Below are 72,089 nucleotides of genomic sequence, written 5' to 3' on the forward strand. Positions count from 1 at the left end.
GCCTGCAATCCAGTCGTGGTACCAACAAAAAAAGAATATTAACATAGCTTAGTGAGGCAGCATTTAGAAATGGGACCTAAGATTGTGGGAGTTTAAAAAAAAAACACTTCTGCCCTGGCTGGTGTAGCTCAGTGGATTGAGTGCTGGCCTGCAAACCAAAGGGTTGCCAGTTTGATTCTCAGTCAGGACACATGCCTGGGTTGTGGGCCAAGTCCCCAGTGGGGGGGCGTGTGAGAGGCAACCACACATTGATGTTTCTCCCCCTCTCTTTTTCCCTCCCTTCCCATCTCTCTAAATATAAATAAATAAAATCTTTTAAAAAATTGTTTTTTCCATTGTCCTTTTATTACTGAATAGGTAGTCATTTTCTATATATTTAACACAAAATAACCCCCATAAATAAATGAAACACCAAAGAAAAGTAGCATATATTTTAAGTGTTTTAAGTGGATCTAATTATTGTCAACTTATTCATGCAATATCAACATGTATGTGTGGTGGCAGGGTAGGGCAGGGGCTGACATTCAGCAGAGTACTTGATAACTGATTTACTCTATTTTTTCCTTTGTTTATACCCCACCTTATTTCAGAAAGTATTTAAGGCAGCTAACTTGGAGAATTATACTTATATCATGAAAATCATAACAGTTGACTAAGGGGGAATTAAATTTCTCAATTCACATTTATATACTACTTTATAGCTTTCAAAATAACTTTACACATAATTTTAAATAAAATAAAACATCTTGTAACTTATCAAATATATTCTAATTTTATTTTTTCAAGTATATTTTAAATAAACAAATCCTTTAAGGCAAACTTTTGTGTAACACTTGATTTTATATAGTATTTTATAAAAATAATTTAAAGTTATACTTACTTCTGCTGGTAGATAAAATACCTTTTCTTTTTAATGATCCAAGGGTACTTGGTTTAATAGTGTTGGTGGAACTTTGACTCCTTCTAAAATAAAATTATCACAATCATTATAAGAAAAATTTTGAACAAAATCAGCTATGACTATTTTATTATAACAGATCTAAGGACATAGATTTTAAAAGGAGACTTTATGTAGTACCCTACATCACATCATTTTGCTGCTTTTCTCTAAATCTGGATAAAAATAGAAATGCCACAGGACAGAAAACTATCTTATAATTTGTAAGGATTCAGGGTTTCCTGAGTTGTGGGGAGAAAAGGTAGAAGAACCTGCAGTCCTGGTCTTGACTTGCCTTGAATTGAGAATCAGGGGCAAATGAGCAGGTATGGTTGTTTAAATTTTGAGAGTTAGCTCTTATTCTTATCAACAAGCTTGGTTCATAGGAAGACTATTTTCTTTTTAAAAGATTTTATTTATTTTTAGAAAGAGTGGAAGGGAGGGGGAAAGAGAGGGAGAAAAACATCAGAGTGTGGTTGCCTCTTGCATGCCCCCCACTGGGGACCTGGCCCACAACCCAGGCATGTGCCCTGACTGGGAATCAAATCCATGACCCTTTGGTTCACAGCTCGGCACTCAATCCACTAAGCCATACCAGCCAGGACAGGAAGACTATTTTCAAACAGGGTTGATGAATTACTGATTCTTCATATGTTCACATATTCTCACATGTTCTCATCGAGTTCATTCTTTTCAATATACAAAATGACAAACCAAAACAATGACATTTTAATTTAGCTACAAAGATATATATATATATCCTTTAGCTAATTACAACTAATTGTAGTTCACCTGAGCCCAGTTAGGTAGACATGTGCACATATTATCTAGTTTTAACTAAACTAAGTTTCACAAAATTAACAACTGCCTTAACAAGATTCCTAAAAAAAAAAAAAAAAAAGCCTTGGAGAGAAGATTAGTAATACAAGTCTAAGCAAATAACAGGGAAATGGCAAAGGTAAAAGTTGTGCTACTCCTAGCACAGCCCATCATCTGCTACGATACTGTGGAAACACAATGCTGAGCTAATCTGCTCTGTCATGGAGCTAGCTAAAACAATTTTAAATCATGAAGACTATTGGAAATATGAAATTACATTCATTCTCAATAATAACCTATAGTTAATAAAATAAAATTTGAAAGTGGGGAGGAGATAGTGGGGAGAGGGGCCTATAGGAGCTACTATAAAGGACACAAGGACAAAATCAAGGGGGAGGGTAGAGGTGGGGGAGGGAGGTGGGACTGGCTGGGGTGGGGTGGAGGGAAGGGGAGAAAATGCAGACAATTGTAACTGAATAAAAATAAATAAATAAATAAGTAAATAAATAAAAGAAGGAAGTAAATTTTAAAAATTCTTTTTAAAATTTCATCTTTAATTTGTCCTTTTTATATTTCTATTTTGCATATATTCTATGATTCACATTATATACTAGCACAGTAGTATATGTTCCTACTGTAAATACAGTATACCCACATTGGAGGAACGTGCTCAAACATTTTTTTGCTGATGTGATCAAAAGAGTTTAAGTATTATTACCTACAGTACAGCTGTGAGTAGTCTATAACAGAAGAATGGTGTGAGTTGTGTGGGATGAATTTGACCTAGGTCTTGAAAGATGTTTAAAATCTGGACAAGCAAAGGATGGAGGGGAGGGTATTTCAAGCAGAAGGAACCATAGGAACATGGGGAAATTGACTAGCTTGACTGAAACAGAATTTGTACTGTGAAGTAATGAGAGATAAAACGACAGGTAAAACAGGGTCAGATTTATAGGATCTTAAATAATAGCAGAGTTGTTATAAACACAGGCTTTGGCCCTGGGTGGTGTGGCTCAGTTGGTTGGAGTGGCTCTGTTGGTTGGAGTGTTGTCCCATAGACCAAAAGGTCATGGGTTAAATTCCTGGTCAGGGAACATACTCAGGTTTTGGGTTTGATCCCTGGTCAGAGCACTTATGAGAAGACAACCAATCGAAATTTCTCTCTCACATTGATGTTTCTTTCTTTCTCCCTTCCTCTCTCTCTGTGTAAAATGTAAAAATGTACTTGGGTGAAGATGGAAGAAAGAAAAAGAAAGAAGGAAGGAAGGAAGGAAATAAATAAATAAATAAATACAGGCTTTGTAGCCAAACAAAAATGAGTCAAATCTTGAAAGGAAGGAAGGAAGGGAATAAATAAATAAATACAGGCTCTTCAGCCAAACAGAACTAAGTCAAATATCAGTTCTGTAACTCATTACCTGTGCAATCTTAGGCAAGTGACTTAACCTAAGCCTCAGTTTCCTCATCCATATGAAGATTATGGTAATACAGGACAATGAGGCGGTTGCAGAGTTCTCATCATAGTGTCTGGTAATCTCTTACCATATTCTGCCATGTATCATGTGCACTTTTTTGTCCAAATTTTTTAGGGAAAAATAAAGATGCACATTATACATGGGTAGTGCTAATTCTGTATCTATACAAATGTTTTTAATTATTTTATTTATGCATTAAAAGTATAACTCTAGAAAGCAATAATGATATCCATATGCAAAATAATACCCTGGAATATGATAATTGGTTTTGTTTCCAAATATAAATAAAGAAAAATTGAGTTAAAAAATTAAAATGAAAGATTTTTTTCCCTGAAAGCTTGGGCCAAAAACGAGGGTGCATGTTTTTTTTTTGTTTTTGTTTTTTTTTTTTTTTAAATATATTTATTGATTATGCTATTACAGTTGTCCCATTTCCCCCCCACTCCACTCCATCCTGCCCACCCCTCTCCCTTCCACATTCCCCCCCTATAGTTCATGTCCATAGGTCATACTTATAAGTTCTTTGGTTTCTACATTTCCTACACTATTTTTACCCTCCCCCTGTCTATTTTCCACCTATCATCTATGCTACTTATTCTCTGTACCTTTCCCCCTCTCTCCCTCTCCCACTCCCTTAATGACAACCCTCATGTTCTAGTTGTTTGCCTAGTTTGCTCTCGTTTTTGTTTTATGTGTGGCCGTTAATAACTGTGAGTTTGCTGTCATTTTTACTGTTCCTATTTTTGATCTTCTTTTTCTTAGGTAACTCCCTTTAACATTTCATATAATAAGGGCTTGGTGATGATGAGCTTCTTTAACTTGACCTTATCTGAGAAGCACTTTATCTTCCCTTCCATTCTAAGTGATAGCTTTGCTGGATACAGTAATCTTGGATGTAGATCCTTGCGTTTAATCTTGGGTAATGTAATTATGATGTGCCTTGGCGTGTTCCTCCTTGGGTCCAGCTTCTTTGGGACTCTCTGAACTTCCTGGACTTCCCGGAAGTCTATTTCCTTTGCCAGATTAGGGAAGTTCTCCTTCATTATTTGTTCAAATAAGTTTTCAATTTTTTGTTCTTCCTCTTCTCCTTCTGGCACCCCTATAATTCGGATGTTGGAACGTTTCAAGGTGTCCTGGAGGTTCCTAAGCCTCTCCTCATTTTTCCAAGTTCTTGTTTCTTCATTCTTTTCTGTTTGGATGTTTGTTTCTTCCGTCTGGTCCACACCATTGATTTGAGTCCCAGTTTCCTTCTCATCACTATTGGTTCCCTGTACATTTTCCTTTGTTTCTCTTAGCATAGGCTTCATTTTTTCATCTGTTTTTCGAATAGATTCAACCAAGTCTGTGAGCATATTGATAACCAGTGCTTTGAACTGTGCATCTGATAGGTTGGCTATCTCTTCGTCGCTTAGTTGTATTTTTTCTGGAGCTTTGAAGTGTTCTGTCATTTGGGCCATTTTTTTTTTTTTTTGTCTTGGCGTGTCTGTTACTTTAAGGGGCGGAGCCTTAGGTGTTCACCGGGGCGGGGTAATGCTGGTCGCTGAGCTGTGACGCTGTATGAGGGGGAGGGGCTGAGTGGGAGCAATGGCGCCAGCCTCACTCTCCTCCGGATTTCAATCCTTCACTCCGCTACCCACAATCAAACTGGGCCACTCTGGTGCTGGTTCCCGAGTAAGTGGGCCTGTGCACACTCTCGGCCCCTGTGGGTCTCTCCAACAACCTCTGCTGTGAGGCTGGGAGTCTCTCCTGCTGCTGCCCCAACCCCCAGGGGCACTTTCAATCAGAGGGTTGAGGCTTTATTTCCCGGAGCTGGAGCCCTGGGTTGCACGGTCTGCTTCTCTGCCCGCTGTTCTTCCAGTTTATCTGTGGGCGAATGTGGTGTCGCAATGTGCTACCCGCCACTCTGCCTGCCCCACTCTCCGCCACTCTGAGTCCGGCCCTCTCGGTTTATCTGCGCAGATGTGGGGCCGCAGGGTCTGCTAGTGCTCGGACTGCCTGCGCCGTTTGTCCCACACTCCGCCAGTCTCAGTCCCGCCACAGCCACGCGAGTCCTCTCCACCCCGGTGCCCGTCTCCGCCCCTCCTACCAGTCTGGATGAATGGTTATTTTCTATTTTCTTGGTGTTGGTCCCCCTTGCTGTTCGATTCTCTGTCAGTTCTGGTTGTGCGAGGAGGCGCAGTGTGTCTACCTACGCCGCCATCTTGGTTCTCACGAGGGTGCATGTTATCCATAGGAGTGCATTATACATGGCAAAATACAGTAAGTGCTCAATGTAACCTAGTTGTTCTTATTCTTATTCAATAAGTAATTGGAAGTCATTGTAACTTTTTGCACAGGAGAGAAAGAGGTGAAAATGATGTTTTAGAAAAGTTATCTTGGTGTTTCTTATGGAAGTCAGATTCAACTGGCAGAGATAGGAAATCTGTTAGAAGATTATTAGAGTAATCTGGACCCAAGGGACATAAGGAAGTAGCAGTAGGAACAAAGAAGATGTTGCCAAGGAAGAATTAATAGGATTAGATGCCTAATTAGGTATAGTAGAAAAATAAGCAAGAAGTGAAAATGAACCTAGAGGTTTGAGTCTTAAAGCTGTGTGACTGTGATTATTTTGATGCCATTACAGAAAATGAGGGAAGTCAGGAAAAATACTTAAAGAAATTAATCACTTTTTAAAAAATTAAATTTACTGGGGTAACATTGGTTAATAACATTACATTGATATGTTTCAGGTGTACAGTCCTATAATACAACATCTGGGTATTGCATTGTGTGCTCACGTCTCAAAGTCCAGTCTCCTTCTGTCACCATATATTTGACCTCCTTCACCCTCTTAATCTTCTCCGCACCCCCTTCCCCTCTGGTAACCACCATGCTGTTGTCTGTGTGTATAAGTTTATTTGTTTGTTTTGTGTTGTTGCTTTCTATTTTATATCACACATGATGTGGTTCTTGTACTTTTCCATCTGACATTTTACTTAGAATGATATTAAGATCCATCTGTGTTGTTGCAAATGGCAATATTTCATACCTTTTATGGCTGAGTAGTATCCACTACATGTACACACTACATCTTCTTTATTCAATCACCTGTTAAAGGGCACTTAGATTGTTTCCATGTCTTGGCTATTGTGAATAATGCTCCAATGAACATAGGGTTACAGATAGCTTTATGAATAATTGTTTTCAAACTTTTTGGGTAGATACCCAGAAGAGAGCTTGTTGGGTCATATGGTAGCTCTATTTTTAATTTCTTGAGGAACCTCAAATCAGTCTTTTAAAACAAGGAATAATAGTAAGTCTTTTCAGCAAAATGTAATTGTTAGTATAGTTCTTCCATTTAATATTTATATAGATGCTTCCCTCTAATGAGAAGCTCTAAGTATCTTGTAATTTATTCAATCAACAAGGACAAATTTTCCCAGAACTAGGATAGAATTTTGCTTATTTTTCCTCCAATTGAAAGTTGAAAGATTAGCTAACATCATCTATTTTGTGGGTTGATAGTAAAAGTGGGTTGACTCTTTTATCATTTATATCTTGCTTATTTCCAAAATGCATATGAAATGACTTATAATGAAATAAGATTGTTAAAATAAGAATAAAAGGTCAAGAGCCATATTACTGTCAAGGGCGAAGAGTACTGTATGCCAGAAACTTAGGTTAAGGAGAGTTGCTGCACTAGAGCACAAAACTTAGCCTTCAACTTTTTAGTATCCATGGTAAAAATGGAAATAGTAAGTCAGCAGAGTTCTCAATAAATGCTTGTTGAGAGAATGAAGCCATCTGTAAACTAAGATCAAATTAAAATTATTTTTAAAAAAGCTAGATTATTCCCTTAAAGAACTTCTCTTCATAAAAGGAATTAGGTACTTAGTAGGTTCCAAGGAAAACTCAAAAACATATAACAGAACTCTAATATCATTGCTTTACTAGACTAGAAAATAGTATCAAAGTCCCAAAGACAGACTAATTATGAAACCTGGACAGCAGAAGAAAAAGCTCACTTTCTCTAACAGATGATATCTAAATTGTCCCTATCATGCCCTGTACTCCAACTGGTATAATCTGTTTTAATGGTATCACCTCACAAAGGTCCCATATATTTGTGTCTAAATCCAGTTTAATTTACCCAAACCAGGCAAGATAAAAAGATGGTAATACAGGGGTGGGCAAAAGTAGGCTTAGAGTTGTAATACAAATAAATCATACAATTGATAAATGATAATACAAACATAAACTCTGTTTTGTGTACTCACAACTGTAAACCTACTTGCCCACCACTGTATGTGTTGCTAAAGTTCACATTTGTGAAGATATAAACACAAGGAATGCTAAAAATACTGAAGCAATATGTAATTAGATAATTTTTAAAATTAATTTTACTTAAGACACTAGAGTGAAAGTCAAGTTCTTACTGGGTACCAGTAATTTTATATCCTATATAACAAGTCAGGAGATAAATGTAAAGTTATAGAACAATATACTGTGAGCAAACTGTTACGGATTGAATTGTTCCCCCTGAAACCCATCTGTTGAAATCTTAACTCCCAATGCCTCAGAATGTGACTTTATTTGGACAAAAGATCTTTGCAGAGGTAATCAACTTAGAACAAAGTCCTTAGGGTGGGCCCTAATCCAATATGAAAATGTCCTTATAGGAAGGAGAAATTTGGAGACAGACATGTGTACAGAGAAAACCATGTGGACATGATCCATGTGAACATAAAGACAGCCATCTACAAACTAAGGAGAGAGGCCTGGAACAGATTCACATCTCATGGCCCTCCGAAGGAACCAACCCTGCCAACACTTTCACTTCAGACTTCTGGCCTCCAGAATTGTGAGAAAATAAATTCCCTTTGTTTAAGCCCTCCAGTTTGTGGTACTTTGTTATGGCAACCCTAACAAACTAATACACAAACGTATTTCTGCATGGTGGTAATTTATGTTTAGAGCTTTGGGAGATAGGAAACTAAAAGCTGAGTGCTTGCCCTCTTGAAATACTAGCTCAATTGTTATTAGAGGAAGAAAATTACATAAAAAGCATAATTCCTGATGCCTAGGAATTACTATGTGTTTAGAAAAGTAACTTCCATAGTAATCATTTCACAATATATACATATATCAAATCACACTATTGTACACCTTAAACATACACAATGTTATATATCAATTATATCTCAAAAAAGGGAGATGAAAATTAAATTCCAGCTTTATGTTCTCAAGCTAATACCTAGAAAACAGCTAACAACCACAGTCGAGAAAAAATTGTTCATTAGCTGCTTAATAGGAAACAGTCAACTTAACCATACACTTACTTACGTGTTGACCCAGAATCCTAATATTGACTTGGGACAGTATGCTCACTTAAAAATAAAAGTGAATTTAATCAAATCAGTTTATAGGAAATACAGGGAATAAAAGAACAAATTAAGTAACACCACATGGAAACAGAATCACAATGTGACTCTTCTACAGGACAAATGACCTTGTTTCCTCAAAATTAATAAGTGGCATGGAACAAAAATAGTAGGGAAGGCTGTTTTAAATAAAACAGAGCTAAGAGATCATGGTTGGAACAGGTATGAATCAGTAAAAAAGGTATTTTTTTATCCTCACCCCAGGACATTTTTTTTCATTGCTTTTAGAGAGGAAGGGAGAGAGGGAAACATTGATGCAAAAGAGAAGCATCAATTGGTTGCCCCCCCCCCCCCCGCCCCATGCTACGGGACTGGGATCAGTGCCCAGACAGGGGTCACTGCGCGGACCGTGGATCTTATGTGTCCAGATTGAGGTTTGCACACACCCACGCCCAGACCAGGGATGGAACCCACCACCTAGGTATGTCCCCTGACTAGGAATCAAACTCGCAGCCTTTGGGTTCAGGACAATGCTCCCACCAACTGAGCCACATGGGCAGGGTGTAAAAAAGGCACTTTTGAGAATCACAAAATACTTAATATGGACTGGTTATTAGATGACATTAAGAAATGACTTAATTTTGTTAAATATAATGATGGCATTGTGATTGTGTAAGAAAAAAAAGTCCTCAGAAATTCATACTGAGTGTTGGTAAAAAGATATTAGGGGTTTACTTTAAAGCACTCTCCTCCAATTACTATATTGAATAGAAGTGGTGAAAGCAGACATCCTTCTCTTACTCCTGATCTTACTGGGAAAGCATTTGTTTTTGCCCATTGAGTATGATGTTGGCTGTAGGTGTCTCGTATATGGCTTTTATTATGTTGAGGTATGCTCCCCCTACTCCCACTTTGCTGAGCGTTTTTGTCATAAATGGGTGCTGTACTTTATCAAATGCTTTTTCTACATCTATTGATATGATCTCATGGTTTTTGCCTTTAATTTTGTTTATATGATGTATTATGTGTATTGATTTAAGAATATTGTACCATCCTTGCATCCCTGGGATGAATCTCACTTAATCATGGTGTATGATCTTTTTAATGTATTGCTGGATCTGGTTTGCCAATATTTTGTTGAGGACTGTAGCATCTACGTTCATCAGCAATATCGGCCTGTAGTTTTCTCTGTTGTGTCTTTACCTGGTTTTGGAATTAAGAAAATACTGGCCTGAAACAAGTTTGGAAGTCTTCTGTTCTTCTTGAAATTTTCAGAATAGTTTGAGAAGGATAGGGGTAGCTCTTCCCTAAATGTTTTCTGAAATTCTCCTGTGAAGCCTTCTGGTCCAGGGCTTTTGTATACCAGGAGTTTTTTGATTACTGCTTCAATTTCACTAGCTGTTATTGGTCTATTCAGGCTTTCTGCTTCTTCCTGATACAGTTTTGGAAGATTGGATTTTTCTAAAATTTGTCCATTTCACTGATGTTTTCAAATTTCTTGGCATATAGTTGTTCGTAGTAATTTCTGACAATCCTTTGTATTTCTGTGGTATTAGTTGTAACTTCTCCTATTTCCTTTCTTATTTATTTGGGTCCTCTCTCTTTTTTTCTTGGGTGTAACTGGTTAAAGGCTTGTTGATTTTGTTTGTCTTTTCAAAGAAGAAGCTCCTGGATTTATTGATCCTTTGAATTGTTTTTTAGTCTCCATGTCATTTAATTCTGCTCTGATCTTGATTATTTCCTTCCTTGTACTCCCTCTGGACTTTGTTTGTTGTTGTCCCTCTAGTTCTTGTAGATGTAGGGTTAGGTTGTTTATTTGCAATTTCTCTATCTTTTGCAGGTAGGTCTGTATTGCTAGAAACTTCCCTCTCAGGACTGCCTTCACTGTGTCCCATATGTTTTGGGCTATTGCGTGTTCATTTTCATTTGTTTCCAGAATTTTTTTGATTTATTCTTTTAAACCATTGTTGTCCCATTCATTGTTTAATAACATGAAATTCAGTCTCCATGAATTTGAATGTTTTTGAGTTTTTTCCTTGAGGTTGGTTGCTAGTGTCAAGCCATTGTGATCCAAGAAAATGCTTGATATGATTTCAATTTTCTTGAATTTGTTGAGACTTGTTTTGTGTCCTACCATGTGGTCTACCTTTGAAAATGTTCCATGTGCATTTGAAAGGAATGTACATTTTGCTTCTTGGTGATAAAAGGTTCTCTCTATATAAGTTAAGTTCATTTGATCTAGAGCAGGGGTGTCAAACTCATTTTCACCGGGGGTCACATCAGCCTCGCAGTTACCTTCAAAGGGCTGAATGTAATTTCAACTCTGTAACAGTTAAGGAGTAGTTACATTTATAAGTCCTAAAATTATTTTGGCCTTTTGAAGGCAACTGCAAGGCTGATGTGGCCCCGGTGAAAATGAGTTTGACACCTCTGATCTAGAGTGTTGTTCAATGCCACCATATTTATATATATATATATATATATATTTTTTTTTTTTTTTTGCCTTTGGGTCCCAGAATATAATTCATGTTCTTGCTTGTTCAAATCACAGTGGCACAGGACTCCAAACGCATACTATGTTCTAGAACAACAACAAAAAATACACCACAGGAAAGAGTAAAATTAAGTAGAAGCAGGTTCAAAAAGTCAGATAATGTTCTTATCAGATTGCTAACAAAGTTATTTATTCTACTGGAAAAAAACCTTTAACTAAGAGTCAGAAAACTGCATTCTAATTCCCACTGTTATTTTTTTTTCTTTTTTTTTTAATATATTTATTGATTATGCTATTACAGTTGTCCCATTTCCCCCCCACTCCACTCCATCCTGCCCACCACCCTCCCTCCCACATTCCCCCCCTATAGTTCATGTCCATAGGTCATACTTATAAGTTCTTTGGCTTCTACATTTCCTACACTATTTTTACCCTCCCCCTGTCTATTTTCCACCTATCATCTATGCTACTTATTCTCTGTACCTTTCCCCCTCTCTCCCCCTCCCACTCCCTTAATGACAACCCTCATGTTCTAGTTGTTTGCCTAGTTTGCTCTCGTTTTTGTTTTATGTGTGGCCGTTAATAACTGTGAGTTTGCTGTCATTTTTACTGTTCCAATTTTTGATCTTCTTTTTCTTAGGTAACTCCCTTTAACATTTCATATAATAAGGGCTTGGTGATGATGAACTTCTTTAACTTGACCTTATCTGAGAAGCACTTTATCTTCCCTTCCATTCTAAGTGATAGGTTTGCTGGATACAGTAATCTTGGATGTAGGTCCTTGCGTTTAATCTTGGGTAATGTAATTATGATGTGCCTTGGTGTGTTCCTCCTTGGGTCCAGCTTCTTTGGGACTCTCTGAGCTTCCTGGACTTCCCGGAAGTCTATTTCCTTTGCCAGATTAGGGAAGTTCTCCTTCATTATTTGTTCAAATAAGTTTTCAATTTTTTGTTCTTCCTCTTCTCCTTCTGGCACCCCTATAATTCGGATGTGGGAACGTTTCAAGGCATCCGGGAGGTTCCTAAGCCTCTCCTCATTTTTCCAAGTTCTTGTTTCTTCATTCTTTTCTGTTTGGATGTTTGTTTCTTCCTTCTGGTCCACACCATTGATTTGAGTCCCAGTTTCCTTCGCATCACTATTGGTTCCCTGTACATTTTCCTTTGTTTCTCTTAGCATAGGCTTCATTTTTTCATCTGTTTTTCGAATAGATTCAACCAAGTCTGTGAGCATATTGATAACCAGTGCTTTGAACTGTGCATCCGATAGGTTGGCTATCTCTTCCTCGCTTAGTTGTATTTTTTCTGGAGCTTTGAAGTGTTCTGTCATTTGGGCCATTTTTTTTTTTTTTTGTCTTGGCGCGTCTGTTACTTTAAGGGGCGGAGCCTTAGGTGTTCACCAGGGCGGGGTAACGCTGGTCGCTGTGCTGTGACTGTATGTGGGGGAGGGGCCGAGTGGGAGCAATGGAGCCCGCCTCACTCTCCTCCGGATTTCAATCTTTCACTCCGCTACCCACAATCAAACTGGGCCACTCTGGTGCTGGTTCCCGAGTAAGTGGGCCTGTGCACACTCTAGGCCCCTGTGGGTCTCTCCAACAACCTCTTCTGTGATGCTTGGAGTCTCTCCTGCTGCCGCCCCAGGGGCGCTTTCAATCAGAGGTTTGAGGCTTTATTTCCCGGAGCTGGAGCCCTGGGTTGCACGGTCTGCTTAGTTGCCCGCCGTTCGTCAGGTTTATCTGTGGGCGAATTTGGTGCCGCGGGGTGCTACCCACCGCTCTGCCTGCCCCACTCTCCGCCACTCTGAGTCCGGCCCTCTCGGTTTATCTGTGCAAATGTGGGGCCGCAGGGTCTGCTAGTGCTCGGACTGCCTGCGCCATTTGTCCCACACTCCGCCAGTCTCAGTCCCGCCACAGCCACGCGAGTCCTCTCCACCCCGGTGCCCGTCTCCGCCCCTCCTACCAGTCTGGATGAATGGTTATTTTCTATTTTCTTGGTGTTGGTCCCCCTTGCTGTTCGATTCTCTGTCAGTTCTGGTTGTGCAAGGAGGCGCAGTGTGTCTACCTACGCCGCCATCTTGGTTCTCCTACCATATTTATATTGATTCTTTATTTGGAAGATCTGTCTGTTCTTGACAGTGGGGTGTTAAAATCCCCTAAATAAGTGTGTTACTGTCTATATCTTTCTTGAAGTCCTGCAATTTTTTCCTTACATATTTGGGTGCTCCTTTGTTGGGTGCATATGTTTACAATGGTTATATCTTCTCTATGGATTCTTCTCTTAAACATCATGAAGTGTCATTCTCTATCTCTTTTTATGGCCTTTGTCTTGAAATCTATTTTTTCTGATATAAGTATTGCTACTCCAGTGATCAGACAACAAAAAGAAATAAAAGGCATCCAAATTGGAAAGGAGGAAGTAAAACTGTCATTGTTTGCAGATCACATGATACTATACATAGAAGACCCTATAGACTCCACCAAAAAGTTACTCAACTTAATAAGTGAAATTGGCAAAACAGAGGGTTAGAAGTCAATATTCAGAAACCAGAGGCATTTTTGTACACCAACAATGAAATATCAGAAACAGAAATTAGGGGAAAAAATCCCATTTACTATAGCAACAAGAAAAATAAAATACCTAGGAATAAATTGAACCAAGGAGATAAAAGACCTGTTCTTAGAAAACTACAGAACACTGAAGAAAGAAATTAAGGAAGACAAATTAGTGGAAGCATATACTGTGTTCATGGGCTGGAATAATTACATCATCAAAATGTCCATACTACCCAAAGCAATCTATAGATTCAACACAATCCCTCTTAAAATAGCAATGAGAGCCTGGCTGGTGTGGCTCAGTGGATTGAGTGCTGGACTGCAAACCAAACATTCGACAGTTCAGTTCCCAGTCAGGGGATATGCCTGGGTTGCTGGCCAGGTCAGATCCCCAGTAGGGGGGGCATGAGAAGCAACCACACATTGATGTTTTTCTCCCTCACTTTCTCCCTCACTTCTCCTCTGTCTAAAATAAAGAAATAAAATATTTTTAAAAATACCAATGACATATTTCACAGATTTAGACCAAATATTTCAAAAATGTATATGGAACCATAAATGACCCCAAGTAGCCTCAATGATTATGAAAAAGAAGAACAAAGTAGGAGGGATCACAATACCTGATACAAAACTATATTACAAGGCCGCTGTAATCAAAACAGTCTGGTACTGGCATGAAAACAGACACATATATCAGTGGAACAGAATAGAGAGCCCAGAAACAAACTCATGCCTCCATGGTCAAAAAATATTTGACAAAGCAGACAGGAGCATAAAATGGAGTAAAAATAGCCTCTTCTACAAATAGTGTTGGGAGATCTAGACAGCTACATGCAAAAAAATGAGAAGTTCTGGCCAAGATGGAGGCATAGGTAGAAACCCTTCACTTCCTCACGTAACCAAAAGGAGAATAACAACCAATCTAAAATCAATAATCAACCAAAAGTGCCAGAACATCAAACTGCATGGAATTCTAACAACCAGGGAATTAAAGAAAAAATCAACCAGAACAACCAGACCGGTATGGCTGACCATGTGGGCCAACTCAGAAAAACCAAGCTGAGGTGGCTGATGGGTGGAGCTGTGGGGGAGGGATGACTTAAGGGGAAAACTGAGACTCAGAGCTGACTGTGGGTTAAGGCTGGGGTTGCCATGGTGGGAGATACTCCCAGGATGACAGGAGAGTCTGTTGGAAAGTGCGCTAGAGAGGAGCAGGCAAGCTGCATTGTTCCCTCTCTGACCCCTCCCCCACAGGCAGCACAGCAAAGAGGGTTGCCCTGCCTGGGTGAATAACTAAGGCCCCACCCTCTACAACTTATCAGGTGCGCCAAGACAAAGAAATATGGCCCAAATGAGAGAACACAGCAAAACCTCAGAACTAAGTGATGAGGAGATTGCCAACCAATCTGATGGAGAATTTAAAGTCCTGGTAATCAAAATACTCACAGAACTGATTGAGCTTGGTCAAAAAATGAAAGAACAAATGAAAGATCCCCAAAATGAAATAAAGCAAAATATTCAGGGAACCAACAGTGACAAGAAGGAAACCAGGATTCAAAGCAATGCTTTGGAACAAAAAATAAGAAATAAACATCCAACTGGATCAGAACAAAGAAACAAGAATCCAAAAAAAATAAATAAATAAATAAGAGAGGCCGAGGATTCTCTGGGACAACCTGAAACGTTCCATTATCTGAATTATAGGAGTGCCAGGAGAAGAACAACAGCAAGAAATTATTGAAACAAATAATGAAGGAAAACTTCCCCAATCTGGTGAAGGAAATAGACTTCCAAGAAGCCCAGGAAGCCCAGAGATTCCCAAAGAAGTTGGACCCAAAGAGGAACACACCAAGGCACATCATTGTTAAGTTACTCAAGATTAAAGACAAAGAGAAAATCCTAAAAGGAGCAAGAGAAAAGGAGACAGTTACTACAAAGGAGTTCCCATAAAGCTACCAGCTGATTTCTCAAAAAAAAAGCTTGCGGAGAAGGAACGAAGATGGAGGCGTAGGTAGACACACTGCGCCTCCTCGCACAACCAGAACTGACAGAAAATCCAACGGCAAGGAAGTCTGACACCAAGGACATAAAAAATAAACATTCATCCACACCGGTAGGAGGGGCAGAGACGGGCAGCCGGGGCGGAGAGGACTCGCATTGCTGTGGCAGGGCCGAGACTGGCGGAGTATAGGACGAATGGGGCAGGCAGTCTGACCACTAGCAGACCCTGCGGCCCTACATTCGCACACAGATAAACTGAGAGGGCTGGACTCAGAGTGGTGGAGAATGGGGCAGGCAGAGCGGCAGGTAGCACCCCACGGGCCCACATTTGTGCACAGATAAACCAGGACGAACGGCGGGTGAGTGAAGCAGACCGAGTAACCCTGGGCTCCAGAGCGGGAAATAAAGCCTCAAACCTCTGATTGAAAACACCTGTGGGGGTGGAGGCGGCAGTAGGAGAGATTCCCAGCCTCACAGGAGAGGTTGTTGGAGAGACCCACAGGGGCCTAGAGTGTGCACAAGCCCACCCACTCAGGAACCAGCACCAGAGGGGCCCAGTTTGATTGTGGGTAGCAGAGTGAAAGATTGAGGTCCGGTGGAGAGTGGAGCGGGCACCATTGCTCCCTCTCAGCCCCTCCCCCCCGTACAGCCTCACACTGCAGCAACCAGCGTTATCCCGCCCCGGGGAACACCTAAGCCTCTGCCCCTTTAAGTAACAGAAGCACCAAGACAAAAAAAAAAAAATGGCCCAAATGACAGAACACTTCAAAGCTCCAGAAAAAATACAACTAAGCGAGGAAGAGATAGCCAACCTATCGGATGCACAGTTCAAAACACTGGTTATCAAGATGCTCACAGAATTGGTTGAATCTGTTCGAAAACCAGATGAAAAAATGAAGCCTATGCTAAGAGAAACAAAGGAAAATGTACAGGGAACCAATAGTGAGGCGAAGGAAACTGGGAGTCAAATCAACGGTGTGGACCAGAAGGAAGAAAGAAACATCCAGCCAGAAAAGAATGAAGAAACAAGAATCCGGAAAAATGAGGAGAGGCTTAGGAACCTCCAGGACATCTTGAAACGTTCCAACATCCGAATTATAGGGGTGCCAGAAGGAGAAGGGGAAGAAGAAAAAATTGAAAACTTATTTGAACAAATAATGGAGAACTTCCCCAGTCTGGCAAAGGAAATAGACTTCCAGGAAGTCCAGGAAGCTCAGATAGTCCCAAAGAAGCTGTACCCAAGGAGGAACACACCAAGGCACATCATACTTACATTAGCCAAGATGAAACAGAAGGAGAGAATCTTAGAAGCAGCAAGAGAAAAGGACACAGTTACCTACAAAGGACTTCCCATAAGACTGTCAGCTGATTTCTCAAAAGAGACCTTACAGGCAAGAAGGAGCTGGCAAGAAGTATGAAAGGCAAGGGCCTACATCCAAGATTACTGTATCCAGCAAAGCTATCATTTAGAATGAAAGGGCAGATAAAGTGCTTCTCAGATAAGGTCAAGTTAAAGGAGTTTACCATCACCAAGCCCCTATTATATGAAATGTTAAAGGGAGTTATCTAAGAAAAAGAAGATAAAAAATATGAACAGTAAAAATGACAGCAAACTCACAGTTATTAACAAATACACCTAAAACAAAAACAAGAGCAAACTAGGCAAACAACTAGAACAGGAACGGAACCACAGAAATGGAGCTCACATGGAGGGTTATCAACAGGGGAGTGGGAGGGGGAGAGGGGGGGAAAGTACAGAGAATAAGTAGCATAGATGATAGGTGGAAAATAGACAGGGGCAGGGTAAGAATAGTGTAGGAAATGTAGAAGCCAAAGAACTTATAAGTATGACCCATGGACATGAACTATAGGGGGGGAATGTGGGAGGGAGGGGGTGGGCAGGATGGAGTTGAGTGAAGGGGGGCAAGTGGGACAACTGTAATAGCATAATCAATAAATATATTTTTTAAAAAAAGCTTGCAGGCCAGAAGGGGCTGGAAAGAAGTATTTAAAGTCATGAAAGACAAGGACCTACATCCAAGATTACTCTATCCAGCAAAGCTATCATTTGGTATGGAAAGACAGATAAAGTGCTTCCGAGATAAGGTCAAGCTAAAGGAGTTCATCATCACCAAGCCTTTATTATATGAAACATTAAAGGGACTTGTCTAATAAAAAAAAGATAAAAAATATGAACAATAAAATAACAACAAACTCACGACTATTAACAAATGAACCCAAAGGAAAAGAAAAACAATGAAAACATAAACTAAGCAAACAACCAGAACAGGAACAGAATCAGAGAAATGGACATCACACAGAGGGAGTTCAGTGGGGAAGGGGAAGGGAGGAATAGGTGGTGAAAGGGACAGGGAAGAAGCAGCATAATTAGTAGGCATAAAATAGATGGGGAAAGATAAAAAATGGTATAGGAAACAGAGGACTCAAAGAACTTATATGTACAACCCATGGACATGAAATAAGGGAGGGGGGAATGCTGGAGGGTTGGGAGGGCAGGGTGGAAGGGGAATACAAGGGGAAAAATTGGGAAAACTGTAATAGTATAATCAATAAAAATACTTTAAAAAATTAAACTAGACCACCAACTTACACCATGCATCAAAATAAACTCAAGATAGATAAAACACTTAAATACAAGTTATAACACCATAGAAGTCCTAGAGAAAAACATAGACAGAAAAAATTCAGATATCCCACACAACAGTATTTTTGCTGATATATCTCCTAGGTAAAGGGAAATAAAGGAAAGAATAAACAAATGGGACTATATCAAATTAGAAAGCTTCTGCACAGCTAAGGAAAACATCAGCAAAATGAAAAGGGAACCAAGTGTATGGGAAAACATATTTGCCAATGATATCTCAGTCAAGGCTTTAATCTCCAAAATATATAAATAACTCACATGACTCCACTCCAGGAAGACAAACAACCCAATTAAAAAATGGGCAAAGGACCTGAACAGACACTTCTCCAAGGAGGACATACAGAGGGCCCAGAGACATATGAAAGAATGCTCAACATCACTAGCCATCAGAGAGATGCAAATTAAAACCACAGTGAGATACCACTTCACACTGGTTAGAATGTCCATCATAAATCAACCAACAACAAATGTTGGAGACGTTGTGGAGAAAAGGGAACCCTAGTGTTGGTGGGAATGCAGACTGGTGCAGCCACTGTGGAAAACAGTATGGAATTTCCTCAGAAAATAAAAAATGGAACTGCCTTTTGACCCGGCAATTCCACTGCTGGGATTATACATTAAGAACCCTGAAATAATACAATCTTTAAAAAATAAAGATTAGAAAACTGAGGACCAGCGAACTTAAGCAATTTGCCCAAGGCCATACAGCTATAATTGCTACAATTCAAATTGTAGCTGGGATTCAAATACAGATAATGAAGGCTCAGTTATTTAACCTATTTCTCACTGTTGGACATTAATACTGTTGCCACACTTTTTCCTTCATCTTATAAATAATGCTGGGATAACCTTTAAGCTAATCTTTGCATACATTCTTAATGAGTTCTTTGGGATAAATCTATAGAGTTGAAGTTCTGGGTCACCAGGGTGTTGATACACATTGCCAAACTGCCCTCCAGAAAGCTTATTCACATTTACTTTCAAGGGGGAGGGTAGAGGTGGGGGAGGGAGGTGGGACTGGCTGGGGTAGGGTGGAGGAAAGGGGAGAAAATGCAGACAATTGTAACTGAATAAAAATAAATTAATTAATTTAAAAAAATTTACTTTCACGCAGTGTATGAGAATACCAATTTCCTTGCAACTCTCCAATATTACATATTATTGCTAATTTAAAAATATTTGTATTCCCATTCTTAAGACATACTGTAAAGATAGTCTACTTTCCAAAGGAAGCAGAAACTGTTGTAATTTATCTAGTTTTGGAATAATTTCCTCCAATGCCCTCCTTTATTAGCATTGAACATGGAGATGTTGTGCCGTGGCACACACCAGATCTGAAAAAGTTAGGTTTTCCTTTTAAACAACTCATCAAATACACACACAGACACACACACACTCCTTTGAACAAGCAGAATTTTATTACATTTAACTCATGTTACTCATGTTTATATCATCACCATTCAAATGCCCAGAAATGTGAAACACTAAGGTTTATAAGATGTATACTCTAATTGAAAAAACATACTAACCTGATTTTATATATATATATGTATATATATATACACACACACACACATATATGCATACACATATACACACACATATATATACTCAATATACAGAAAATGTGGTCCTTTAGCTGTATTAAAATGATATGAGTAAATGAGTAGATAGGAGATTCGTTTAATGAACAATTCTAATTTTTTTCCCTAATATAACATTATTTCATTTGTTGTTTGAATGAAAAAGGGGCTCTGTAATAAATCTGACAAGTTCAGTGACTGAAAGTAATCTCACAGGGTGATGTAATCAGAAATTCCTAACTGGGAAGGTCATGGTGGGTGGTCATGCCCCAGGCCTGTAATAGGTTTATCTTTGCTTTAAGAAAGCCCCGTCCATTGTTCTTTTGCATCTAGGTTAAGACATCTTTGAAATGTCAAGAGTAATCCTCTTTTCCAGAACCCTTAGAGGTGTAAGTACCCTCAAGGGAGTACATAATCTTGTTTAATCTTCCTTCTTTCCCTCCTTAATTCTAAACGTATAAAAAGAACCGCAAAACTGTCATTTGCGTCAGCATTTGAGATCTTGCTTCCCCGCTGCACATCATCAGTTTGGTTTAAATAACGTCTTTTAAAATTCTCTACAGGTTTGGATGTTTCTTATATTGACAGTGGAAAAAATAATTGCATATCATTGTACAGAGAAAAATATTCAGTTCTAAGATTAAGAGGCAATATTTAAAAATGGGTTCCAATTTATAACATTTCACCAAATAGGTTCTATATGTTCCATCATATTAAAAAAATCATTAGATAAGTCTATGAACAATTAATTGCAAGTCAACAAATTAGATAATCTAGACCAGTGATTTTCAACTGGGGTGCCACAGATGGAAACCAGTGTGCTGCAAGAATTAAAAAAAAAAAGTGGGGAGTGGACAGTGAGGAGAGGGGATTACAGGAACTACTATAAAGGACACATGGACAAAATCAAGGGAGAGGGTGGAGGTGGGGGAGGGAGGGGGGTTCGGCTGGGGTGGGGTGGAGGGATGGGGAGAAAAGGCATACAACTGTAATTGAATAGCAATAAAATTTTTTTTAAAAACATGCAATACCTGACTATTCAGGGGCAATGACCTCTTTTCCCTTAGATTGTCAAATAAAAAAATGACAACAGCCAACACAACAATAGCCATCCAGTGTGAATGAAAAAAATTATACCTATTTTTGTCAGATCAACAAAAAATATATTTTTGGTGTGCCACAGAATTTTAGTAAATAGTTTATTTGTTCCATGAGATGAAAAAGATTGAAAATCACTGATCTAGATGAAATGGGACAAATTTGTTAAAAACACACAAATTACCAAATTGTCTCAAGAAGAAATAGAAAATCTCAACGGACCTGTAATGAGTACTGTAAAAACCTAAATCTACCGTATTTTGCCACATATAATGCACACTTCTTTGCCCAGATTTTTGAGGGAAAAGTAAGGATGCACATTTTGCATGGGTAGTACTAATTCTGTATCTATATAAATGTTTTTAATTCAAAAGAAATAAAATAAATTAAAATTTATGCTTATGTATTAAAAGTGTAACTTTAGAGGGCAATAATGATATCCATATGCAAAATACCTTGGAATATGATAATCCAGGGATGTCCAGCCTGCCCCACACAGGCCGCATGTGGCCCAGGATGGCTATGAATGCTGCCCAACACAAAATTTTAAATTTACTTAAAACCTCTTTTTTTGCTCATCAGTGTTCATTAGTGTTTGTGTATTTAATGTGTGGCCCAAGACAATTCTTCCAGTGTGGTCCAGAGATGCCAAAAGTTTGGACACCCGTGCCAGTTTTGTTTCCAAATATAAATAAATAAAAAATTGAATTAAAATGAAAGATTTTTTTCCCTAAAAGTTTGGGCCAAAGACGTGGGTGTTCACTATACATGGGAGCACATTATACATGGCAAAATACAGTATTTCCAAAACCTTCTGACAAAGAAAGTCTAGGATCAGATGACTTCTCTGGTGAATTCTAGCAAAGATTGAAAGAAGAATAAACCCCAATCCTCCTCAAACTCTTCCTAAAATAGAAGAGGGACATTTCCTAACATGTACTAAGAGATCTTACCCAGACACGAAAGCCAGGAAAGTTACCACAAGAAAAGAAAAGTACAGGCCAATATCCCTTATAAATATACATGGAAAAATCCTCAATAAACCAAATCCAGTACTACAGCGGTGCCCAACCTTTTTGGCACCAGGGACCAGATTTGTGGAAGATGGTGGGGCAAGGGGGACAGAAGGTGGAGCCTAGGTGAGCTTTGCTCGCAGCCCAGTTCCTAACAGGCTGCAGACTGGTACGGGTCCCCAGCCCCAGGGGTTAGGGACCCCTGCAATAGTACATTAAAATAATGATACACCAGGACCAAGAGGGATTTATCTCAGGAATGCAAAGGTGGTTCACCATAAGAAAATCTATTTAATACTTCATATTAACAGAATGGAGGGGAAAAACACATGATAATCTCAATAGATGCAGAAAAAGTATTTGACACAATGTGACATCCTTTCATGATAAAAATACACAGCAAGTAGCAAATGGAAAGATTTCATTCTTTTTATTGCTAAAAAAGAACTTCCCCAACATGATGAAGGGCATTTGCCAAAACCTATATCTAACATCATATTCAATGATGAAAGACTGAAACCTTTACACCAATGATCAGGAACATGTGTGCTTTTTGTAACAAGAGAGGTGGTGGCTGAACACCACTGTGAATGCACTAAATGCCCTGAATTATGTACTTTAAAATAATTAACTGTATGTTATATGAATTTCATTTCAATAAGAAGATTCCTATAGTGAATCATTTACTCACTTTGGCTTACTAATCCACTAGCATTTTCCCTATATTAACAGGATAATTAGTAGATAAGAGTTATAATTTAGAGATTGCCTTATAACACCATGAAAAACAAAGTTTATTTTCAATTCAAGATAAATTTGAGGTAAAATTCGAACTAAAAGCCTGAAAACTTCTACTCTTAGGAGAGCCTGCAAGTTTTCTTGTCAAAATTAGAATTTTCTTTTAAAAATCGGAAGCCAGATGGTCATATATATATATATATATATATATGTATATATATATATATATAATCTCAATGTTAAATCCATATGAGATTTAAAAGTTAATTCTGCTGCAGTTTCAGCAAAGCAATCACAACTGTAGTCAACATGTGTATCTGTCCTCCAGTAATGTTTAGAGCAGTGTTTCTCAAAGTGGGAACTTGTCAGAAATTCAAATTCTCAGACCTCACTGCAGACCTCCTGAATCAGAAACTTTGGGGTTGAGGGTCAGTAGTCTATTTTAACAAGGCTTTCAGGTACACACTCAAGTTTGAGGACCTCTGGTTAAGGCCAAGAGCACATCTTGGCCAGTGAGACTGCTATAAGCATTATCTTACCTGACAGTGTCGTGTCATAAATGTTGTATTGTTTCTTCTAGTTCTTAATGAATCAGCTTGGAACACCTGTAAATTATCAGTAAAAAGTAAAAGAAAACACTTGTCATTTAAAATCCATTATACATTTAAAGAAATAAGATTTCAAACACTTAAAACAGCAATACCATTAATCTAAATGGCTTCTTTGTGGAGAGAGCTGTGCAAATGTAGAAATTTAAACACACATATATGCACACACACATACACAAAGCCTTAGTTGGCTGAGCCTAAACAAGTGTCCATGTCAGGTAAGGGATTCTCAAGCATGCCACTTTACCTCTAATCATGCTGCCAAGAATAAATATAATTTACTGTGGCCTTGGAAATACATCATTTTCTGTTTAAACCTCTAACCGATTTAAATTTATGATTGGAGTTGCAATGCGCCAGTACCAATTCCCTCTCAACTCCCTAATTTTCACAGGAACAGGGGGGATAACCAATAGCAGGTGTTGATAGAATTGAGATTTTTACAAATGTGTCTCCTTTGGCCTACTTGGTGTTTAGTTTTTTAAACTAGTTACGCACATTTCAAACACTGACAGATTTCACACAAATAATCAAGATCACAGACTGCTGGCTTCTATTGCAAATTTGCAAGATGTTGCCATATTGGGCCACATTCCCATGTGGCAACAATGGACTGAAGCCAAGAAGCCACTGCCCACTGAATATGGTGCTTGTGTCCTCAACTTTGACAGTGCCCACCCTGCTGCTCCTAGCCCTATTAGGGATCCTGAAAAAGTTGTCTTTTCCTTTTTTATTTCTTCCGTTTGTTATAACTTGTAATTTTCAAACACCTTAAGACTCAAAGAAGTTGTAAAAAGAATGTAAAAGTTATCTGTGTACCTCTCACATACCCTATTAAGAAATCATCTCTATCATTTTCTTTTTTGCCCCCTAAATCCAATCATGTGCCTGGTCTTTTAGGTTTCACCTCTATGATCTCACTTATATCCACCTTATTCTTTTCAGTCTCTTGCCAAAAACCAATGCAAAGCCATTTTACTTTTCCACAGGCCCTGTAATAGTCTAATTGGTCACCTCATCTCTGTTCTTTCCCTACCATCATCTCTCTAACAGACTACAAGATCACCTTCCTAAAGAACAGCTTGCTCTCCTGTTCACAACTTTCAGTGACTCTCTGCATCACCTGCCAAATTCAGTTACCTTTTTTACTATGACATTCAAAGCCTTGCATAGTTTAGCTTGAGACTTTTGGATTTCATGGACTAATAAAATTTCATACAAAATCTTGGCACAAACAGATAGTTCCTACCATTTTCTTTTTCCAAATAAGTTTATTTTAAAAAAAAATTCACCAGCTACCAGCACTATCATTTCATTTAAAAAACAACATCTTCATAGTTAAAAAAATAAAAATAGGACTAGCAATATCAGAGTGAAATATAGCCCTGTCCAGGAAAGGATGATTGGTAATTACATAACAACATATTTAATTATGCTGTACTTAATTTTTTTAAAACATGGATTGCTGAAAACATCACCTGGTATCAGCAATAATCAGCAGATGAACATCTGGGAGCCAGTGATGCAGGCAGAGTTGACCAGCTATCTAGAATACACCAATGTTTTTCTGCCTGCAGGCCTGTTCCATACACTTGGACTGCTTTCCAGTTCTCCAGACCCCTCTCTTCCCTGCACCCTGTCAATCTATTAGGCTCCATCTCTCCAAGAACCTTTTCCTTACCCCTCATCAATTCTGCTGTAATTTCTCATTCCTTTCTTTGAATTTCTCTAGCACTGTCTTTCCCTCTGTAAGCACAGATCTAACTCTACCATACATTTAAGTCCTTTGTGCATTTGTTTTTCCTATTAAATTAAAAGCTCATTGAGCCTTGAGATACATTTTTGCAGCATGGTAATTTGCATATAACTGGTAGTAACTCAATATTTTACTAAAAAATATATATATAAATAAAAATTTTACTTCCTTTCACAGTCATGTTCCCTATAAGAACTATAGGGAACATATATTCTATATATGTTCCAGACTATATATATTATATATATGGTACACATATATAATATATACGTATATATTATATATAATATATATATTCTATATATGTTCAGACTATATATTCTAGCAGTCACTCATAAGGAAGTTGGAGGACACTAATGGGGTACATATTTCAACTATCTTTTGTGTAGGAGAGGAAGCAATTCTTAAGGCTGGCAATTATAGTCTCCTCTGAATTATTGTCTGCTAATTTTATTTAATAAGACTATAACTGAAAGAAATCAAGGCAGCATATACTCAATTGGTACAAGTCACTGAACATGAATTCATAAAATCTTAGGTGATATCTACAACTGAGTTAAGTGCTCTACTACTTACAACTTGGAAAAAGTGAAGGTAATATAACTAGATAGATGTTAATGCTTCACATCAAATGATCAGTAAGCAGCTCTGTCTAAATCACAATATATTTATGTCAATTATATTCCCCAATGATTCCTCATGGCCATTGTTCTTCTTCCAGGTTTGTGAGAGTTTACTAAACCAGATGGTTGGCAAACTTTTTCTACAAAGAGCCAGATAGTACTTTGGGCTTTGTGGACTATACAATCTCTGTTGCAACTACTCAACTCTGCCATTGTAGTGGAAAAGTGGCAATAAGTAAACATTTGGGCATGGCTAAGTTCCAATAAAACTTTATTTACAAAACCAAGTGGCAGGGTGAACTTGGCCCAAGGGCAGTTGTTTAATTTGCAAACAGAATTGATGCAGTGATAATTCAAATGCAAGAGTATTTAAAGCTAGAGGTATCATATTTTGCCATGCATAATGTGCACTTTTTTGCCCAAGGGAAAAATAAGGAAATAAGGATGCCCATGGGTAGTACTAATTCTGTATCTATATAAATGTTTTTAATTCTTTTACTTATGCTTATGCATTAAAAGTGTAACTCTAGAAAGCAATAACAATATCCATATGCAAAATAATACTCTGGAATATGATAATCAGCTTTATATGCAAATGAAAAATTGAATTAAAAAATTAAAATGAAAGATTTTTTTCCCTAAAAGTTTGGGCCAAAATGTGGGTGTGGCAAAGTATGGTATTTAAAGTGGGAATGTACTGCCAGAAATCCAAGAACTTAATCTCTAATTCTAATAAGAGCCAGAGAAATAGAAGAAAAAAACTATGACCTTTAAATAAAGTTATTGACACCATAGTGAACTTAGCCAACTAGAGGGCTAAAGAGTATAAAAAACCAATAGGTTCAAAACTTTTGACACTGGTATTTCTATTAGTACAAGGTATACACAAAGCAGTACAGGGGCATCTTGAAAACAGTAACATATGTATTAAAGGGTGAACATTTATAGAACAAATTCTGCAAATGCTGGTACAAGAGACATTGAGTCTTTATACACAGGAAATATCAAGCAAAATTGGAAAATTACCTGAAAGAAATTCAACAATATTTAGCAACTTGTGAAACAGGCAAGGCAACAAGAATTAGAGGCCCAGTTAAGGGAAGGTGAGAAAAGTAATCAGTGTACATGTGCAACTAAAAAGAACTGAGGTGAAAATGAATTCAACTAAGGCTCAATGTAAGTCTACTCTAACCTTTCCTTCCTTTAGGGTAACTTCACTGACCATACCCTAAACTTGCCACAATGGCACAAAATATGCCCATAGACCATTGGACAGGTTTCCTGACCTCAGACATGTCATATGTCATTCCTATGTCACTTCTGGTGTTTCATAAACAAGAGGCTCTGGACTTGGTCCACTTTGCAGTTTCTTTACCTTTAATTCCTTCTAGATAAAGATGCAATTGCCATACACCCTTCCATACAAATTTCACTTTATGCATCAGGATCTTAAGCTATGGAATTTGACACTGCAACTATGCTCTCATTATGATAAAAATAAAAAAGTTTCAAGTCTTTTTCAGAACAAAGTATGAAGGGATAACTAAGATCACTCTCTTTGTTTCCAGGACTTTGGGGGATGGAGAAGGGTCCTGTCCACACCTCACCAGCCCCACTCCAGCACTTAATATATTAAACAGAATCCACATGTTCCTTCAAGTATGTATCCTCCATCATCTATTTGCAGCTTGTTTTTTTTTTCATTTCATAAGACTTTCAGGAAAATCAACATTCTCCCCAACTGCTTTCTTCTACTAGCAGAGTCGGTCCATAAAAATTAATTTATTCTCACAACAGGGTTAGAGTAAAATCCTGAATTTATAGGATGTTCTTGTTCTCAGCACAACATGCAGAGCTGCCCTCATCCTTTATTTTTCTATCTGCTTATTAAAAATGGTACTGTTATATTTGGTCAGTCTGAGCTTGCTTTTCATGTTAGAACAATATATTCTCCCTTACCTCAAATGACCAGAAAGCTACATTTGTTTAGGGTTAATCAGCTTAGATGTTGATTAGTAGTGGACAAAGCACTAGCTTTGTAGGAGCTACAGGAGACACAGGTTCCTAGTACTGGCTCTATTACTATGTCATTTTGGAGATTTATAGGCCTCAGTTTCCTCATATATTAAATAAGGAAGGTAGATCTGGTCTCTGAGTTCACATCTAACAGTTGTGATTTACAACTATCAATTAGTATGTTGCCAGCAAAAGGTGAGGAGCAAAGTTAATAACATATGTAGTGAATACATTTTGGACAGTTTTATAATATTGAGAACTTTATGACACTAAGATGTGAGATGTGAGATTTCACTTTGAAATTCTATTTTAAGACATACGCTTGAGTAATGCCTGATCTTTGGATATGCAGTTAACATCAGTTAAAGCAGTGTTTCTAAATCATATTTTTTCATTATCAGCCCTCTAAGGATACTTTTTTATACATTGCCCCACAATTGCACTCCCTCAAAAATCCCCACGAAATTTCCATATGTATGTATATCTGTGCTTTACATATAAAAAGGTGTGTTTTTTTTTCACACACACCCAAGAAGCAAGTTCAGGGCAATATCAGCCACTGAGAATGCAAAAGTTAGAACATCAACTTTCTGTGGTCCTTAGATTTTTGGTTCCAACAAAAACTAGGTATAAAAAAGGCCCAAGCTTATTTCCCTGCCAACCATTTCCATCTGCTGGAGGTGAAGATCAGAGGTGAAAAAGCAGCTGAGTGAATGATAAAAATTACAGTCATCATCACAGTAGAAGTGGAAGCAACGATGGGGAGTGCTGTCTCTTCAAAGGAGTGAATAAGAGATGAGGTGAAGTTAGAAAAAGTCGTGCTCCACATCAACTGATTGCTGCTTTCAGATGCTGGTGGACTGTCATAAGAGGAGGTTTGGGTTCATATGTGTCAAGGTCATGGTGGGTGTGTGCTCTCCCTCTGACCAGCCTTCCCCACACCCTCCTAGGTGGAGGGTGGGATCTTTGGACACTAGGAACGAAGGAGATAGTTGCAGAACCTCTATGGATAAATGGATGAGAATATTTTCGGAATTCACTTTCTCCAATTCTTGCTACCCACCCCTCTGCTTGCCTCCTCCAGTATCTCAATCCTGCTCACCCAAGTTCACTGATCAAAGGGGCACTGTTGGATCTTCTCAGGATGTTGCTGTCTGTGGTGATGAAGCTCGGCATAATTTCTACATCTAGTTCCATTTTCTCCTGTGCCATATCCATGTTGAGGAAGAAGCTACTGCTTAGTTCTAAGATGTCAAGGTTTTGTTTCCCGTTCACACAGGGAGAAAGGGGAAGAAATAGAAGAGAGGAGGAAGCTATTAGACAAAAGAAGTGCTCATTTTTGCAGCCCTACGAGCCCTTACACCAGCAGGAACTAAGTGGAGCAGGACAGCCGATTCCCTCCCCTCTCCCCCAAGCTCGGGGCCACTAACGCTGGGATTTTCCACTTCCGAGCCTATAATGAAAATGAGGAGTTTCTCTTAATTATGGCCACAAATCCTTCTCTTTTATTTCTCTCAGCCAAAGGAAAACCAGGTATGCCTTTCGGGCTAAAGCAAAGACTACAACCTGCTTAGTGCGTCAGATGGGCACCGCCCTTCTGCGCATGCGCTGGGTGTGCGGTCTGTAGGCATTTGCTTACTACGAAAGCAATGAGCATTACAGCTGGCGCCTTTGGCAGTCTGGCAAGGGGCGCAGGCGCACTCAGGTAGCCGGCATTATACACACACACACACACACGTATATGTATGATATATACATGCATATACATATGTGTGTATATGTGTGTGTGCACACACACACACTTTTTTTTTTTTGGTGAAGTTCGTTCCTCTCTTCTTTCTTTCTAGTGCGGATTCTTCATGGTCGTTCCTTTACACCTCTGTTAACTCTGAATTGGTTTCGTTAACAATTTTCTCAGTTTAGTTAACCCATTAACCCCTTATGACTGAGGCCCACAAGCTTGTTAATGCCCATGACGATTTTTTCCATCCTGTTAACAGCAGACACACTACATCTTTGTAATTAAAAAAACCCTGAAGCCTGGCAGGAAAAAAACCAAAAGCACTCCTAAGTGCTTAGAGGCCACATGCTCCCAAAGGGTCCTGGTAAGGCGCTGACCCAAATGAATCAATTGAGCAGACATGTCATTGTTTTCCATGTAGTTTCATTATTTTTTAACCATATTCATACAGTACTTATTTTTACACTGAATAAAATCTAACTCTTTAAGACCACTCATCTAAGAAAAAGATTTGAGTTAAAGTAAGAAGGCTTGTTTTCTTAAATATCTCAGAATTTAGTATTCATCCAAATCAGTGTTTCCATTTAATGATGCTGTCATGGCTCAAAACATTTTAAGAACTGCTCGTTTAGAATTTTGAGTACTGAAATCTTAACTCCATGCTAAAAATTTTATAAAACCACAAATTTTAGGAATCATTTAGAAAACTGGCAGAGAGGACAAGTGTAACTGGTGACATAGGAGTTATCAATTGAAATAGTCATAACATGATATAGCACTTTACAGTTTTAAAAATGATTTCACATACTTGTCTCAATTGGTTCAATCATTAACACTGCTCAACTAATCAGTGGTGAACTTCAAATAATGGGATTATCTTTGAAACAGTTCAAAGACAAGTTATGACGGGAAAGATCATAATCATTCTTTATTCATTCTGAGAACAGAATAAGAAAAGGTTAATTATATTAGGCAGAACTATGCTACCTAAATCCCAGACAGGAGGACGATTTGGAGTCATTGTTCCTGAGGTTAGACAGGTTCATGATTGCTACCATTTTCTGAGCACTTACTCCCAAGCACTTTAAATATGTGATTGCATTTCATGCTTACAATAAACTCTGAGGTAGGTACCATCACAATACAATACCCATTTTTCAAAGGAGGAAACCAAAGCCAAGCGGGGTTACTCAAATTACAACTACTAAGTGGCAAAGCTTAGTTAGATTCCTTTGCCCTTCTATTTAAATGAAAAACTGGGCAAGGTGTCTCTGGATATTTCTCTGGTCACTCTGTACTCAAAAGCACTTGATAACTACTTATTAAATTGTTTCATGAATAAACACAGGTATAAATAATCAGTTCTTTACAGCTATCTTGTAAAGTAAGTAGATAATTTCTATTTTACAGTTGATGAAATTCCAGAGAGAATAATGTCACATAATTAAGGAGCAGTAGAATATCAGCTAGTACCAAGATTTCCTAAGAGCCAATGTTAAAGTTTCCAGAACATGGAAAGTTTATGAAAGATGACAACTAAATGTGAGTAAAGTCAGGGTGCATGTAGGAGGCAGTAGTTAAATACAGAATGGAGGGTCAAAAACTGTCTAAATAGCAGGGAAATATGACTTACACCAGAGAACAAGATCTTCCCTCCACTCTACTGCTCGTTACACTTTTAAAAGAGTTTGTTAACATTCTTGGCAGGTAATAGGTTTAATGGATATATTTCGAATGAATAAACAAAATCTCACCATGCCTAAGTGTTACAGATATCTAATTTTAGAAAATCTAAGTATCATAACACAAAGAGAATAGGTATAGTAAAACAAAGAAAGACCAGCTAAGAGACTGTTTCTATAAAAAGGGCAGTGATATGAAATGACTAAATACATAAGTTGGCAGTAAGTTTCCACCTATTACCAAAGAGGAGGAATTTTCTTTAACTTAAGTGCAGCTTGTAGGAACCCAAAACCTGTAAAGATATAGACAGGACTCATAATACATACACAGGTTGGAATGTCAAAAGGAACAAGTACTATAAAAACAAAGAATTCTGTATACTATAGTGGCAAACACATCATTTAAAGAAATTATTTTTACTATTTCCCATTTCTATCTACATATTATTATACCAACGTAGCTGTGTTTCATGATCAGCTCTTGCTTTTCCATAGTAATATGCCATGATCTCAGATCACTGGTTTGTTTAGATGTACCTTGACACTTATTCTGTTCTTCTCTTTATGCCCCAGTTTCCTGCCATCTGCCCCAGGCCTCTTACTTATAAAAGTTGTCCCACAAATATGTTATAATTAGCTCTTTATTTTTACCAGTTATCATGGTAACTTTTAAGCAACATATTAACTCACAAGAGCAAATAGACCCCAAGCCCAAAACTCCCAAAAGTTTACATGAAGAGTAAAAAGACCCTAGGTAGGCAAGAGTAATAAAATCTGAAAAATGAATAAAATCTGAAAATGATGGCCAAGCTAGCATCCATCTTCTTATATATCTCTTTTTCTAATTGATTTCAAGAGAGAGAAACATCAATTTGTTGTTCCACTTATTTATGCATTCATTGGTTGACTCTTGTATGTGCCCTGACTAGGGTTCAAACCTGCAAACTTGGCATATTGGGATGATGCTCTAACCAACTGAACTACCAAGCCAGGGATATTAATCCTTGAGTTCCTCCTAACTGTTAAGCTCCTGAAAATTAGGAATTCTACTGAATTGTTTGACTCTTCAGAGTGAGGGACTGTGCATGCAGTCAAAAAATGTTGTTTAGTTGTTATGGTGAACAGTAGAATATAACAATTTTTTTTTATTGGACTGGGTGGAAGAGTTGCTGAGACTTTGAGATAAAGAGATACATAAATTGGTTAAAAACAGTTTGCATTTCTCATCCAGCTGGCAGGAACATATAGGCAAGTCAAAGGAAACTTTCCAAAAGTGCTTTTAAAAACTCTCATATTAGAAAACATAAACAATGAGGAATAAAACGATAACCGGGCTTGGAAAGTTTAGTATGAAACAAGCGAATTAAGGGACAGGCAAATAGTTTTGCTAAATTTTGAAACCAACTTCATAGTTACTAAATTTCCTGTACTTTCTAGATATGTATGATTAACATAATACAATGACCATCTTTCTCTCAGGGTCGTTCAAGTGGTGGGGATTAAATAATTTAATATTTCTAAGGTTCTAAAATTGTGCCTAGCACACAATAACTGCTATGTAGATCTTTGTTAAATAAAATAAATAATTCCAGGTCTCACACATGCAGGATCATGATTATTAGGGTCTCCATAAATCCTAGGAAGAAAAATACTTCTGTTACTTGTTCTTCAGGAGTTTTATTAATGCTGTTGAAGCTAATGGTACTTGTAAAATGGAGATGGGTGCTCCTCACTATGAACGGTCATTAGAGTCTTTGTTTTTACACTATTGCCTTTGTTTTTTCACTTCCATTAGTCTAGTGCACCCAATAAATCATCTGAAAAAGATATCAGCCCCTCCTGACCAAGACCAACAAAATTGAAGGGTTTAAAAAACAATAAAAAATAAAAAAGAAGCGGGGATCACAGAAGTCATAGTACATAAATTGGGAATGGCAGTTTCTGTTTCCCTTAAATATTGGCTCAAAATCCTCCTGAAAGATGATGCCCCAGCGTCTCTAAGCTACTGATTCCTTGATTCCATTCAAAATCAGGCGCCAGTGTCCCCGGACCAATGACATCAAGGAAAGCGCCGGGCCCCCAGAAAATGCTCCTCCTCTTTGGAGGAGGTTTGCGGGACAGGGCTCCCACGCATGCTCCGTGCCCGCGGGTCCATTGACAAGGCCGCCTGGCGCGTGCGCAGGACTCATAGGGTCCTAAACAAGGAAGATCCGGTCCAGCAGAGGTTCCCGCTTCTGAAGCGTGGGAGGAGTAAGAAGCGGCAGGTTTAGATTTTGGTTTTGGCCCCAAAGGGTTCCCTCGGCCTCTTAGAAACCCAGAGAGGAACTGAAGGCACCGCGGCAGCGGCTGAGGGGGCAGAACCCTCCACTCGTCCTCCAGGCGGGAGGGGGCGGAGAGGGGAGAAGCACCTATTACAGGGCTGAGGAGCCTCTGGCTGGGACCGGGTTCCAGAGCACGGTGGGCTGGATCCGGTCCCTAAGCATGGGGAGCTGGAGCCGCAAAGGCTGCTCAGCCGGGCCCTGCCGGACTGTCAGCTCCTCGGTGATATCTCTGCCTGGGCAGCTGCGATGTCTGTAGCCCGGCCCCGCTTGAGGTCATTGGTCAGAAAATTAGCATGAGTTCTGCCTCTGCCTAGTTTCCTCCCCCTCTATCTTTTCTTCCCCTTTTCTCTTTCCTCTCCCCCATACCTCGTCCTTCATTTCCTACCCCCTGCTCCTCTTTGCCCTCCCCACGCTGCCCTCCTTCTTTCGCCCTATCTTTCGAGTCTCCCTTTTGTCCTCTCCCTTTTACACTGTTTTCCATCTATCCTTTCCTCTCCCTCCTGTTTTTTTCCGTCCTCCTTTCCTCCCTTTCTTTCTTCCATCCTCCTCCTTTATTCGAATAATCTCCATTCTCTTCCCCTCCCTCACTATCATCCCTCCTCCTCCTCCTCATCCTTCACTCCTGCTCTTCTCCTTCTTCCTCTGCCCCAGCCCCGCCCCTTAGCCCCCGCCCCCAGCTGCCAGTCCCCAGCAGCTCAGTCCTGCGGTGAGAATGTTAGGAGTCCATAGCTAAGCACCAGGAGCTGAGCACTGTCCGCTGTGCCTACCTGTAAGTATCCAGACATGGCTCATGAGAAAATGGAGCTGGACTCTGAGCCTGACACATCTGATGGGGGCAGCCTGAGGAGATCCAACAGCGCTCCCCTGATCCATGGGCCTAGGTGAGCAGTGTTGGGGAGGATGGACTGCAGGGTCCAGGGGCTCTTCAAACCCTTGCAAGCAGTTTTCCTTCCCTAAAGTGAGAGTTGGAACTCATTTGAGCTCTCCAAACTGAGGGGGTGATGACAAGTTTGCTTGACAGTGACGGGGTCCCATGATGGAGTGAAAGTTTGACTCCTAAACTCTGGGCTGCGTAGGGACAATGGGACCATCTCTATCTGAGGCTCTGTTAGCTCACTCAAAAAGGAACTACAAGAAGTCTGGCTCTTCTAACAGGTTGCCTGCCCTGCCTAACTTACACCAGTGAATGTCAGACTGAAGCCCCTGGAACTAGACTTGCAATTTGACACCTGTCTCTAAGAGCTGGTATTTCTAAGTCTAGTTTAGGAATCCTGGTATTAACAGTTGTTTACTTTTATAAATCACAGTTTATCTAATAACTTGAAATTAAATGGCATGCTCATGTCATATTAAGTGATTTGGGTTTGTTGTCATGTTTTCAGATCCTAAAACTGCCTGAAATGCATTCCAGTGAATAAAAAAGAAGGGTAGCATGTACCTTACGTTAATGAAAACACAGGTTTTAAAAAACAATGCAGATGATCCCCCCCCACCCCTTGAATTTCAGTGGTAGGGTCTTGTGCTCATGTGAAAAAGTCATCAGAGGGTCTATTTTAAGGTAGAATCTTATGATAGTGAAGGTTAGGTTGGCAGACCTCCTGAACCTATTACATTTCACTTTTATAAGTAGACAATTCATCTTAGGTAGAGAGCCAATTTGCAAGGCCCTGCAGAAATGAAATTAGTTCAAAAAAGGGGATGGGAGTAGTTAGCCAAAAACATTAATCAAGCACAGGGAAGGCAAACATTTATGTTTATTAAACTAATTGTGATATCCTCATTTTGGGGGAAAATGTTTTTTTTTAATTAAATTTTGAAACTCTGCCCTAAGTCTTTCCTCAGTTCTACATTTATTTTTAATACTATAGGAATAAACTGGACTTTTAAAATTGTCTTTTAAAATATGGTAGGTAAGCAATTGCTAGGGACTAGGGTAATCCTGTTGACCTGAATTTAGTCTACTGTAGAAATAACATACTGTTTTTTGAATCACGATTGAAGTAATTACTTGAAAAGTAGAATGATGACAAGAAGGGTGAGGAGACCAGGCCTAGTCCCAATTTTCTCCCTGCCTGGCTGTGATTATTAATGAGTCACTTAGCCTTTCCGAGTCTGTTTTCTCACTTAAAATGTAGGAGAGCTGGATTAGGTGATACCCATATCCCCAATCCTGAAAATCCTTCTTCACCTCTTAACACAGGCATGGTGCTCTACTGCGCACTGCAAGATATTGTACAAAGATGAACAAAACACCTCCACCAAGGGGTTTAAGACACATGCAAAGTTTTCATTAATAAAAGTTAAAGTTGGTGTCTCAGGAGGCATCTGATTCCCCATTGTGCTCTTTGGGTTCAAAGGAGGGAAGGATTTCATTATGTTTGTGGAATGAAGAGGCTTCGTGTAGGGCATGGTGTTGGAGATGGGTGTTGAAGGAAAGGAAGGATTTTGACAGGTGGTGGGGGGAGGGCATTTGAGTCAGAAGGAGCACCATGAGCAAAACTCCAGGTATGTTTATTTACTTGGACAGTGGGGTTCAAAGGTAGAACCCGTGTGTAGGGCAACAGTAGAAAATGCTGATCGGGCTCATATTATAGAACAGGGCTCCCCAGTTCTTGTCACATCATGGCACACACAGAAAGCAGTACCGATTGTTGGTCCTCTTGGCAAGCAGATGAGGCTGCTAGTGTGAATCTGGCAGTAACTGGTTTGGGGGGTGGTGAGTTCTGAGCAGAACCAACTGGAGGCAACCAGCCTGGAGCTCCGCCCCATATCTCTCCTAGCTGCCCCCCAACCACTGAGGAGATCAGTATCTCCGCCAACCTGTAATCCACAGCAGAACACTCAGAAAGCTCTGAAGAGGACGGTGAGGAGCTTATTCATTGTACCAAATGAGCCATTGAAAATTTCATTGTTAAGTAGCGAATTGGCATTAATGCAATTGAAGGATATATTGGATAAGAATCCATTAATAATTTTTATTTTTATTTTTAGTGACCGTTCACAGGTTTTTCAGCGTTACACATTTAGAACTCGGAGGAATAGTGCAACAGTTATGAGCCGTAACAGTCTGGTGAGTATAGAAGTAAGTATCCTTAGTGGTTTTGATTGGAGGAAACACTTTCAAATGTAGTTCCTTCTTAAAACTATGTGCTATGCACAACTTATTTACAAAAGAAAACATTATTTTATCTTATCTTGTTTGCTGCTTAACACTTTGGCCAGTTTCAGCTTTTGATACAAAATAGGAGACCTGATTAAAAATATTTCTTAGCTGTAAGACTTTGTATTTTTAAACATTGTTCTTTTTTGTGTGTTACTACTTGCATCATGGTTGTTAGGTAAGTCAGGATTAACTTCTAATTATAATTGAGAGCAATGGTCTGTATTTGTCCTAGGATGCAAAAATCACCTAAATGGTTGCAGGGTGTTTATTTCTGTTGATCAATGCTGTTTAGCCAAAGAAAGACTCCTTTAAAATGCTCATATTTGTATTCTTAGTAGAGTTGCTGATCTATATAACCAGAGCTATTGGGGATCACCTTATTAGTTTGTCATGTTGGGAGAAATTATGATGAAGTTTTTATATAACAGCACTTGACATGCAGAGCCCACTTATCCTGTAGCTACAGTGCTCTGGAAGACATCTAAGATGTAAGCAAACAGACCTCTGAATGACTGAACTAGATTTCCATAGTCTATGCACAAAGGTTCATCAGTTTATTTATAGGAGAGCCTCTGTGACCTCTGAATCATCTAAAATTTATGCACAATTATAATAAGTTTCCAGTCCAGTAGTGTGTGAGAAGCAGCAAATGAGAACAGGTACATTTGCCTTAAAGGCATACTGATGATAGCTGCGGGCAAAGGAAGAGAGGGGAAAACTAAAAAGCAGACAAAGGTTTTCTTAAAAAAAAAAAAGTCTGTGGCTGAGTGTAAGGGCTAAGAACCCATTAATGGATGCTGAGGTGTCAGCAGCATAGAACCGTCAAATAATTGATGTTCTTAAGGATACCTGGTCTTCCACCTTTTCTTAAATTATAGTACTACTTACACTTTTATGATATTTATTCTTTTAAAGACAGTTTAAATGCTACCAAGTACCTTCACACATTTAATGTCATAGCAACCCCAATGAAGTAGGCATGGCCAAAGATGTTTTTCCCAATTAAAAGAGGCTGCCGCCGATGTAAGTGACTCTCGCTCAGAATCAGAAAATTAGTAAGTGGCAGAGCTGGGATTAGAATAGAGATCCTCCAGTGCCATTCCATTTGGTATAATCTGTTTCACAAGGGGGGAGACGTCACACTTTTAAGAAAGATTTTCAGCTGAAGTGGCTACAAATACTTAAAGGGGAAAATGTCAGCTTTCTGGAGATTTGATTCACTTCACCTCCTTCCCTGAGGATACTAGAAAATATAAGTACTTATTTTTGCTGTATATATGAAAAATGTTTCTGCATCAGTAGCATAGCAAAGAAGGGAAAATGAACTTGCCTCTCTACACTTCACTTTCCTCTTTTCTAAGATGTGAAGATTCTTATCAACTCTGTGTAGGCTCAGTTCTCACTGCTCCCTGACAAATACCCACCCTAGGCTCTGGCTGCACTAAAATACCTAGTATGCTGAAGGAGTTTTGTTGATTCACTGCTTTTTGTTGATCCTTACTTTACCCTTCACTCCTCCTTTCTAGCTATCTGGTGTGGGATTCATTCTACATCACCCTTTGAGTCCTTCTATCATAATATTAGTTACGCCATATACAGTATATCACAGTGTACTCTATAAATCTTAATACACTTAGCTATGTGCCATATTAACCTGCAAAAAAGTGTGAATGAATTGAAAAGAAAGGAACCGAAGTAGGAAACATGAAGAAGTAGGAGCTTCATGATTTGACAGCTGGTTAGATATAAAGGCAGGGAGGAGGAAGAGGACTCAAAGTGACTGCAATTTTATTTCTTGGTGACCAAGGGAAAAGTGCTGCCTTTATTAGGAGTTGGGAAAATGAAATGAATTGGTCGCTTGAAGGGACAGAAGATAAATTCTTTCTGCACATGTTGGGTTCAAGGTGCCACTGGCCCCATGCTCTTTTCCAAAGAAATATTCTAAATCTTTAAAATGAAACCTCTGCAAGCCTCACCACCATTCACTTTCAGCAGATGGCCCTTCTTACTTCACAGAGAAGGCAGACATCTATCTTGTATACATGTCAGCTTTCTTCTCCTTAGAATGTTTTTACCTTCAATCTTCACATGGGGTGTTTTCTCCAAATGGTTTATATATTTTATGAGTCTTCTACCACTTTGCTTGGTCTGTCATCTTTTCTCTGTCTTGTGTCTTCACTCTCTTCCTTATGGCCTCTTTTCTTCCACTTTCTTCTTCTGGAAAGCAAACTGTTTTCTTTTTTCATAGGTCTCTCCTTCCCTTTTTTCAAAGCTTCTGGAGTCTTTTTCAAAGCTTCATCTACACTCCACTGTCTCTAATTCCTTGTCTCCTAATTTCTTGTTAACTATTCAGCCAGTTTGTAATCTCATCATTCCTACCACAACTCTGTTAAAAACCTGTTCTTGTAAAAGTCCCCTACACCCACTTGATTGCCCAAGTCAGGGGCCTCTTATCCCACTCGAGCTCTTTGCTTGACTTAACACCACGAACCAGAACCTCCTTGAAGTTCCTGGCTTTCTTCTCAGCCTATACCTTACTCTGTTTCTGGTACTAGACATGGCTTTGCTCTTCTGTTCCTCTTTCAGGTCTACTTTCCAGTTCTGTCTAAAATCGACGAGTTGTATGTCACGTAGATACAGCCTCTAAATTTCTGACTATCTCCACAATCGGGTTTGGTAATTCCTGATTATTTCCCCGCCTTTGGGGTTTCTTTTGTTCTCTGATGGACAGGTGCATCCATGCTCTTCTTCATATTATCCTGTTAGAGTCTTTCTTGCCTTATTTACCTGCCTAGTAGCTTAGTGTTTTTCAAATGACCTTATTAAGCGTTCAACAGTAAATATGCATCACTTTCATGATGGAAAAAAGTGCATTTTAAAATGATTTTACTGGTAAATTTTTTTCTTTTCAAAGCCCAAGAGAGGAAAAAGTGAAAGAAAGGAGTGGGTAATGAAGAGATATCTTTCGAGGTAAAATCATATTTCAGTGGGTAACACTTAAAAATTTTACCTGAATTAGCTTTTGCCTAAACAACTTAGAGCAGTTTATCACCATTTTATACTACTCAATCACTACATTAGTATTCAAAAAAAGCTTTAAAAGCTTTTGTTAAAAGAGGATAGGGCCTCTTGTAACAGGATAATTGTCTTTGCTTTTATAGTTGATAATTTCATTTATATTCCATTAGGGGATACATAGTAGTTGTTATGTTATAGCTATTAGGATCCTGTAAAATATGAATTGTATCTTACATTTTGTAATCAGATTGTGATTATTTTGATGGAACACAATTTGGCCCCCAAATCAATTCAGCTTTGTGTTATATAAAAATGGTGAGCTAGGGGAAAACAACAGTTATTTTAAAAATACACCTTGCCTTCCACATTGATTTTTCTTAACTAGTAAGGTTTGTAGTGATAGTATTAGTGATCAAATTTTAGAATCGATTTAGATCATGCAAACAAATCTTCTTATTGCAGTTTCAAAGTGCTTTTGATAAACATTAATCATAGACACAATATTATACTGGGCTTCTTAGTCTGTCTTCCTCCATTGGTGAATTGGTAATAAAAATGAATAAAATCAGTTTTTTTCCTTTTCTTTCTCCTATAGTTCTTTACTTTAGGTTAGTGGGGTAATGGATATTTCCAAGGCTTGGAGTCTTTTTTTTACATAAATGTACACAGCTCTGCATTTATCTGGGAAAAGTGTTAAATTCGGTGTCTGCCAAACGACAGATGGTACCTGGTGTACTTTCTAAAGACTGAATGTACTGCCTTTTAGTTCATTAATGTTCAGTAACTTAAAGAACTAGTTTTCTAAGAAGAATATGAAATATTATCTAGGAAGAGGTTTTACACTGGTACTGACAACATATTTCTTTGTGATTCAAATGTTAGTAAATGTTCACTTTTTCTTTCCAGTTGCTGTCATCCTCACCTGATCGGATTTGTAGTAGCAGGCTGCATCAGATCAAAAGGGTAAATTTTACTTTCTAGCACAGATCTACAATTTTCTGAATTTTACTTTTTTAAAAAATATTTATTTATATTTTTAGAGAGAGGGGAAGGGAGGGAGAAAGAGAGGAAGAGAAACATCGGCATGTGAGAGATACATCTGTTGGCTACCTCTCGCATGCCACACAACCAGAGACCTGGCTCACAACCCAGGCATGTGCCCTGACCAGGAATTGAACCAGCGACCTTTTGCTTTACAGGACAACACCCAGCCAACTGAGCCACAGAGCCTCGCTCAATCCACTGAGCTACACCAGCCAGGGCTGAATTTTACATTTTGATTTTATTTTCATTTTGAAGATTTAGATATCAAAACTGCCACAGGCTGCAACTGTTTAGTTGTAGACAGATTAAAATTCTTCTGCGTGTTCAGATAAAATACAGATGTGGCATGGGTGATGGTTTAGAATGTTATTTCTGCTGTACTGTAAATTATGTCAGGTAAGGTAGAAAAGTCTTTTTTCCTTTCTTTCAAATAAAGCATTGTGTGGATAAATACTATGTTTTCAGCTCATGTTCATCTTTGCAGGAAGAAGGCATGGATATAATCAACAGAGAAACTGCCCGTGAAAGGTTAGTGCTTCACAGGAATAGGGCACAGCCTAGTGTGTGCTTCTGTCTGAGCACCAATGGACTTTCATTTTTGTTTGTTTTAGGGAAGTGCAAACAGCAATGCAGATAAGCCAATCATGGGATGAGAGCTTGAGCCTGGTAAAGTTTTTGTGTTTGCTTGTTTTATTTTATTTTATTTTATAGAATCCTTTGTATTGTTCATTGGCTTTATTAATTTTCCATACATTTCTGTCCCTTCTGTTTGCAAATTTGGATTCATTTTTGATCTCTGCTTTTCCACTGAAATATCATATTGCCACTTTTTAGCATACATTTCTACCCTAAAAAACACAGGCATGTGTATGTAGTAAGGAAGAGCTGTGATGTACTGAATTGTGAATTATGAGGAAATAACACTTTATGTTTACAGAGTGATAGTGATTTTGACAAGCCAGAAAAGTTATATTCTCCTAAGAGGATTGACTTCACTCCGGTTTCTCCAGCACCATCACCCACCAGAGGATTTGGAAAGGTAGGCTCACTGACAATATATTAACTCGCTTTCACACACTGAGCTGTTTACTGTCTATAAGACACACACACACACACAAATTGCCTCCCTTTTAAAGAGTCCAATGACTGGAAGAAAGATCAAGAAAGTCTATGGTAGTAATTTGGAAAAAAAATAATATATATATATATGTACATATATATGCATATATATGTACATATATATGCATATATATGTACATATATATATATTCTCATTTATAGAGAGAGAGATACCTAGACAACTAAACAATTCTAAGGATATTGTTTCTATCCTTTTGAGAAGAATCTCTTGAAAACTGGAACATTAGAACTAACTATTTTTATATTAAATATATTTTTCTAGCAATGTTTTTCACCATCCTTACAAATGTTTGTAAGCAGCAGTGGGCTACCACCAAGTCCCATTCCTAGTCCGAGACACTTTTCCAGGTGGGTGAATCTGCTTTTTAAATGTTGAAGTGTTACTTTTTAAAATTGTCTCTCTGATGATATTTACTCCCCAACATTTTATTATGGAAAATTTCCAAGTGAAAGCAAAATCAAAATAATTGCAAACTGAACAGCCATATATCTATTACCTATATTTACTATTAACATTTTACCAGATTCATTTTTTTTTGAGATTTAGTACCACTTTATATTCAGTGGACACACATGTGTACGCATGATAATGTCTTTTATAAGGAAAAATTTTGTTTAAGATTGTAGATTAGTTAAATTCAAATAACTTTTCAATAAGGCCTCTATTTTTTAAAAAGATTTTATTTATTTATTTTTAGAGAGAGAGGAAGGGAGGGAGAAAGGAGGGAGAGAAATATCAGTGTGTGGTTGCTTCTCATGCACCCCCTACTGGGGACCTGACCCGAAACCCAGGCATGTGCCCCAACTAGGAATTGAACCAGCAACCCTTTGGTTCGCAGCCTGCACTCAATCCATTGAGCTATACCAGCCACACCGGTTAAGAAACTCTTCTGGATATTTTGTGTTGCAGAATGATTTTAAAAGAGAGCTTAAAACCCCAGATTGCCATATGCCAGGTTAGATCATGTACTGGCATTTGAGTTACTCAACCTACAGCACAGGCATTTTCTATTTCTCCCTCTATGAATGTCAATTTTATTGACTTAGTTGGTGGGCTCTAATGTTTATCTTGCATCTTAAAAAGTACTTACACTTCATTCAGTTTATTTACTCTTTGAAGCAGGAGTCAGAATCCAGTCAAGTGCATTAGGCCCAGTGCTCTTGGTCCTCTTAAGAGAAAAGGTAAGTGTCACATTTCTGATATGAAACCTAGTTGAACTTGTATTACATATTAGAACTTTTGTCTGAAATTAGTTTCAAGGCTGGACTCCTTTTTGCTAAAGAAATATGCAATAGGTGGGTGGGGTGGGGGAAGGTGGTGGCGGGAAAATGCAGACAACCGTACTTGAACAACAGTAAAAATAAAAATATGCAATACTCTTCCCCATGTGTGTTTTACTAATTCTAACTTTTGTAAATTAGTTATTTTGATACTGTCTATATTTTAATATTTTATAACAGAATCTTATTCATATTATCAATATATATTCCAAAATGTTTGCCTCTCAGTGATCTGAATATAAAAGATACAAATTGATATGTTGCAGAAATATGTGATTATGTCACAGCAAATAGGTCTATAAACAAGCTGTATTCTCAGATATAATCCACCACCGAGTTACACCTTGGCAACCGCAAAGAGAGAATTATTGCCTCATATTCGGGTCTTTAGGGTTTTTGCTGTAATTGGGGTACTCTCTTAATTACCTTATTTTGAACCACAGAGCACTAAACTAAAATGATCTCACTCCATGTTAGTTTTAGATGCTTATGGGCCCCTGATGGAGTCTATTAAAAAAAGGCAAAGAAATTTAACACAGTTTTAGTCATTATTCATAGGGATATGACCATATGATTGCAAGGGTTGGATGTCATTTTAAACAGAGTTTTAGCAGTAATTTTGAAAAACAATTTAGTAAGTGGTTTCTCTGTGCAGATCACCTTCAAGGCCAGTAAACAAATCAATTCTCCTCATGGTAGGTAAATGATACTTACCAGCTTTGGTGAAAATTTTCCAGTAAGAGTATCACACACCAATTCAAAAAGTGCTATATTTCAGACAACTTAAAATTAAAGGTGGTAATGTTCTGAAAAATAGAGCCTGATACAGTCACAATATTTGTATTAGTGAATAAATTTTATTTTATAAATGAATAGTCTTTTTCCTTAATTCTTTAAGGAATCATTTACAATCCTAAGAATCTTCTCATGAGCTCTTATGTGAAAATAACATGTAGAAATTAAAGCTATTGTTGTCGTTGTTTCATTAATTTTAAATTTGTTGCGGGAAATTGATGGAGTTAGTACGGTTGTTTAGTTTCAAAGCTATTCCAAAATAAACCAGCAGATGGAGGAATTCTTTGCTAAAAAGGGCTGAAGTGTTTTGCTAAAGAGGTGTTGAAAGCCAGGCGGCAGCTTTTAAAAACTGCTTATTAAAGTATGGAAAAAGCGCCCTGGCCTGGTAACTCAGTGGGTTAGAGCATACTCCCCTTACGCCAAGGTCCTTGGTAAGGGCACATACAAGAATCAAACAATGGATGCATAAATAAGTAGAACAGCAAAATGATGTTTCTCTCTCTTTCTCTCCTTCTTTTCTTTCTCTAAAACCAATAAACAAATATAAATAAGGTATGGAAAAAGCAAATAAAAATACAACCTTTCTTCCATTTTAGTAATACTCAGAATAGCTCCAGAGGAAGGATAATGTGAGTTAATTGATAAATATAAAAATTGAATGCTGTATTTGTTTTTGCTTGCTCTTTTTCCATTATAAGAATCTTGCACAGGTTTAAGTTTATAGTTACTAATTTTCTACTGGAGCATAGATAGACCCATGATTTAAATTTTGCATACTATCCCATTTTAAAGCTCAGATAAAAAGCTTCAAAGCCAAATTTATGTGCATGTTTTATTTTATTTATTTATTTAAAGATTTTATTTATTTAGTTTTAGAGAGGGGAAGGGAGGGAGAGAGGGAAAGAAACATCAGTGTGTGGTTGCCTCTCACGCACCCCCTACTGGGGACCTGGCCTGAAACTCAGGCATGTGCCCTAACTGGGAATTGAATCAGGCACCCCTTACTTTGCAGGCAGGCGCTCAATCCACTGAGCCACACCAGCCAGGACTATCTGCATGTTTTATGTCATAGCTTATTTGGAAAGGGGCTTTTCCTGCATAACTTAGGGTTGTTAGTGTTTGCACTCCTAGTGGCAAAATGTTAAGCACTACTCCTTTGATGCAGTTTTTCTGTTACCAGTTGAGAGAAAATCTATAGGATTGAGGTAGCCAGTACTATACCATTTTTTGTGAATTAATAATTGCTTTCAGATACAAGTGTGCTTTCAAACTTATACAGGCATGCATCCCTTAACAGTGGAGGTATGTTCTGAGAACTGCAGCATCAGGCGATTTCGTCATTGTATGGACATCTCAGAGTGCACTTACACAGACCTAGGTGGTGTAGCCTATTATACACCTAGGCCATATGGTGCAGCCTATTGCTCCTAGTGTACAATCCTGTACTGCATGTTACTCTGAAAAACAGCATGAGATCAAATCAAGCACAAGCGCAAAGATGCAATCAAGACACATGGTAAACACGAGATGTATAAGGCTGCCACTGGTGTAACACAACATACTGTTTTATGGCAAGCATTTTTTTGTAAGTACAAAGAAGACACTCTAAAATAATAATAAACATTATCATATACAAATACAGTAACATAATTATTTTCAAGTTTTATGTACTGTACATAATTGTGTGTGCTATACTTTTATACAACTGTCAGTGTAGTAGGTTTGTTTATACCAGCATGGGGGAAAAGGTGCAGGGATTAAGAAGTACAAATTGGTAGGTAGAATAGACAGGGAGGTTAAGAGCAGTATAGGAACTGGAGTAGCCAAAGAACTTATATGCATGACCCATGGACATGAACTAAAGCAGGGCTAGCCAGAGAGAATGGGCATACTGGGTGGAGGGGAGTAAAGGGGGAAAAATTGGAACAACTGTAATAGCATAATCAATAAAGTATATTTAAAAAAAGAATATGACTATATCTGTACCGTGATACATTTAATAAATGAGAAGGTGGGTTTTTTTTTTCTTAGGTTAAGGTTATGTGGAAGTATATTTCTTGTATGTTAAACACATGGAAAAATATCTTTCAAGGAACAGCTTAAAGAAGTATGCTGAGCTTTGGTTAAATAACGATCACCCTATTTTAGCACGAAGCCTGTATAATTGTTTTACAGTGGCATTATCTCTTTTTGTTTTAGGCGAAATGGAGACCGAAAGCCAGCCCAAGAGGCTCTTCCAAGGCACTACCGATATGCTGTCTCCGGAGACTGCCCAATTGTCTGATCTCAGTTCATGGTAAAAAATGAAATAAAATCAAAAGGATATTAGGGTATAATCTATTTAAAAAGAGCCACATCAAAAGTATATGGGATCATTTAAAATATATTCAGCTTTTTATCCATGCTCCGTAGAGGGAAAATCTCCTAGAGGTGTAGATAATATGGAAAAGCAGATCGTTTGAAAGTCATGAGTACTTTTTTGGAAGTGTGTATCTTTTTGGCACCTTCACCTTCATCCCTAGCTCCTGTTGTTAAGTCATCCTCTTTCAGCAGGTGCTAATGGTGTGGGAAAGTGTCAGCACCTGGGTGGTGTGAGCGTTTCTGGGTTGCTCTGGGTAATGGTCCACTGATTGTAGCTGTTCTGCCTGCATTTTGTGTTATATCCTTTTGTCTTAGCAGGGAATACCATTATTCTCTTCAGCATGGCATTTTCTAAATAGCATTATCTGTTGTTATAAAATATTTCTCAAGGTCTGGGGTATTTCATCCCAATGGTAACTAAGGTTTCATTATTTTTTGCATTTTTAAAAAATTTTTATTGTTATTCAATTACAGTTGTATGCCTTTTCTCCCCATCCCTCCACCCCACCCCAGCTGAACCCACCTCCCTCCCCCACCTCCACCCTCCCCCTTGATTTGGTCCATGTGTCCGTTATAGTAGTTCCTGTAATCCCCTCTTCCCACTGTCCCCACCCCACTCCCCCCTGGCTATTGTTAGATTGTTCTTAACTTCAATGTCTCTGGTTATATTTTGTTTCCTTTTTTCTTCTATTGCTTATGTTCCAGTTAAAAGTGAGATCATATGGTATTTGTCCCTCACCGCCTGGCTTATTTCACTTAGCATAATGCTCTCCAGTTCCATCCATGCTGTTGCAAAGGGTATAAGCTCCTTCTTTCTCTCTGCTGCGTAGAATTCCATTGTGTAAATATACCATAGTTTTTGGGTCCACTCGTTTGCTGATGGACACTTAGGTTGCTTCCAGGACTTGGCTATTGTAAATTGTGCTGCTATGAACATTGGGGTGCACAGGTTCTTTTCGATTGGCGTTTCAGGGTTCTTAGGGTATAATCCCAGCAGCGGAATTGCTGGGTCAAAGGGCAGTTCCATTTTTAGTTTTCTGAGGAAATTCCGTACTGTTTTCCACAGTGGCCTCACCAGTCTGCATTCTCACCAACAGTGCACTAGGGTTCCCTTTTCTCTGCATCCTCTCCAACATTTGTTTGTGGATTTGTTTATGTTGGCCACTCTGACTGGTGTGAGATGGTACCTCATTGTGGTTTTAATTTGCATTTCCCTGATGGCTAGTGATGCTGAGCATCTTTTCATATGTCTCTGGGCCCTCTGTATGTCTTCCTTGGAGAACTGTCTGTTCAAGTCCTTTGCCCATTTTTTAATTGGGTTGTTTGTCTTCCTGGAATGGAGTCATGTGAGTTCTTTATATATTTTGGAGATCAGGCCCTTGTCTGAGGTATCATTAGCAAATATGTTTTCCCATACTGTTGGTTCTCTTTGTAATTTGGTGCTGTTTTCTTTAGCCATGCAGAAGCTTTTTATTTTGATGAGGTCCCATTTGTTTATTCTTTCCTAAGGTTTCATTTTTATAGTAACACGTCCTGATTCCTATGGTCCACTCACATTTTTTTTTAGCCTTACTCACCCTAGTTTAGATGTCTAACTTAAGGCCCTTTAATGTTTTTGCGCTGAAGTTAACTTACTTTCCTGTGCTTGAAGTTGAGCACTTGGATACTGATGGGCATATTGGAAGGAAGGGGAAGGAATAGTAGCAGTAGCCAGGTAATAATTTGAAATTTTTAAGTACATTCTAATCAACACACAATACACAATCTTCTTCTAGACAGGATTGTGTATGGCCTTTCAGAACTTTCTGTTCCACAAGTTTTATGGCTGAGGATCTTTTACAAAGAGCCCACGAGGGAATCCAATTTAAAAGGATGGTGTTCTCTAAATGAAAGATTTGTGTAAGCCACTTACAAGGTGTAAGGATTAATAATTCCTTTTTTCCAAATCACTTACTCCATGTTTTATAGAAGATAACTTGTACTTCTAGTTGACTAAGAAGTCAGATTATTCTAGGTTATTAGACTCATTGATCAGTACTGTTCCAGCCTTGGAATAGATACCTTTTAGATTCTTCTAGCTATTTTCAGCCCCACAATTTGTCTTCTCTCTCATCTCTGTCTGCCCTTCGTAGCTCAGTGTGCTAATTTTGGTACAGAGTGCCTTTCCAGGTGTGTAGATGATCACAAAGAGAAAACCTCTAAAGTTTCTCGAGATGACTAGTGGATAAAACTCTATACTTAGTGGAATCTGCATATCACTTTTATGGTAAAATGTGTTTTAATATAGGCACATGACATTATAAATAGATTTGCTTGCCCAGTTACTAACCAAGTAACCAAGTTAGGTAAAGGATATGAAAGCTTTTTGCCAAGCTAAAAACATTAGATAGGGTGAGGGAATTTATAAAAAAAAAAATTGTCATAGGCTTACTGTGCAGAATGCCATAAAACAGGTTCATGCAAATAAATAAGAAAGGAAAGACAAGATGTGGTATTCACCATGTCCTCTCCCCTTACCCAGCCATTTATTCCTCCAGACAGCACAACCTAAGCTGTGGACAATGGTGACTGTTAGGAGGTTTCTATTTCTCTTGCCACTACTCCTATTCTCCAAAGACCTGCAACTGGCTACGAGAGCCCTGGGAACATGGACATTGGTGACGAAGGGCACTTTTGATCCATAAACACAAAAAGCGTTCTCTCACACTGGAGAGATTTGCTTCATTCACGGCCCCTCTCTATGCACTAATAAGCCAACACACGGCTCAAATAATATGTTAAAAACAAATATATTACTCAAAATTCACAAAACTAAGTGTCAAAAATATTTAGGTAATTAAAATTTTAAGTGATGTTTTAGTGAGTTTGTAGCATCTGGAGTCCCAAGGATATTAAAATTTAAGTTTGCACTAAGATTTTGGGGACACCTTGCATACTAATAATGTAGACATTGAGGTCTACAACTAAGAGATTTTAAATAGGAGCTGTTCCTAACATGTAAAAATTGGGTCCTGCCCTTGCAAAAAGCTTTTTTCTATCTCCTCAATGCATTTTCATTGATCAGACATCCATATTCTTAGAAATGGGGACAAAGACAGGAAGTAGCTGTGTTCTGGTTTTTATTGCCAAAGATAGCAATCCACTTGATAATGAAAGTAAGGAAGCAATCTTTATACCTTTTAGGGAGTAGAAAAAGTATCAGATCATTAGTAAATGATCATTTAAATTGTTACAGTTCATTCCCTGCCCTACTCTGCAAAGAAAAGATGGGTTTTAACACTTTAAATTAAAGTGTATATACTAAATAATAGCCTTTAAAATCTGACATCTTTGAAGTATAAATTAAGTGTGAAGTGTGAGTGCGGACCCATTTGGAATCGCTGTCCAGTGTGCCAACTGCTGCCCAAAGAAATAGTATGCCTGTTCTTAATATTATATTTTTTTACTAACTAAAAATTCTGAAACCTCTGCCAGTCATATCTGGGGAAGACTGTCACCACAAGGCAAGAACTATATCATTCTGCATTTAGTCTTCATGAACATCGGGAGTTTGATCACAGCTTGGAAGTCCACCTCTGCATGGGGCTTTGATTCTTTTGCGTGGGCAATTCGTGTTATGCTCCTCATTCTTTTGGGAATAAGATTATCTGTGGCACAAAAAGAAAGGAATTTTAGGGCCTCTAGCCATGTAGTGAAGATTAAGTGGTAGTCTGTTTTGCCTACAGAAAAGGAAAAAGTCTTCTGTGAATTTTCTTGCCCATTGCATCAGTGTTAACCTGACTGCTAATTTAGCCTTTATGGTTTTATGTTAACATTTTAATTAGATTAATCTTAGTGATTTTAACATTATTTTAATATTATATGTGTCATGGCAAGAAAATCTCATAGTGAATATGTGACATACAAAGAATAAGATTTAATCATGATTTATCTAATAATAGGAATGTATACATACCCTTTGAAGATATTTATGTGAGCAGTTTAGACATCTGTGCAGATACTTTTAAACTCTTATCCCCAAGGTGACTGTGGAAATGATCATATTTAAATGTGTGATCTTAAAATGTAAAAATTATACAGGAATATAGTGTTAGGCCTTCCTAAGATAAAATAGTAGAGACCAGAGAACATGCCCTATGGACCAGTTTAACCCACATCAAGGGGTAAGGGACGCCCCATAGTCTTACCTTATACCAAGATCTGCTGGCTTTATAGGACTATGACTAACTTTTAGTGCATTTACCTGTCTGCCATTAACCTGATAGAACCCGGTTTGTTGACTAGACAAGGCCAAATGGCTCAACTGGATGGGGTGAGAGTATGAATCACACCAGACATCCTAGTTTTGTTTGAATGTTTTAATGATTCTGTTACAATTTTACCCTTAGTTTTGTTTGTTTCTTTTTAGACAGAGGGCACTACTTTAACAATCATAAGTGTTTTTGGTTGTATGGTTCAAATATTGCCTCAATATGTATATTCAGTGACAGGAATGAAATGATTAACTTTTTTCCCTTTTTTTTTGGGGGGGGTTTGTACTTTATTGTTTATACTATTACAGTTGTCCACTTTTTCTCCCTTTGCCCACCTCCTCCCAGCCCCACTCTCTCCCATCCCTCAGTCCATCCCCATATTGCTGTCTGTGTCCATGAGTCATGCATAAATGTTCTCTTATGTTCAGTTGGAATTGTGTAGGTCCTTTGCTTTCCTGCCATTGTCTGGCTTTTGGCCATTAGTCTAAGGCTCATTAACACCTCCATCAGAGCTTAAGCTAATAAAGAAAGAAGAGAGGAACTCAAATTGGACCATATTTTGTTGCTTTTAGAAACCTGGTAGAATGTTTAATAGTAGACACTGTGAAAATCACTTTTGTTTAGTGATCTATGGATTAAAATATGTAAGTCTTGCTTTATGCAGATCTACTAACAGTGGGTAATTTGTGACTTGTGGTCTGTGCTTCCAGACCATGGGTAGTAGTGCCAGATTAATTAGAACAGAAAGTAGATTTTAGTTTAGTGAAAATATCTGGTTAAACATTTACTAAGTTCGGAATATGAATTGCACTGGTGACTAAATATAAGGATGCTATTTTTCTGTTAATGAACGAATTTTTATATATGTTTAATAATAGAGAAGAAATTCTTGAAAAGATATGAAATGAAATGTTCAGATTTATTTTTGCTCGGTAACTTCCCCCTTAGCTTGTTTCTCTTAAAGTAATCAACAGTGTTAAATGACAGATTTCTCTGCATGAGTCACATTCTGTGTTTTTTTAAGTTAAATTTATTGGGGTGACGTTGGTTAATAAAATTATATAGGTTTCAAGTGTACAGTTCTATGACATCATCTGTGCACTGCATTGTGTGTTCCCCACCCTCATGTTCTGTGTCTTTGAATGAATACAAGATTCACCTAAGCAAGCAGGTCTTGTTACAAATGGAATCTTTTAACCCAGGACTCACCGTAAGTTTGGTGGTTGGAATAATAAAATCTTTATTTATATTCAGATTATCTGCTTGGTGACCAAATTTTAATCCAAACCTGTTTCTTCCTGCCAACTAGCACAGATCGTGTCCTTCGGCTATCCAGCCAATATGTGCTTTAGGAAAGTAAATTTATTTTAATATTAGTGTAGGCCAAATGCTTCAGGAGGAAAAAACATCACATATATTTTGATTTTCCAATGTCTCAGATTATCTGTGCAAGTTTCTTTCAGTAGTTTGAATAATTCATATTTTAGACCCATTTTGCCTTTTGGTTCAGAAAATATCTTAGCCAGCTAAATTATCCAAACTTCTTTCTTAAAAGTGGTTTATTAATGATGCACTCGAAATCAGTGAGCATAGAGTAGGAGTACTGTGTGGAACATACTGTTTCCATTTTTATTTTTACTTTTCCGAAGCCTCTTTGTATTCTGTCTCCACCTAAAAACAATCCAGTGGCAATAGAAAGAAATGACATTTTGAAGAAAAATAGAAGAGTAGAGGAAGTGCATTGGGAGGGGGGAGTTGTATTTCATTGAGGGTGGTATAGGGCCCAGAAACTTCCAAATATACCACAGGTTGCTTAACACTTGAAATATATTAACTTAGAAATTCATAAAAATGATAGTAAAGACTCACAATACTTAGCCTTAGAGCACACTAGATTAGGATGGGCATTTGCAAAGGAGCTAGTGACCAGACTTAAACTTACTATGTTTCCTGATTCATAATTGCTTCTCCAATTTTACATTTTCTTTCTTTTTCAAAAATAAAAGGTATGTCTGTGTAAATCCTAACACTGCCTGACCACCTCTCCAGCTTCGTTTCTCGTCGTGTTCTTACTGTCTGTACTACAGCCACACTAGCCTGCTTTCCTCCCAAACCTTATCTAGTTCATGCCTACTCATTTTTCAGATGACAGCTCAAATACCACTTTTAGGGAGCCTTGTTCCTCCCTGTTCCTCCAAATTAGATCAGGTCACCCATGTTATATACTCTCAGAGCCCCTTGTATCTTTCCTTTATTGCTTTGATCGCATATTATAATTATATGTTTATTAGTATAATTATTTCAATGTCTGTGTTCTGCACTCCTGTAAATTTGATGAGGGCAGGGACCATGTTCGTCTTATACACCATTGTTTTTCTAATATCTAGCATACTTCCTGTACTTGGCAGGAAATCAATAATATTAGAATAAATGAATGAATGAATTTGGGTCAAATATAGAGCATAGAGCTAATATGTGGGGTTGATGGGAATCAAAGTCAGAAAGACATCCTGATGCCAAATTGTGATGGCTCTTGATTGTGGGTGGTTAAGTATAAAGGCAGATTTATGAGGCAAACCAGATTGGTTGTTGGGAGCCATGAGGGCTTGGGCTGAATGGGTAAGGTATCCCTGTGCTGGGCTATAGAGGCTCTTGATGCCCAGGCCAGGAGTTTTAGTGGAAGGGTAGGAGCAGAAGCCCATTGTCAGGATTAAAGAGATGAGTGAACTGTGGGGGTATTGGGTCTGTGGATATAAAGCATTCCTTTTAGAAGCTTAACTGGATAGTCATAGAAGGAATCAAAGAAAGGAGGCTTTTAGAGGTGGTAGGGAGACCTTTGGGTTTTGAAAGCAAGAAGCAAGGAAGTGGTGTAAGAAATTCATAAAATGAGAAGAATATAAAAGGCAAATATTGAAGGAAATTAGAAAAAAATGTTAGAATCGAAAGCCTCCATTGTGTAAATATACCATAGTTTTTGGATCCACTCATTTGCTGATGGGCACTTCGGTTGCTTCCAGTACTTGGCCTCTTGGGAGTGGGGACGTGGTAAAATCTAGGGCAATTGAAAGACTGTTCTGGAATAGAAGGACCATGAAGCGATGGACTTGATAGACTACTTCATAGAATTCAGGGTAGCTGCCTCAATGAGTAACCATTCCTTTTACTATATGAGGTTGATGGGAACGTAAGAAGATAAATATAAGGATAGAAATCTCTTGAGCTGAAGGTAAGGGAACTACCTCACGAAAGCCATGATCTGTCAAGAATGTTTATTATGTGTTGGACATTCTGGTACCTCCAGGAGAGCACTAAAATGATACAGAACCCTGAGTGTCTTACTTTCCATTGCCGTGACTTTGTGCTTTTGCAGGTATCTGACTGTAGTACATGATGCAGTTCATTGCTATTGCTTGTATACTTTTTTATTATTCACAAATGCTCTACTGACTTGTGAATTCTTGAAACTGTTGTTGCATGTTATGTTTACTTTTACCCTAATAGATGCACCTGCTTATACTTCTTTTCGCTTTGTCCTCAGTTCAGATATTTTGGATGACAGTAGTAGCGGCAGTAGCAACAATGGCTTATCCTCAGACTCACTGGCTAAAGGCAGCACAACTGCACAGTCTCCAGTAGCTCTGTGCATACCTTCCACTCATCCTGGTGGATGAGCTCTCACCCAACTGATTTATCTATTTCTGACAAAGTGTTTTAACTGCTGTTTCCTACATAAAGCATTCAGTGAGGAACGCGGAGAACTTTGATCCATAATGAGGATTAAAGTATCACCATTCTTTTTTTTTTTTTTTTTTTGGCATCTCTCTTCTCTAAAGTTCAATTTTACAAATATAGTGACCTTACTTGTGTCTCTTTTTGCTGATCACATTTTGGATCTAGTGACTAAACCTCAAATACTCATTTTTAATTGCATAGAGTGTGTATATATAAATACAAATATATACATATTTCTCAGTGGCTCAAAGAGCCCCCATTTTAGAGTCTGTATGTTTAAGGAAAACCCTGATAGGTATTTTCGACAATGTTTCCTTTTCCCAGCAGTAGTATGACAGCTAGAGTTGATCAGAAATTCTCTTGCTTGAGAGATTTTCTTTTGTCCTCTGTTGACTACATAGTTTCAAATCTCCTTATTTCACAATAGATGAATTGGTTTTGATTATATTATTTTTTTATTTTTCTGCATTAGCTTAAACCACATTATTTTCTTTCCCTTTCCTGTTTCAGCTGCTTACTTGCCATTTCTCACAGAGCAGAAAAAGCACGTAGTTGCTTTCGTTACTACCCGTATCGCTTCTTTGCTGTTGGAATGTATGACATGAGGATTGATTTTAGTGCGGAGAATGTAAATGTACTTACAGGACGCCTGGAGTAGTCGCCACAGGTTCTTATGACTTAGCTACCATAGTTGATATTTTTCTCCCCAAATCTGTTACCCTAAGGAATATATAAAATATTGTTAATGTTTCTAGGTGGTGTTGTCAAGGAGAAGAAATTCCTGCTTTGACCAGATGTGTGGAGCATCTGCAAATGAATGAATAATGTTATTTGCACACAAACCACTGCCTAGAAATGCATATGTGAAGCTTGACAGCTTGTTTTGCATGGTATTATGAGGCCCGAGGTGCCTTGAGACGCAGTGCTGTGCTATACACATGTACATCATAAGGTAGAGTAGAAAAAGGGTCCTTACGTGACTGATTGCCACATACTGTCTCAGTTGCTGCTTTTTTCTGATTATTTTTTTTTGTCATTGGATTCGTTTGTTTTCTCATGTGTTGAATGATGCTGCTGACTGTGTTTTGGTCATCGTGTTGCCACCAGAATCAGAGTTCAGTTCTCATGCATGCCGTCATATAGCAAAGACAGCTTAATATCTATAAGGAAGTGTTCAGGAGCCGAAAAAAAAACAATGTTATTATGAGTTCAGTTTTTAAGAAGGTATTTGAGCTGTGAACATTCTACATTCTACATGAGGTACCAGAAGTTGATATTTAAAGAGAAAATCCTGAACAAAGCTATTTAAAAAACAAGCGTAGTCTTTTGTTGTGTTATTTATTATTTAAAGCTGTGTAAAAATGTCTGTCATGATAGATTTCTCTTAATGTTCAGATATTGTGGGTGGATTGTCTGTATTTAATACGTAAATTTGCCTGCTAGGATTATAGTATTCCACTTTTGAATGTATGCGGGAAACGAAGACTAATGCACTTGCGTCTTTTGAAGACAAAGATCCTTGACTCTTAAAAGAAGATGTTGCATTTTGCCGGTACTCACAAACTAGTAATACTGTATGGCTTGAAGGAAAACATATTTTCTTTGAATTGTAAGAGAGCATCACTTACCTAGCTGTAAGTAGTTCTATAATAACATCAGGTGTATTGTTTATTTTAAATTGTAATGACCACCGTAATAGCCATTAATGTGTTAATTTTTTCATATTGCTTTCACCTGTGCAAAGGCCATAATCCTTCACATCTAACATAAATGGGTATATTATGAAGATTGTTCCCTAGGACGCCAGTTTACTACACTTGACCTTAGCTAAAAGGCCAAGAAGTGATCCTAGTATGCCATTTTAAAGGAACATTACTTTGATGGTATTTAGTATATTTATTCTGTTTGTCAAAGAACCACGTTAAGATGTTTCTACCTACATCATACTGAGAGATGGTTTTGTCTTATAGGATACTTATCCACCTTCATCCTAATGTCTTTTTGCCTTAAAGGGACACTTTTGGCCATTTTTGGCTGTAATTTAGAACTCTTAAGAAATAACCTTTGGAATGTGATATTTATTTTTGAAATTCAGTGGTGGGGTAAAATCAGGGCAGGAAAATGAAATTGTTCCAATGATATGAAAACTAGCAAGCAAGATGGCTAACTTTACTGTTTAAACCAAGTTTTGTTTTTATTGTTTAAATGGACTAGGAAGTTAAGTTTGTGCAGGGATTATTTTGAGATAAGTGAAAGATAGAGATGCTAATCTTCAGATGAGCTTGATTGACAGTACCCCTTTATTTTTATATAAAGTTTAATATTTAAAAGTGATATTGTTATAAATTAAAATCCTCTTTCTACTCTATATTATATCGTATTTCAGACTGATATATGAAAATAAGTACACAAGATGATATGCTAAGAAATTCTGTAGATGATGCTCTTTTTGCTTGACTGATTTATATAATCACTGTATTTCATGATAACTGCTTTTGGAATAGTAGAAAATTTTGTGAAATGCTGACTTTGTGTATATCTTACAATGCAAATTTAATAAAGTGTGTACACATGCATAAAATTCTGTAAAATTTTCAATGTGTATTTCTTTTGTTCTTATCAATAATGATTTTCTGCCTCTATTGCCCAGTACTGCATTCCCTGTGTCTAACAGCAGTCAAATTTTGAATAAAAAGGTATCCGGGACACAAAGGAACTAATAGCTATATTGAAGTTTGGGCTGTCTCCCAAAACAAAGAGAAACTTCTCCCCATAATTTGTCAAAACTTCAAGAGCATTTTGTAGAATTTTACAATTTAGAAGACTCTTGCCAAGACCACATATATTTGCTTGTTTTTAATTTATTGTATGTTGTTTGTTTTTTATATATTCATATAACTAAATTGTTTTTAGAACTAGATGGAGGGGTAGGTAGGCAAAAAGTACAATCCTTTTATATATGACTCAGGTTACAAAAACTCAAATTTCTTTTCAGGAGGGTATGGGGAATAAAGAGTGACGGAAGGAGACTTGACTTGGGGTGGTGAGCAGAGCAGTTAACCAGTGCCACCCCAATCAATTCAATAAAAAGGAAATGAACATAAAAATATATACAAACTATTCTATTTCACACTTACAGAAAAATTGTTTAAATAGCCCAAAGAGCTCCCACATATCCTTCACCCAGGTTTCTCAATTGTTGACATTTAACCACATTTGCTTCATCATTCTCTGTCTCATATGTATGTATATTCTTGTATTTGTATATATATGTATATGTACACACACACATTTTTCTCAACCATCTAAGTTGCAGACATATACCCCATTATCCTTAAATGTGTCAATGAAATTTTTCTCAAGATTTGGACATTTTACATAACCACATTACAATATCAAAATTAAGAAATTAATTTTGATTCCATTTAATCAACAGACCCCATTCAAATTTTGCCTATGGTCCCAATGATGCTCTTTTAGTAAAAGGAAAAAAATCTTTTACCTGGTCCAGGATTCAAGCCATTATTATGTGTTACACTTAATAGTTATGTGTCTGTAGTTTGTGGTTTTTCTCAATCTGAAAGTCCCCTACTCTTTGTCTTTTGTGACCTTCATATTTCTGCAAAGTGCTGGTGAGTTATTTTGAAAAATGTCTTTTAATTTAGGTTTGACTGTGTTTCCTAGTTATTAAATTCAGGTTTTCATTTTGGGCAGAAACACCACATAAGTGATGCTGTGTTTTCAATGTATCATTACATGGAGTCACTGTCCTATTGCTCGTTATGGTATCCTAGCTTCTTTGCTTAAGTTGGTGTCTATCATGTTATTCCTCTGAACAGTTAGTGTTTTCCCTTTGAAATTAAGAAAAATACATAAATATTCTGTTTTCTCATCAAACTTTCACTCAATATTATTAGTATCCACTGATCTTTCTTCCCTGATGGTAGTAGGATGGCTACCTAATGGTGATTCTAATTCTATCACTTCTATTACATTTATTAATTGGCATTCTACTATAAGGAAAAAAAAATCCTTTCTCTTCCATTAACATCAGTGTGGACTCATGGACTCCTTGCTATTTTAGCCAATGGGTTTTAATCCATTACCATGATTATTTTGATATTCACCTCTCAGATTTGGACTGTGAGTGCCCCTCCAAACCAGCTCCTATGTTCTGTTGAGAAATCCCCAGCCCTAGGATCAGCCATTTCTTTAAGGAACCCTGATTCCTTTTAATGAAGAATGGTATTTCAGAATCAAAGTATAGGCTAGGCACTAGGTATAATCATTGCCACTAGGCATCATGGTTTAAAGGCCTTCTCAGCACAGACGTACAGACTCATACATATTTATATCTGTTCATCTACTTAACAATCATGAATTCAAACTCGTACCTCCTATTCCAGTTCAACAACACAGGGTTCATTCCAGCATCTACCCTATCCAGTTTTATAATTCCATTCTTGGACAGTGGAAAATCTGGTTCCCTTTATCCTCCAAATAATTGCTCATTTCTCCTGTATGTAACCAATTTCCAGCTCTGCCACCCTGGTTGCCTCATCAGCCCACCCATCTTTTTGGCTTCAATCCTCATGCCCCTCCAGCCCCACCAGCTCTGGCTGCCTCTATGAATGGAAAGAAAAGAGGGTCTAAATACTCAAGTTTTAAATATCCCTGGTTTATACCACCTCCGAGCTCTTTGTGTTCAACTGTTCACAGCTCAGGGGGTTCTTATCTTTTCTTCTTTTTTTTTTGGACATTTTTTTTTACATTCAGTATTACTTTGTATTAGTTTCAGGTGTACAGCACAGTGGTCACACAATCATACTTCACAAAGTGCTCACCCCCAATATTTCCAGTATCCACCTGGCGGTGCCATACATAGTGATTACAGTATTATCAACTACATTCCCTATGCTGTACTTTACAAGGGATTTCTTATATTTATCAATGTAACAAATATTTATTAAGCCCTGTGCTGGGAACTGAGTGCAGATTAAGTTCATGCCTTCAATAAGATCAGCCTAGTGGAAGAAACTGAAGTACACCGACCATTAGAAGCACTGTTTTGAGTGTTCTGGGTGAGCACAAAGGGAGAACCCCCAACATGGACTGTGCTGTGCTTCTGGAATGCTTCCCAGAAGAGGCAGCACAAGCTGAATCTTGAAGAACAAACAGGGTAGAGGTGGGAGTCAGGCAGAGGAAATAGGAAACAGGCAGGAACAGACCAAGATGCTATCACAGAAATACAGTAATTTGACGATTATGAGAAGTGAGGCTGCGTTAACTACTGTTACCTCCAAACAAAAGTGAGTCTAGAGAAACACACTACATCTAGTCTTTTAGGATTTGAGAATGTTAGCTTATGTAGGTGGGAGTCTTCATGCCTATGTGTATAGGCATGAGCAGGGAGATTGTATGGAGAAGAGGGTTAAGGACAAAATCCTGACAAGCATCAACATTTAAAATGAGGTTGAAGGAAAGGTGGGGAGGCAAGAAAGGTGAAAAACAAATAAAGCAGCTATCTGTATCAATGAAGCTAAGGAGGGAGTTGTCTCTGGGGTCAGAAGATGAGCACTGAAAACTTCCTATTGGATCTGATAATTAGGAGGTCCCCCAGAGGCTTTCACATGTATACTTTTGGTGAAGTGTAAGGAGTAAAAGTCAGATTGCAGAGGCTGAAGTAAATGAGGGGTTACTATCTCTTTAGTCTAACTAATCTGGTGACTACACTGAGGTCTGAGGTGAAAGCCCAAGCTAGTAAAGTAATTCTTTGTCTGAATCTGTCTTTCAAGTATTTATCTCCCCCCAGGACCTATGTGGTAGGGGTAGGAAGAGGAGAACTGTGGCTGTTGTATGTGGTAGTTCAAGAATTCTAGGATTTGTTATCCAAAGCTATGGTCAGAATGTAATCCTCAAGAGAAGCTTCTAGTTTGGGTCACTGACACCTGACTACTTTGGACAAAAGGTATCCATACCCCAAAATTTTAACTTCTTCCTTTCTTTCCCAGCCCTTGTACATTACATACAAAATTGTTCCCATTTTCTCCTCTGTATCCTCATCAGCCAGCACGGTATCTGAAACATAATAGTTGTAGCACAATTTACAATAGCCTAGTGCTACCTGTCAGCAAATGAGTGGATCAAAAAACCATGGTACATTAATACAATGGAATACTACGCAGCAGAAAGAAGGAGCTCCTACCCTTTTGGACAGCATGGATGGAACTGGAGAGCATTATGTTAAGTGAAATAAGCCAGGCAGTGAGGGACAAATACCATATGATCTCACCTTTAACTGGAACATAATCAACAAAAGAAAAAGCAAACAAAATATAACCAGAGACATTGAAGTTAAGAACAATCTAACAATAGCCAGAGGGGAGGGGGGACGGGACAGTGGGGAGAGAGGTTTATGGGAATTACTATAAAGGACACATGGACAAAACCAAGGGGGAGGGTGGAAGCAAGGGAGGGAGGTGGGTTTGGCTGGGGTGGGGTGGAGGGATGGGGAGAAAATGCAGACAACTGTACTTGAACGACAATAAAACAATTTTAAAAAAGAAAAAAGTATTCATATGAAAAAAATAGTTGCTCGATAAAGTTTTGTTGAATAACTTCACTCTCTAACCAATAGAGGGAGCTGAAGGAATATCACAAGGGAGTGTTAACCTATAGAATCTAGAAGGAGCTGCAAGAAAACCACAAGCACTCTGCCTCCTAAGAGGAAGCATCAAGCTTCCTGTCTTCGACACGTAAGGAAACTTGTATGAGGAGTCTTTCTACCTCCAGGTAATATTTTTAATATATACCTAATATGTACCTTCTGTTTGTGTCATGTGATATCAGTTTTCCATTTATGAGAGTGACATGAAATTTTCTGTTAAAACAAATTTAGCAAATAACATTTTTAAATACATATATTAAAAAATAAGTACAACAAAGAAAAAGTGAATTCATTTAAAGAAACTTCTTAAGTAAACAATAATATGACTGACAGATATCTAGATATGGCCAAAATCTTCAAAGTAAAGTATAAATCAAAACTCAGATCCAGAAAAGTATTGGGTCACAGTGGTGCGAGGAACTGTCTGTTGAATCTGTTCAATGCTCTTTTGGGGTGCATCTCTGGATTCTGTCTTTTTTCTTCTGTGAAGTGTGATAAGAGAAGTCTGATAATTCTCCTTTAGCTTCTGAGAAGACACATCCCCACCTTGAAGGTCAAGGGGAGAACCTGTCAGGGGCTCAGGGAAAAAGGGTCTTAAAGAGCACTTGAGCCCAATTTTGTGAGGTCCTGGTTTGTTTGGAACTGATGGTTTTCCTGGGGACTTTTAGTGTTAAAACAAGAAAAGTCCCAGGCAAAGTGGGACCAATTTGTCACCCTTAAAGTTTTCTTGCCTCCTTAGGTGTAGTTTTTCTTCAGTTTGTGTTTTATTACCTATCTTTTTTTATCTAGGTAAAGTGGTTAGAGCTCCAAAGCCAAGGTCAGAATGTAGCCCTCAGAGAAAGAAGCTACTGAGGCCTGCCTATTTTGGATGAAAGGAATTTTTAGTCTAACCAATCTGGTGACTACACTGAGGTCTGAGGTGAAAGCCCTAGCTAGTAAAGTACTTCTTTGTCTGAATCTGTCCTTCAAGCATTTATCTCCCCCCAGGACCTATGGGGTGGGGGCAGGAGGAGGAGAACTGTGGCTGTTGTATGTGGTAGTTCAAGAATACTAGGATTTGTTATCCTGACTGTGTATATTTCCTCCTCAAAGACAAAACTAACATCTCATAGCAGTGTTTAAAATTATTTTCTCTTTTATTGTGTTTTTCTTCACTATTTTTCTTCATTTTATGTTATGCAGAAAAAAGCTCATTAAAGTTCAAACCTTATAGAAGTATGCAAAGTTATTAAACTCCCTGTATAGCCTTCATATTTATAATAGATACATATGAATAGTTTAAAACTTTTTGTTGAATTGTAACATACAAACAAAAAAGTGTACAGCTTAAGGAATTATCACAAACTGGATGTTTTAGGAATGTTCTAGAATGTTGTATGTGACCTGGGTGATGGTCACATGGGTTTATTCTGTTTCTGATCATTAATAGTGGGTAAGTGGCTGGAAGTGGGCACTAAGGAGTGCTTCAGTAGTTCTGGAATGTTCTATGTTCATCTGGGTGATAGTTTATGGGTTTATTTTTAGCAACTATATAGTATTCCCTTGTATGAATATTTCATAATTTATTTAAATAATCCTTAACTTTAACTGATGGCCATTTAGGTTCTTTATAATGCATTAGTATATATAAGTAATAGCATACATTTATCTTTGCTTCTGTAAGTATTTCTGCAGGAGAGTCTTAGAAGTGGTAAGTGCTGTGTCAGAGTATGTACATTTTATTCATTAGTTTCCTTTTGAAAAGGTTAATGCAAGTTCTCTGTAAAAAAAAATTTAAACAGTAAAAAGGACATATAAGAAAACGTCAGGGGGGAAGTCCAAGATGGCAGGGAGTAGGTGAAAGCTACACTCACCTCCTCCCAGAACCAAACTGGAATTACAACTAAATTATAGAAAAATTAACCTGAATAACCAACTGAAGACTAGCTGAACAGAAGTCTTATAACCAAGGATTTATAGAAGAAGCCACATTGAGACTGGTGGGAAGGCTGGAAATGCAAAAAGGACTAGTCCTGCTCCCATGGGCAGTGGCTGAGGTTCTGGACAGATATCTCAGCTGCAAAGATTTCTGATAAGAAGCGTGGGATCTCAAGCCAAAGCTGGGCTCCCCAGTCCAGAACATCAGAGCCTGGAAGAGGTGCCCACATGACATCTGGCCGTGAAAAGCAGCGGGGTTTCTCTCACCAGGGAGAGGCAGGAGTCTGCTAGAAACTCAGACACTCTGTTAAAGGGCCAACACACAAAATCTTTTTCACAGCCACTCACCCTGGGCTCCAGTGGAGGGAGGGCTGAGTAGACTAGAGTTATGTGAGGAGATACTGGGGTTTGTGGCCCTGGGGAGCGAGTGGAGAGGCCAACCTTAAGGACCCCTGTGCTGAGGCACTGCACATACGATCTTTCTCTGGTGGAGCATGACCTTCCATGTGGCATCAGCCTAGGGGGAAGAAATTGCCCCACCTCTGATCTCCTTTGTCCGCCCACTCGGCAGAGCTTCTACCCTGATGAGAAGTCAGTAGCCTGGGCTGGGGTGTCAGTGACTGAATTGTGGGTTTAGGGGAGGGGAGCCATTTCCCCTGCTTTCCTGTGAACCTGATTGGTGCCTCCTCCTCATGGTTGATCTGCTAGCCCATTCTCCAAGTGCCTGGTGGCCCTACCCTCCTGACTCTTGGTGGCTCTGCCCTGCCTAGGTCTAGGCAGAAATTGGGACACTCTGAGTTGTGTGGCCCTGAAGTGGGGACCATACCTCCAATCTTCTCCCAAAACTGACCAGCACCTCAACTCCCACTGGCCCCTCCTTGCTGCGATTGGGCTCCTGGCAGAATCTGGGACAGACTGAGTTGGGTGGCTCTAGGAGAGGGGAAATTTTTCCCTCATACATTTGACTGGTGTGGAGTCTTCCCTTCACATGGCCAAGTATTCATCTGTTTAGGGCTGGTAAACTCTGCTGACATCACCCTGAGAACTTCCTGAGACCCTGCCCTACCACAAAGTGTTCGAGCACCCAGTGGTGGGCAGCTAGACTTGGTATACCCTGGTACATTTGCTGAGTGACCTCACACCCAGCACTGGCACCAAGATTGAACCAGTATAGATCTAGAGAACATTTCTCGCCCCTACCTGGTGTCTCACTGAGAACCTATTGCATACCACTTGAGTACCACCAGAGGCCCTTTCAGTGATTGAGCCTAACAGGCAGAGGCAGGCGAAGACAGACCTTAGGGCTCCTAGGGACTTTTGCTGATCTGCCACTGGGTTCAGTGCTGGTAAAAGTGAGCCTTGGTTCAAAGCTTGATCCTTCCCACACACACTCAGGCCCAGCAGAGGCAGCCACAAACTCTGGGTCACTTTGTAGCTCCAAACAGGTTGCCCAGGGCTAGTCACAGAGTGTCTGACATTGACTGTACCAGAGACCCTCCCAAGAAATTCCAGAACCAGCACACCCAGGTTCCAGCTTCAGATAACAGAGTAGGATCCAATTAGCTTCACAAACAACAAACCAAAGAGAGGTCTTGGCAGGCACAAGACTGTGCTGAGGGAAATTCTCTGAGTGGTCAGTACTTGCACAGCAGCTCATACACTGTGGTCAGGGTCAATCTTCACAGTCAGCCAGCCTATCAACACCACACATGAATGGGCCAATAGCAATAAAGTTTCAATTACAATGGAAAGACCCATGTAAGCCACACAGGGGACATCTTTGGAGTACCCAGTTAAAGAGATCAAAGAGACTGTGCCACAGGGTCTGGTAAGACACCTACTATATAAGGCCACCCCACAAAGACTGGGAGTCAGAGCAGATCTACATAAAACATAGAAAGAAACACAGAGAGGCAGCCCAAATTGGGAGACAATGAAATACACCCTAATTGAAGAAACAGGAGAAATCTCCAGAAAAAGAGCTCAATGAAATGGAGGCAAGCAATTTACCAGGTATAGAGTTCAAAACAATGGTTATAAGAATGCTCAAGGAACATAATGGAAGAATCAATGAAATCAATGGGAACTTAACCTAAGAGATAGAAAACATAAAAAAGGACATAGAAACCATAAACAAAAAGAACCAGTCAGAAGTGAAGAATATAATATCTGAAATGAAGAATACACTGGAAGGAATGAACAGTAGGTTGGATGAAGGAGAGGATCAAATCAGTGATTTAGAAGACAAGTTAAAAGAAAACACCCAATCAGAACAGCAAGGGGGGGGGGAGAGAATTAAAATAAGTGAAGATAGTTTGAGGAACTTTTGAGACAACATGAAACATAACAACATCCACACCATAGGGGTACTAGAAGGAGAAGAGAGGGAACAAGGGATCAAGAACCTATTTGAAGAAATAGTGAAGGAAAACTTCCCTAACCTGGTGAAGGAAAAAGATACACAAGTCCAGGAATCACAAAGATTCCCAAAGAAGATGAACCCAAAGAGGCCCACACCAAGACACATCATAATTAAAATGGTAAAGGTAAAAGGCAAAGAATCTTCAAAGCTCAAGAGAAAGACAGTTACCTACAAGGGAGCTCCCATTAGGCAGTCAGCAGATTTCTAAACAGAAACATTTCAGGCCAGAAGGGATCGGCATGAAATGTTCAAAGTAATAACAAGCAAGGTCCTACAACTAAGACTACTTTACCCGGAAAGGCTGTAATTTAAATTTGAAGGAGAAATAAAGAGCTTGACAAACAAGAAAAAGCTAAAGGAGTTTGTTACCACAAAACCAGTATTAAAAGAAATGTTAAAGGATCTCCTTGAAGAAAAAAAGAAGGGTAACATAGTTATAAAGAATAAAATGGCAATAAGTATGTACCTTTCAGTTATCAAAAGACACAGGGTAGCTGGATGGATAAGAAAACAAGACCCATAGATATGCTATCTACAAGAGACCTATCTCAGAAGAAAATATACACACAAACTAAAAGTAAAGGGATGGAAAAAGATATTTCATGTAAATGGAAATGAAAAAAAGCTGGGGGAGCAATGACAAATTGAAAATGAAAACAAACTGGAAAAGTTGAGTAAAAGGGATTTCACTCATTCCTTCATTTATTGGAACACACATCTTTCAAAATCAAAAGTTACAAAAAAGTAGATAGTAAAATGTCTCCCTTTCATCTTCATTCCCCAACATCTCTCCCCAAAAGCAATTTTGTTTTGTGTTTTCAGTTTTTGTGCATCCCAAAGGAGAAAGTTTTCATATGAAAGCAAGTGAACTTATATATTATTTTTTCCAAAATTTTACACAAACTGTAGCATATTTGCATGCATTATAATTGGGTAATTTCCTCCTCCATCTCCCAAAACCTTAGTGACTTTAAACAATAATCATTCATTTCTTTTTCCTGATGAGAGTGTGGAAAAGCTGGACGGCTCTACTATTCAAGGCCAGGCTCAGGTGATTTCAGCTGATCAGTCTGAGTCTACTGGGGATTGGTTGGTCTAGAATAGCCTCAACTGGGATTATGTGGCTCTATGCCACAGTGCCTTTCATCCTACAGGTTTTTCTCATTTTGGTGCCAGGGTTTCAGAAGAACAAAAGCACACAAAGGCTCTGGGAGCTTAGGTTTGGACCTGGCACAGCATAACTTCTGTTATATTCCATTGATCAAAGCAAGTCACAAGGCTAGCCCAGATTCAAGGGATGTGAGTAGCTGCAAAGTCACATTGCAAGGGGTGTGGGATTAGGGAAGGGAAGAGGTAGGGTCATTTATTCCTTCCAACACAATGCTATAGGAATTGTCCTGTACCTTACCTTTTTTTTTTCCTAACACTGTATCTTGGAGATGATTTCATGTTAGGTCTCAAAGAGCTTCTTCAGTTTTTTAAACTATTTTATTTTGTTAGTCCCCTGTTGAAGAAAATTTCTATTGCTCCCAATCTTTTGCTATCATACAACAATACTGCAATGAATAACATTGATGATATGTCAGATAAATTCCTCAAAGTGAAACTGCTGGTTCAAAGGGTTGGTATATTTGTAATTTTGATGGATATTTCCAAATTTAACTACAACATTTCAACTTTTTCCTTGACCAGTGTGGCTCAGTTGGTTGGAGCATCACCCTGTATACCAAAAGGTTAGGGGTTTGATTCTGGTCAGGGCACATACCTAAATTGGGGGTTTAATACCCAGCATGAATGGGAGGAAACGAATCAATGTTTCTCTATCTCTCAAATCAATAAACATATTTTTTAAAAGCTTATAATTTTTCAACTTTTTATTTAGAAAAATCTCAAACCTATAGATTTAAAAATATTAAAATGGTTCAATGAATACGCATATACCCTTCACCAAACTTAAACAGTTAACATTTTGCCACATTTGTTCTCTCTCTCACTCCCTTCTCTCCTTCTGTGTTCCCCATCTCTACATATGTATATACATTTATATTTTTATACACATATTTTTATGAACCATTTGAAATTAAGTTGCAGATATCAAGACTATTTTTAGACACTTTTTCAGCCTCTACTGCCTAAAAACAATGGTGTTTGCCCACTTTGTTAGCAAACTCAGGAAATTTAACATTGATAAAATAATACTATTTGAGAGTCCGTATTTAAATTTCCCAAATTGTCTCAATAATCAGCTCTAGAGTTTTTTTCATTCAAGAATCCAAAATTCAGGATCAGAGATCATGCAAATTCATTTAGTTGTCAGGTCTCTTTAGTTTTCTTTAATACGGAACACTTTTTTAGTTACTCATGAAATATTCATTTTTGAAGAGTCTGGGCTAGTTGTCTTATATAATGCCCTGACAGAGATTGTTTCCTCATCATTAGATTCAGTTACATATTAGAGGTTAGTTAAACATTTTTAGCAAGAATATCACGTAGGTGATTTCCATTGCATCACACCAGGAGATACATGATGTCAGTTGTTCCACTGGTGATGCAAAGTTTGATCACTTGGTCAAGGTAGTGTTCTTCAGATTTCTCCCCTGTAAAGGTACATTTCTTCCTTTAAATTAATATTTAAACAGTAGATGTGAGTGTGTAAATGTCCTCTTCCCTGACAACTTTTACCTAATAGTTTTAGCACCCATTTTTTAAAATATATTTATTGATTATGCTATTACAATTGTCCCATTTCCCCCCCCTCACTCCACTCCATCCTGCCCACCCCCTCCCTCCCACATTCCCCCCTATAGTTCATGTCCATGGGTCATACTTATAAGTTCTTTGGCTTCTACATTTCCTACACTATTCTTACCCTCCCCCTGTCTATTTTCCACCTATCATCTATGCTACTTATTCTCTGTACCTTCCCCCCCTCCCCCTCCCAATCCCCTATTGATAACCCTCCATGTGATCTCCATTTCTGTGGTTCTGTTCCTGTTCTAGTTGTTTGCCTAGTTTGCTCTTGTTTTTGTTTTAGGTGTGGTCGTTAATAACTGTGAGTTTGCTGTCGTTTTTACTGTTCCTATTTTTGATCTTCTTTTTCTTAGGTAACTCCCTTTAACATTTCCTATAATAAGGGCTTGGTGATGATGAACTTCTTTAACTTGACCTTATCTGAGAATCACTTTATCTTCCCCTCCATTCTAAATGATAGCTTTGCTGGATACAGTAATCTTGGATGTAGGTCCTTGCCTTTCATGACTTGGAATACTTCTTGCCAGCCCCTTCTTGCCTGTAAGGTCTCTTTGGAGAAATCAGCTGACAGTCTTATGAGAACCCCTTTGCAGGTAACTGTGTCCTTTTCTCTTGCTGCTTCTAAGATTCTCTCCTTCTGTGTAATCTTGGCTAATGTAATTATGATGTGCCTTGGTATGTTCCTCCTTGGGTACAGCTTCTTTGGGACTCGCTGAGCTTCCTGGACTTCCTGGAAGTCTATTTCCTTTGCCAGACTGGGGAAGTTCTCCTTCATCATTTGTTCAAATAAGTTTTCAAATTTTTGTTCTTCCTCTTCTCCTTCTGGCACCCCTATAATTCAGATGTTGGAACATTTCAAGATGTCCTGGAGGTTCCTAAGCCTCTCCTCATTTTTCCGAATTCTTGTTTCTTCATTCTTTCCTGGTTGGATGTTTCTTTCTTCCTTCTGGTCCACACCATTGATTTGAGTCCCAGTTTCCTTCGCATCACTATTGGTTCCCTGTATCTTTTCCTTTGTTTCTCTTAGCATAGTCTTCATGTTTTCATCTAGTTTTCGAACAAATTCAACCAATTCTGTGAGCGTCTTAATAACCAGTGTTTTGAACTGTGCATCTGATAGGTTGGCTATCTCTTCCTCGCTTAGTTGTATTTTTTCTGGAGCTTTGAAGTGTTCTGTCATTTGGGCCATTTTTTTTTTTGCCTTGGTGCGGCTGTTACTTAAAGGGGCAGAGCCTTAGGTGTTCCCGGGGGCGGGGTAAGACTGGTTGCTGCACTGTGACGCTGTACGTGGGGGAGGGGCCGAGAGGAAGCAATGGCGCCCACTGCACTCTCCACTGGACCTCAATCTTTCACTCCACTACCCATAATCAAACTGGGCCCCTCTGGTGCTGGTTCCCAAGTGGGTAGGCTTGTGCACACTCTAGGCCCCAGTGGGTCTCTCCAAAAACCTCTCCTGTGAGGCTGGGAGTCTCTCCTGCTGCTGCCCCAACCCCCACGGGCATTTTCAATCAGAGGTTTGAGGCTTTATTTCCCCAGCTGGAGCCCTGGGTTGCGTGGTCTGCTTTGCTCCCCGCTGTTTGTCCGGTGTATCTGTGCGTGAATGTGGGGCTGCGGGGTGCTACCTGCACTGTGCCTGCTCCGCTCTCTGCCACTCTTGAGTCCAGCCCTCTCGGTTTATCTGCGCGAATGTGGGGCTGCAGGGTCTGCTAGTGGTCAGACTGCCTGCCCCGTTTGTCCCACACTCCGCCAGTCTCAGTCCCGCCACGGCAAAGCTACTCCTCTCAGCCCCGGCTGCCCATGTCCGCCCCTCCTACCGGTCTGGATGAATGTTTATTTTTTATCTCCTTGGTGTCGGACTTCCATGCTGTTCGATTCTCTGTCAGTTCTGGTTGTGCGAGGAGGCGCAGTGTGTCTACCTACGCCACCATCTTGGTTCTCTAGCATCCATTATTGATGCCTGCCTGAATCAGTTCGTAAGATGGTGGCTGCAAAATGATGTTTTCCTAATTGTGTCATTCCTTCCACATTTATTAGTTAACATTCCCTATAAAGAAAACTGCCCCCATTTTGCATATCACTTCAAATTCTTCTTTAATTACTATTCAATGTATTATAACTTGTTACTTTACATAATGAAAATGAAAGTAAAAACCTTTGCATGGCAAAAAACACATACACAAAGTCAAAAGAAAGATGACAAAACTGGGAGAAAATACTTATACTTCTTATAAAAAGGACTAATATCCCCAGTATATAAAGAACTCTTAAATCCCAGAGGAAGAAAAAGGCTAAGAATCACAGGAAGAAAAATGGGCAAAACCATGAATACACAGTTTATAGAAGAAAATATACAAATGATACTTAAATGTATAAAAAGATACTCAACTTCACATGTAGTAAGAGAGATGCAAATATGTTTTAAAAAATATGCAGTCAACTTGACTATTTGAATCACTAGGGTCCTCAGAAGGGTGAATCATTGAAAGAATGAACAAATGAATGTACTATTGGGTTCTTGTACTCACCAGTGGGGCCTCCCAGTCAATAGTTGAATGAATAAATGAAGTGGAAATAAGTACTATTGTCTACATCCATGTTTTCTTTAGTTCCCACTCCCCTCTTCTGTTTCAACTGTTACTCAGTTTCCATAGCAAAATCTTTCTCCTAGTTTTACTCTCCTAATTTTCATCTTATGTCCATTCATTAACTACAGTAAAACATGAAGCATGACCCATAAGCATAAAACCAAAATAAGAAAATCTGCAAGTTTGAAAAAGCTATTAGATGTTACTATCTAAAGTGCTTGAAAGGATCCCACTTTCTTATCTTTCTATAGTTATTTCCTCATGTACCAAAACACAAAAACTGAAAAATAATTTGTTAAAATTATTCCAACATTTGTTTGATTTTATTGCTAACTTCTTTCTACAGTTTCATTTGAAACCTAAAATATTGTATGTATGTATGTATGTATGTATGTATGTATCTATCTACTTATCTATTCCTCCCCTGAGGATATTTTTTCATTGCTGAGAGAGAGACAGAGAGAAAGAAACATCTATGTGAAAGAGAAACATCGACCAGTTGCATCCCTCATGTGCCTCTACCAAAGAGAGAACCAGCAACCTAGGTATGGGTGCTGACCGGGAATCAAACCCACATCCTTTCATTTTATGGGACAACACTCCAACCAAGCCACACTGGCCAGGGGGAAAACCTACAGTATTTTAGCTTTACTTTTGTGAATTAACTTGGGACCTTCACTACCATAACTTTGTTTCTTTAAGAAAATACATTTCCTGGGCACCAAAAAAATATATATATCAATAAATGTTTGAAATGTAACACATTTGTAAGTTGGGGTACTACGTGTTTATGAGTGCCTATTGATTGTTTCTTAATGAGCCTTTAAGCAGTTGTACTTTTTTATTCTACAACTAGAAATCCTTGATGTATTTTTTTATTGCACTTAATTTTCAACATGTAGAATAAGGGTTTCTTCAAGCATTGATTATTTTTTTTTAATCTCAGAACTTGAGTGAGTCACTTGATTTTGCAAGCCTAGAAAAATAGCCTTTCCCTCAGACAGTCATTGTAAAAGGAGCCTCTTGGTAGTACCTATTTTCTTTAATACTGTAATTATAGATTGATCCAATAAATGTTACTTTGAAATTTCTCTCAATTGAAAGGCACCATAGAAAAATCACATGTCTTAGACTAAAGCAACTTGAGTCTGCTACAAATCTGTTTTATCCTTATTTTTGTGTGTATTTAGAATTTTTGATAATCTGTATAAATAAACATGCTGCTTAACAATTCACTACAGTAAAACAACATTTTTGCAGGGTGTTTTTAAAAAGGTTTTGATGAATGTGAATACAAATTGAATTGGGACAACTAAAGGTTTGGGGTTAAAATTTAGGTAGCAAGCTTTAAATTACTTATTATAAAAGTAGTATGTGTTCATTGGAGAATATGTGAAAAGTAGTGGAAAGTAAAAAAAAAGTTTAAAATGAAAACGAAACCACCATAATTACACCAGGCAGAAATAGTTATTATGTCTTTCT

General features: G+C 38.4%; 1 protein-coding gene and 1 non-coding gene across 8 annotated transcripts; both read left to right on the forward strand.

The window, feature by feature from the left end:
• Positions 1 to 33,325: 33,325 nt before the first annotated feature.
• PABIR2 (PABIR family member 2) lies at positions 33,326 to 56,841 on the forward strand. 7 transcript variants are annotated; one of them, XM_053917538.1, is made up of 11 exons: positions 33,326 to 34,359; positions 36,470 to 36,548; positions 40,566 to 40,622; positions 41,188 to 41,231; positions 41,315 to 41,369; positions 41,641 to 41,742; positions 42,106 to 42,191; positions 42,967 to 43,025; positions 46,119 to 46,215; positions 54,776 to 54,932; positions 55,021 to 56,841. In XM_053917538.1, the coding sequence occupies exons 1-10, from the start codon at positions 34,262 to 34,264 to the stop codon at positions 54,921 to 54,923; spliced, it is 825 nt and encodes a 274-aa protein (XP_053773513.1). In that variant the 5' UTR covers positions 33,326 to 34,261; the 3' UTR covers positions 54,924 to 54,932; positions 55,021 to 56,841. The 7 variants fall into 7 exon arrangements, with proteins under 7 accessions (XP_053773513.1, XP_053773517.1, XP_053773516.1 ...); XM_053917537.2 differs by having other exon boundaries at positions 33,327 to 34,359; positions 36,470 to 36,560; XM_053917539.2 differs by lacking the exon at positions 33,326 to 34,359 and adding an exon at positions 36,179 to 36,341 and having other exon boundaries at positions 36,470 to 36,560.
• LOC112310905 (small nucleolar RNA U109) lies at positions 49,877 to 50,007 on the forward strand. The gene has a single exon (XR_002975414.2). It is a non-coding gene; the product is annotated as a small nucleolar RNA U109 (small nucleolar RNA).
• Positions 56,842 to 72,089: the final 15,248 nt, after the last annotated feature.

The sequence above is a fragment of the Desmodus rotundus genome, chromosome X (genome assembly GCF_022682495.2).
Source record: "Desmodus rotundus isolate HL8 chromosome X, HLdesRot8A.1, whole genome shotgun sequence".
NCBI classification, from domain to species: domain Eukaryota; kingdom Metazoa; phylum Chordata; class Mammalia; order Chiroptera; family Phyllostomidae; genus Desmodus; species Desmodus rotundus.

Bases quoted from the DNA above. Each gene is read 5' to 3' on its own strand.
- PABIR2 (XM_053917537.2), top strand. From the start codon at position 34,262: ATGGCTCATGAGAAAATGGAGCTGGACTCTGAGCCTGACACATCTGAT. The intron at 40,623-41,187 runs GTAAATTTTACT...TCATCTTTGCAG, and splicing joins GGCTGCATCAGATCAAAAGG to GAAGAAGGCATGGATATAAT. The intron at 41,232-41,314 runs GTTAGTGCTTCA...TGTTTGTTTTAG, and splicing joins AGAGAAACTGCCCGTGAAAG to GGAAGTGCAAACAGCAATGC.